Source organism: Oryx dammah, unplaced genomic scaffold, assembly GCF_014754425.2.
Source record: "Oryx dammah isolate SB20612 unplaced genomic scaffold, SCBI_Odam_1.1 HiC_scaffold_28, whole genome shotgun sequence".
Taxonomy (NCBI): domain Eukaryota; kingdom Metazoa; phylum Chordata; class Mammalia; order Artiodactyla; family Bovidae; genus Oryx; species Oryx dammah.
The window spans coordinates 37,196,617-37,268,705 of NW_024070212.1; the positions used below are offsets into that span (position 1 = coordinate 37,196,617).

Genomic DNA, 72,089 nt, shown 5'->3' on the forward strand with positions numbered 1-72,089 from the left:
TTTGGCATCCTGTTGGTTTCTGCCAATGGGAGTCATTAAGAGGAAAACACAGCAAAAGGAATGAAGTCCTACATATTTTTAATCTCTGGATTCTTCCTATCTGATAATCATTCTGGAAGTAGCTGTGCTCTTCTATTGCCGTATTTTCTATTTGATGGCCTCTTTACTGAAAGAGCACCTCTTTCTAGACTCCATAATACTAGTTTTCCTTTGTTCTTTTAACTCTAAGGACAAAAACAACTTCTTATTGTTGCATGTCATTTACCTATTTTGAGTGGACCAAGATTCTGCTTGCTTGGGCGAAGTAAACACAGGTGGCTCATGGAATATAATATTGTCACATTATCCAAATAATTACTGATCCTGGTTTGAGACTGAATGCGAATAAAGGTCAAGGGGAACTAAAAGGTTAGAGCTTTTAGTAGCCATAGCAACCATGTTGATCACAAAGATTATGGAGTGGGCTGAATACACACACACACACGTGTGCTCGCGTGCGCACACACACACACACAGAGAACAGAAGGTGTACAAATCCTGACTCAAGTATTGAAAGGAGAATTTTAAATGTAGCAGGAATTACACAGTAAAGAGCATTTTAGGTAGCACTGACTTTTGGCTCAAAGTAAGAGAAAACTTGATAAAGAGTGTCTTAAACAAGTAGGGGTTTACTTTTCTCTCAAAAATGTGGAGTAAATTCAGCAGCTCAGTGTTATCAAAGCTGCTGTATCTGAGAATCTTAGTTTAATACTCATAATTGCAACATTGATTTTGAGCATCCATTTCTCACTTGGATTTTAATGTACATAAATAAATGATTGAAAAAGACCAGGTGAATATGTCCTTTTTATGAAGGTTAAAAAATGAACAGTATGATGCTATTTGTGCAAATTTTAAAAACAAACAACTAATGTATTTTTACACTATTAATGGTTACAAAGATGCAAAAAATAAGTAGGAAAAGTACATAATTATTATTGAGAACGACATACAACAATTGTAGGAGAGTGTTTAATATATCTATAATATATTTTTCCTTTAAAAGAGAGAAATCTGAAGAAAGATGGAACAATTTTAATAAGCTGAAATTCAGTGGACAGTTAACTGTTATTTTCTGTATTTTCCATTATGTGGAATATGTTATGGTAAATGAAACAAAGATTATTTGCTTTTGCTTTGTTTTGTCCCTAAATAAGTGACAGACTCAGGTTTAAAAAATAAAATTAGGTTTCTTATTTTCAGAAAAATAGATTCTGGGAGCAGGGAAATGTTTTCATCTCAGTCCATCATGGCAGCGGAATTCAGGACTTGCTAAAGTCACTGTTGAACAACCTATTGTCAGTGTTGGGAATTAATATGTATAGACTGAAGACACCCGTGGAACCAATTCTTTGATCATCCTAGAGGACATGGAAGGGTTTAGGAGATAGCACAAGTACTACCACTGCAAACTGTCTGGGAAGCACCGCTTCTGCAGATATGCTTTTTAAAAAAAAAAATCATTAGTAAACTTATAGGGCTTCCCTGGTGGCTCAGAGGTTAAAGCATCTGCCTGAAATGCAGGAGACCCGGGTTTGATCCCTAGGTTGGGAAGATGCCCTGGAGAAGGAAATGGCAACCCACTTGAGTCTTCTTGCCTGGAGAATCCCATGGGTGGAGGAACCTGGTGGGCTACAGTCTATGGGGTTGTAAAGAGTTGGACATGACTGAGCTACTTCACTTTAAACTTATAGGAATTAATTGTGAGTTTATATTCTCTCCCCCCTCAAAAAATAAATATAGTGATCATCAGTTTGAACAATTGAAGGAAAAAAATTCCTTTTGTCTGTTTTTTACAAAAATACAGTATTCTAGAACAAACGAAATAGTGTTCTCAAACTGGAGACCTAGAAAGTAATATATAAAATAAGACAAAGCAAATGTTCAGGAGATAAGAACACATTAGAGATGAAAAGGGAAACCATTTCTTGAAGATTGCAAAGAAATTACATAGAAGAATTAAAATTCAAATAGAAGGCAAAGAAGCTGAATTGAAAGGGTAGAAAAGAAAATGAATAGTGTACACCTTATGATATTTCCATTTTATAAATAAATAATTATCTAGATTAATAATTGATGATCAATAAAGATAGAGTAAAATTATAACAAATATTAAAATTATTTCTTAAGGAATATGCTAAAATAAATGATACAGAAGTAATATGCAAAGTCATAAGTTTTTATTTTCTGAGTGATGGAAGCATATAGTTATTAACAATTTAATTAAAAGAGAAACACCACTTTCAGACCCCCTCATGAACATTTGGATGTGGTATGATAGCAGTAAGATACTTGAGGGAGTTCTTAAGAAAATATTTTTAGCAAGATATATTTAATCTATTTGGGTTGCTTACTGTGAATAACCAGGAATATGTAGATTTATCAGAGAGAGAATTTTGAAAACTGAAAATATAAATTATGAATCCCCAACCTTAAGTATATTCTCTGAGCTTGCTCTACTGTTAGAATATCTTGTACTACAAATTCAAGATGTGTCCCAGTGCACAAAAAGCAGCTTTTCGAAGTTTCATTTGACAGTTTGGAGCCTTCCCAAAACAGATGCTTATATATCTGTGTGTGTATGATTTTTATTTCTCACAGATCATTAGTAATTCAGTCTCTTGTATCATTGCAACTTGCAACCAATCCCCGTTAGGAAGTAGATTATGTTGAAACAGATTCTACTCAAAACAACAATAATAAAAAAGCATACATACTTTAAAAACATTATAATATAAAATATTTAGGGGCTTCCCTGGTGGTGCTAGGGGTAAAGAAACTGCCTGCTAATGCAAGAGACATAAGAAACGCAGATTCAGTTCCTGGGTTGGGAAGATCACCCTGAGGAAGGCATGGCAACCTGCTCCAGCACTCTTGCCTGGAGAATCCCATAGACAGAGGAACCTGGCAGGCTGCAGTCATTAGGGTCTCACAGATTCGGACACAATGGAAGCAACTTAGCATGCACGCATAAAATGTATGATACTCGAATAGTTAACCCACAAATATTTCCTGGAAAATATAAAGACTTGAATAAAGCAAGAAAGAGATTTCTAGAATGAGAAGATTGAACATTATAAAGGTATCACCTCATACTAAATTAGACATTAATGCAGTTGCAATAAAGCTCCATGTTGGATATTAATTTTAACTTGAGACAACTAAATAGAAAACAGAACAGGACAAGATAGCAAAAAAAATCTTTGAAAAATGATTTTTACCATTTGCTACCAAACTGTGCAAACCTGACAGAATACTGGCCATCCGAGCTGCTGCTAGCAGGTAGTTTCAGTGCAATGGCTGAGATGCTGTCTTAAGATTTAGTAGAAATGGTACATCTAGAAGACTGATGGCAGTAAAGAAGGATAATGTTAATTAATCACTAGATCCAAGGACAATTGTGAACTACATGTTTCAAAAACCAGAGTTTTTTTTTTTTTTTTTTCATACAAATGCACCTAAGATTTACTCTCAGAACATTGACAGTATGCCTTAAAGTTTGGTCCCCTAGATTAACAGAGTACTCTTGATCGGAATATCCATGTATCAACTCAAGCATCACCTCTTTTTGGTCACATCATTTTGGAGATCCATAAATTGGGTTATCTGGATTCCTTTTCATTAATTTAGTACACAAATATGCACCTATTTTAGCATGTATCCAGCAGTAACGTGTCTCTCTTTGTCCTCATTTATCAAAACACACTGACATCTTGGGGAGCAAAGCCTATTTGTTTCAAAAATTATTCTCACTAATATATTCCACTTATTCCTTGGAAGAAAGGTTATGACCAAACTAGACAGGATATTAAAAGGCAGAGACATTACTTTGCCAACAAAAGTCCGTCTAGTCAAGGCTATGGTTTTTCCAGTAGTCATGTACGGATGTGAGAGTTGGACTATAAAGAAAGCTGATTGCCAAAGAATTGATGCTTTTGAACGGTGATGTTGGAGAAGACTCTTGAGAGTTCCTTGGACTGCAAGGAGATCCAACCAGTCCATCCTAAAGAAAATTAGTCTTGAATAGTCATTGGGAGGACTGATGTTGAAGCTGAAGCTTTAATACTTTGGCCACCTGATGTGAAAAGCTGACTCATTTGAAAAGACCCTCATGCTGGGAAAACTTGAGGGAAGGAGGAGAAGGGGATGACAGAGGATGAGATGGTTGGATGGCATCACTGATTCAATGGATATGGATTTGAGTAAACTCTGGGAATTGCTAATGGACAAGGAGGCCTGGCGTGCTGCAGTCCATGGGGTCGCAAAGAGTTGGACACGACTGAGGAACTGAACTGAACTGAAGTACTGTGACACTCACTAAGTACATATTAGACTGAACTGAACTGAATATATTCCAATGCCCAGCATAGTGCAGAAATAAAGTAGAACCTAAATTAATTTATATTTGTTAAACAAATACAAATTGATGAACAGTAATGAATTATAATTTCCAGATTCTAATGATGGGTATGATATAAGCTTACATTTCATTCTTACAGTAAGATTTAATCATATTGTTATCACATTTTATAGGAGAGAACACTTGATCATGCCAATGATATCTGTTTAAAGTCATCTCATGGTGATTTGAAATAAAACACATGATTTAAAAAAATTTTGATAACATAAACAGAGGAATTGAACAATAACTTCCCTCAAAAAGATTTTAAAATATTGGGTTGGCCAAAAGTTTCATTCAGGTTTTTCTGTAAGATGTTACAAACTTTTGAGCCCACTCAATATAAAAGAATTAAATAATAAAGTAGAAATCCCAAATTAGTGGGAGGGAAAGATAATATTTTAAAAATAATATTGGAAATAGTGTTTTTAAATTTGAAATAAGTGAATTAACTTGAATAATTATTTCATATCTTTTAAAAATAAAATTTAATTGAAGATTCTATTTTAAAATAGCAAATAGCAAGTGCTTGGGTGAAGGAGTATTAAAACTTAGAAGTGATATCAATTGTAAAGGAAAATAAAAACAATTTGACCAGATAGGTTTTATTATCTGCTCTATGTTTTTTTAAAGGAAAAAGTAACAGAGAGTAAAAAAAGTATAATTGCAAACATGGTGGAAAGTTGCTGAAAGAGGATTTATTTTATTTATATATAATAAAGTGTACCATGTAGATCTGTCAGTAAGTTCTTGGAAAGAAACTGTACCTGAAAAGCAGGCATGAATTTAAGGGCCATTGAAGAAAAATTTCAAGTGGAAAATGTGAGCAAAAGCATAGAACTTCAATACTGTGTAGATGTGTGAAGTAAGCAAGAAATAATCGAGATCACCAAGTTACCAGTATTAAATGAAATGCCAGGGCCTAATTAAAAAAAAACTTGTCTTCTTTGCTTAAGTAATAGTATCATGAAAAAAATATTATGAACCTTATAATTGTAAAGAACAAAGTACACATATTGACAACAAAAAAGACAAATGAAAATCAGAAAATAAAAATGGATTATCCTATAGGGAAAAGATATCAAGGAAAAAAATCCTATAAGGATACAAATATGTCAAGAATGAAGGATAAAATATCTTTAAATATTAGAATGTACTTATGAGATTCTGAATTATATCACATTATTTGTGGAATATATATAGGATGGATGAAACATTACCAATTTTTTACATGTGGATTCTTGAATACTATTTAAATATTCTGTGTATTTCAATAACCAGATAAATGAAACATAAAGACATTTTCCCTGAAAATATAGATGCTGTTGCTATCAGTTCATTTATCATCTCAAATTTTTGTAAGCAGTCAAGGCAAAAAATCTATTTCTCTCTTGTGTGAACAATATTCCTTCTACCTCTGTCTTACTTTTGGCTGGAGTGTCTGCAAATTCATCTGAAAAATCGGTTTGTCAGTTTTACACTTCAGTTCTATGGGCTGCTGCTATAGAAGGACAGGTAATTTGCTCAGAGGAAGAATGGAATTTGTGGCAGTAGTTGTCATACTAATGGCTAATCCAGAAAACCACTGCTGCTTCAAACAAGAGTCTCTGATATATAAATAGGTCATCATTAAGAAATAGGGAACATACCATAGAATTTGTAATAAATATCATTTGGTATCCTGAAAAATTATCTTATGGCTTTCTCATGCTTCTTATATTTGTCTTAGATCAGATTCTTCAGAGAGTATCCAGAGATAGAGCTTTACATGTAGAAATTCTACTGAAAGTACCCCTGGAATCAACACAAATAGAGTCACTAATGTGGGCGGATTTAGTAGAGAGCAGAGCAGAACTGCGATACATTGCAAAAAGACCTCAAGGATAGCATAGGGTGTTCTAGAACTAGTACGGCATTTTGTGGTTATCCATCTCTGAAGGAATCATTCTAAGCTTCCTATGTTACATGCATCAGTCTTTGGATGGGGCAACTTTTGAGAAAGGAGTGTGGCATGGAGTAAAGCAGCTCTCTTCTGCTAAAGAGAGTGTCTGCACAGGGACTTGGCTGAGGGATATTAACATCACTCACTCTCAACAGCTGGGGAAGTGAGTATCTTAACACCAGAGGGAGTTTCTGGGTGGCACACCAATGCATTAACTTCAGTCCAAGTTTTGTGATTCATTAATTCATTTGCTTCGTATAAGAAGTTCTGGAAATATTTTCTCTAATACTCTGGTCAGGCTATTTTCCTGAATAAACCTACAAGGTTTATTAAATAAACCTCTAAACCTGTTCTCAAGGCCACATCTGAGATTTTTTTGTCTGCCTCTTGTTTATCCATTTTAAAATCTCTCTACTATAGGCCAACATTGCTGCTGGTTTAGGTGACTTCCCTAACTTCAGAACCTCACCCCTTGAACAGTCTGAACCTCTGATTATCAGACCCTTCTCAGACCATAGCTGAAACACTTGTTCATTTACTGTGGATATAAGATGAAGGAGTTCCAAGAGATAAATACATTGACAGAATACCAAAGTTTTCCCTGCCCCTATTGTATAGTAATAGTAATTTTTGGATCTTGGACTCCAAAATCACTGCAGATGGTGACTGCAGCAGTACAATTAAAAGATGCTTGCTCCTTGGATAAAAAGCTATGACAAACCTAGACAGCATACTAAAAAGCAGAGACATTACTTTACCAATGGAAGTCCATGAAGTCAAAGCTATGGTTTTTCCAGTAGTCATGGATGGATGTGGTAGATGGACCATAAAGAAGGCTGAGCACCAAAGAATTGATGGTTCTGAATTGTGGTGTTGGAGAAGACTCTTGAGAGTCCCTTGGACTGCAAAGAGATCAAACCATTGATCTCTGGAAAAATCCTGAACACTCATTGGAAAAACTGATGCTGAAGCTGAAGCTCCAATACTTCGTCTACCTGATGTGAAGAGCTGACTCATTAGAAAAGACTCTAATGCTGGGAGAGATCAAAGGCAGGAGGAGAAGGGGGCAACAGAGAGCAAGATGGTTGGATGGCATCACTGACTCAAGGGACATGAATTTGAGCAAGCTCAGAGAGATGGTGAAGGACAAGGAAGCCTGGTGTGCTACAGTCCATGGGGTTGCAAAGAGTTAGATGTGACTGAGCGACTAAACGACTAAACAACAACATTGTGTAGTAATGGCCTGCCTGCCAAGATGGTAAATTTATTTCCCTTGCTGCTACAGCTGCTGCTGCTAAGTTGCTTTAGTCATGTCTGACTCTGTGTGACCCCATAGATGGCAGCCCACTAGGCTCCTCTGTCCCTGGGATTCTCCAGGCAAGAATACTGGAGTGGGTTGCCATTTCCTTCTCCAATGCATGAAAGTGAAAAGTGAAAGTGAAGTTGCTCAGTTGTGTCTGACTCTTAGCGACCCCACGAACTGCAGCCTACCAGGCTCCTCCATCCATGGGATTTTCCAGGCAAGAGTACTGGAGTGGGGTGCCATTGCCTTCTCCTTTTCCTTGCTAGTAATGATCAAATAAAAGCTTAAAACGTAGAGGATTGCTTGCTGTGCCCCTGGTGGAGTAATTCTCTATCTGGGATTGAAATCTCTAAATCACCAGAGTTCAGTGTTGCAGTGATATAAAGCACACATTCCCTGAAACAGATTACCGAGTATGATGATAAACAGAGACAATTCTACCCCAATCCTTACTGCCTGTTTCCTGGTGAAACAGAATCATATCATTATCATTAATTCAGACTGTATACCATGTCCTGGAGAATAACACTCTATCTTCACATGGCATAGTCTCCAAAAGGAGAGCTCAGTTGACCCTTCAAGAGATCACTGTTGCATACTATTGGGCCAATGTTCTGGGAGGTTCTGGATAATGGAACGGACAAATCCCAGATTCATGTGTCTACTACTGTACCTTTTTTTTTCCCCTGGAAATAGGTCTTTTACTTTATAAGAGGGGAGAAGAGCACCTGACTCCAGTAGTCTTGCCTGGAAAATCCCGTGGACAGAGGAGCCTGGGAGGCTGCAGTCCATGGGGTCACTGGGAGTCAGACACAATTGAGCGACTTCACTTTCACTGTCATGCATTGGAGAAGGAAATGGCCACCCACTCGTGTTCTTGCCTGAAGATTCCCAGGAGCCTGGTGGGCTGCTGTCTATGGGGTCGCACAGAATCTGACATTAAGAGAGACTTTGTGTAACACGGAATGTTATGAAGGAGTCTGTGTCAGTGGATAGAGCTTTCTATGAGTCTTTGGTGAATGGTGCTAATTAAGTTCTTATAAGCAGAAAAGGCAAACTATCATTGGAATATGTATTAGACTACTGCCAAATGATCATACAGTCCCTAAATTTAAGTGTGGTGGAAGCTTCTAGGATGGTTAGTCACACTTCCTTTGATTCAACTGGTAAGGCTGTGCTGAGTCTCTCAGTTGTGTCTGACTCTGTGACCCCATAAACTCTACCCCAACAGGCTCCTCTGTCCGTGGGGTTTCCCAGGCAAGAAAGCAGAATGATTGTCACTTCCTTCAGCAGGGGATCTTCTTGACCTAGAGACTGAACCGATCTGAATTGGTCGACAGATTCTTTACAACTAGTGCCACCTGGGAAGCCCTAGTAAGGAGACAAGTAAAACAAATTTAGACACTTTCCTACTCATGACGTAGCAGGTGACAAATGTTCCCTTTGACACACAAACTCCACTGGGGCAGTGTGGAGAGAGGTCCAGGTGGATGCTGTGCACACAGCTGAACTGTATCACAGCTGAGGAATAGCAAGCTTCGAAATCATTCACTCTTATAAAGGAGAACTGGCAATCCTGACCATCTTTCCTTCTAGAGTGAGACTTCATCATTACTACCCTGTAATGAAGCAGATCCCTGAGGAGGGAAGAGACAGTCTCTATCTTCTGGAATATAAATGAATCTGAAAACTGAGTGCTAATACATGGGCAAAGATACAAAAATAGGTTGTATTACATTCTCTTGGCCAACAATTCAGTTGCAAAAGCATTTTCCGTTATGCTCTTTTTCCCCTGGTAAAGGACTCAATGTAGGGATTAACTTAATGATCAAATATGTCTCTTCCAATTATACATTTAGAGTTGTGTCCCAAATGAATCCATTGTAGAGTTGTAACTGAATCGTCTCCTTTGATTACCTGGTTTCCATGCATCCTCCATCTGTATTAAAGGACTTCAAAGCACTTTGAGTCTATGTATATCAATGTCGAGTTGGATACTACATCATTGAAATACTTAAAAATGCTCTTTATTCAAGTGCATGGATAACTAAACATAAGGTCGTAGTTATCATTGTGGAAGTAATAGAAAAGCATCACTATGCACACTTGTTATGTGTTCCTCCTGGGAAAGCTCCACATTAGATTTGACTTCCTCAAAGCATTGCTAATTTCCAGATTTCCTAGGAAACTAGTTTTGAATCAGGAATATAGTTGGAATGCCTTAAATATCAAGATTATTGGAAGTAGTCTTTAGCAGAAGGAAGATGTACTGGTTTCCTATGGCTGCCGTAACAAATTACCATAAATTTATTGGCTTAAAACAACACAAGTTTATTCTTATATCAGTTCAGTTCTGTTCAGTTCAGTCACTCTGTCATGTCGGACTCTTTTCAACCCCATGGTTTGTAGCACACCAGGCTTCCCTGTCCATCATCAACTCCTGAAGTTTGCTCAGGCTCATGTCCATTGAGTCGGTGATGCCATTCAACTACCTCATCCTCTGTCATCCCCTTCTCTTCCTGGCCTCAATCTTTCCCAGCATCAGGGTCTTTTCTAATGAGTCAGTTTTTTGCATCAGGTGACCAAAGTATTGGTTTCAGCTTCAGCATCAGTCCTACGAATGAATAGTCAGCACTGATTTCCTTTAGGATGGACTGGTTGGATCTCCTTGCAGTCCAAGGGACTCAAGATTCTACTCCAACACCACAGTTCAAAAGCATCAATTCTTCGGTGCTCAGCTTTCAACTACTGGAAAAAGCATAGCCTTGACTAGACGGACCTCTGTCAGCAAGTGGTAATGTCTCTGTTTTTTAATGTGCTGTCTAGTTTGGTCATGGCTTTTCATCCAAGGAGCAAATGTCTTTTAATTTCATGGCTGCAGTCACCATCTGCAATGATTTTGGAGCAGTGACAATAAAATCTGTCACTGTTTCCATTGTTTCATGATCTATTTGCTTGAAATCCCCTTGTGCTATTATTCATATATATATATATATATATATTTTAGTACAGTTCCTAAGAGGAAAAGTTCTAAAATGGATCAGAAGGGCTACATTCTTTCTGAAGGTTCTAGGGGAAAATTGGTTTTCCTGCCTTTTATAGCTCTTAAAGGCCACCTGTATTCCTTTGTTCATGGCCTGTTTCTCCATCTTCAATGCCAGAAATACAGCATCTTCAAATCTCTACTTTACTGTTATCACAATACTATCTGTGTCTGACCCTCTTATTGTCTTCTTATAAAGACCCGTGTGATTAAATTGGCCTTATCCAGATAATCCAGAACAAGGTTCCCATCTCAAGATCTTAACTTTATCACATCCACAAGGTTCCTTTTGCCATGGAAGGTAAGGTATTTATAGGTTTGGGGAATAAGTATGTGAACATCTTTGAGGGCCATTATTAAACCTTTAACAGCTCACCCTCTGAGATACCTCAATGTCTAACATGAAGAATGGTTGGTAATTGATGATATTTTCTTGGACACCCCTAGTAAGTCATGATGAGGAAAAGTGCATGGTCTATGAAACAGCACAATTTCCTTATAGGTGAAATAATAATGAATCTCAAAATGTGGTTTAATGACACATAATTCTTTAAACTGGTGATACTTACTACTGTTTTAGCATCATAATGTTTATCTTTAATCATTACAGTTTCTGAAATGTTCATAATAAATTTAGTTGAGATATGATATTTTCACATTGCATTTGTTGTAAACTTCTTTAATTTTTGACCTTATACAATAAAATCCTAAAATTTGTTACTTTTTTCATAAGTAACAAGTAGCTAATTTGTACTTGAATTACTTTTTCTTATTTGTGTCTCTTTTCTTGTGTATGATTTATAAAAGTCTTGTTATTTCTGAAAAATAGAGTAAATTATAAAATGAGTATATTACTTAAACTTTAAATCTTAAAGTTACACAGAATTAGTTAAGTAGAAGTAAATTTGGGAGTTGCTTGAATTTTTTGGTAAGTTTATCTCTTCCTATAATTGCCCATTTTTAGTGCCTTTTTATTTTAATTTTTAGTGTTACAAATATTAACTTTTTGTTATTATGAATTAACCCATTGTTATATGCTAGAAATGTTTCCAATGGTGGCACTTCTCCTGGTCCTTCAATTTCTTCAGTCTTTTGATGGCAGACTATACTGCGACAGCAGAAGCAGTGTTGTAGGTCCAGGCACCACCAGCTGCCATTTTCATGAAGGAATCACAGTGCCAGATGCCCACAGCTTGTCTCTTCATCATGGATTTCCGACAGGAGGAGCAAGTGTATGTGGCATGCTGGCTGATTTCAATTTTCTTCAGCATTTTCCTGAGGGAGGCACTATAATGGGTCCCATATTTATCGACAGTTCTGACCTTCTTGTTGTGTTAATGATGTCTTCCCACAAATATTGAAGTTTTTAAAAGAAGGTGAAACACTTGGGCTACCTAGGTGGCACTAGTGGTAAAGAACCCATCTGCCCATAAGGGATGCTGGTTGTGTTCCTGGGTCGGGAAGATACCCCAGAGGAGGGCATGAGAACCCACTCATGCCTGTAGCCTGTCTGGCTACAGTCCACTGACCTGCAGAAGAGCTGGAAACAACTGAAGCAACTGAGCATACAGGAAAGCAGGAACCAACACTTATAGAAATGGAAAATCCATCTTAAAGAAGTTTCCAAAATAGACACCACTTTTTATAATCATTCTCTATTCCATGCCATTCAAGCATAGAGAATGGATTCTCCATGTGAGCGGCCCAGGGAAGACTGTGTTCTTGTGATGATGCTGCAGTGATGTTTGCTGTTATGGCGAGGTGAGAGGTATGCTGATAAACTGAAGCTCCAGTACTTTGGCCGCCTGATGTGAAGAACTGACTCATTTGAAAAGACCCTGATGCTGGGAAAGATTGAAGGCAGGAGGAGAAGGGGACGACAGAGGATGAGATGGCTGGATGGTCTCACCGACTCGATGGACATAAGTTTAAGTAAACTCTGGGAGTTGGTGATGGACAGGGAGGCCTGGCATGCTGTGATTCATGGGGTCACAAAGAATTGGACGTGACTGACTGACTGAACTGAACGGAACTTTTAAAATTAAATCAGAGATTAAAGACTTAATATAAATGAAAAGCCATGTCAGGGAAAAGAAAAGACTATAATTTCTACAGTGTGATTAGGAGAATGCTTAGACTTCTAGGCACTGGGAAAATGATGGAAACACAGATTTAAAGTGAAATGAATACATTTACACTTGCCCTAGTCTTACTGTCAATGAAGGAACATTATTTTCCTTATTTTGTAAATGGGATGCTTCTATAAATAACTTTTAGAACATGGAGCTTTGATGTTTCAGGTAAGAAATATAATGGAATTTAAACCTCAAATATTTGAAAGACATATTTTTTAGACACAAAGTTCAACTTTTAAAACCGTTGCAGAGACTTACATTAGAGAATATGCATTATTTTATATCTACTTAGAAATTCAGTCTAACTTGCCTTTAGATAACCGAGGCTCATAATGATCTTAATGCAACAAGTATTCAGCATTTAACACTATACAGCATCCATATCTTTTTCACCTGTGCTGATGTCTATGGCTTTGTTTTTGGGCCAGTTCAATTCCGTTGGTATTTTATAAGTATTAAGGTATCACTGCAGTCCATGGGGTCGCTAAGAGTCAGACACCACTGAGCGACTTCACTTTCACTTTTCACTTTCATGCATTGGAGAAGGAAATGGCAACCCACTCCAGTCTTCTTGCCTGGAGAATCCCAGGGATGGCGGAGCCTGGTGACTTGCCATCTATGGGGTCGCACAGAGTTGGACACGACTGAAGTGACTTAGCAGCAGCAGCAGCAGCAGCAAGGTATCACTTCTAACTTAAATATAGTTATGCGAGAAAGTCTGTGCTTGGCATTGTGGAAAGAAAGTGAAAGTGAAGTTGCTCAGTCATGTCTGATTCTTTGCGACCCCATTGACTATAGCCTACCAGATTTCTCCATCCATGGGATTTTCCAGGCAAGAATACTGGAGTGGGTTGCCATTTCTTGCTCCAGGAGATCTTCCCGACCCAGAGATTGAACCCTGGTCTCCCGCATTGTAAGCAGATGCTTTACCGTCTGAGCCTCCAGGGAAGACCAAAGTTTTGCATAAATAAACCAACTGGACAGCAATGAAAGATAAAGTTGACAACAAAATAATAACTGATATTTATTGAAATATTTATATTGTTCAAATATGAACTGCTTTATAAAGCCTATACATTAAAGTATTCAAAAACTATAATGGACTTTCAATTCAAACAGGCCTTGTTTTCACTCTCTGATGTACCTCAGCCAAGCTGTATTGCTTTGGACAGGTCACATATTTTCTCACACTTAACACACTGTATAATACTTGTTAAGCAATCAACAAATGCCCAAAGTTATATTACTATTGTCTCTTTTAGGATAGTTTTGTTAATGTTAGTATTGATAATAGTATTAGTTTCTGTTTTGATATGCTAGTCTATTCAGGAGTTGAATGAGTTAAAGGAGACAATGATGTATGAAGGTTTTTCTTGGCAATGGTGGTTATATGTTTCTTGTAGGACAGGTGAGATTTGTGTAAGCAGATAGGTAGATGCACTTTATTAACCAGCTAATCATTTTGTGAGCACATCCTACATGCCAGGCATTATGTTAATTCCTGAGGAAATCCCAGTACAATGATGCATGATCATTTTGTTATCAAGGAATTTGTAATCTGGGGATAGAATGAATAAATAAAATAAGAATTTAAATGCATAGTCAGTTACTATAGGAGCACAGATAAAGTGTGTCACTAGACAGATGGCTGGTCAGGGAATAAAGAAGCAAGAAGGATAGATGAGTTTACACTCAGGAAGAGAAGACAATCATATGATGAACAAATGAAGCCCAGGAATCCAAAATAACTGGAATTAAGGCAGGAGATGTGTTTCAGAAATAATTTGCTTTGATAGATGTAGTTGCTGTGAGATCTGAAATATGAAGAAGAAGAGAGTTTAGACATTGGAGTGGTAGTGGGACTAAAGCAAACAAACATTAAAAAATATATATATATGAGCATTAAACTATGAACATCTACAGTTTTAAAAATTCTTATCAAAATAATCCTCAAAGAGAAAGAAAAGTCTATTTTGTAGCTCTCTAGGTTCACAAATCCCTTCAAGAGAAGACATCTGGAAATCATATCCATCTAAGGAGCTGGATTTTTTCAGCAACGTTGGCCTATGTTGAAGCATCAATAGGTATTTTCTTAAATCAACCTTCTCCTGGCCATTGTTCTACAGTCTGAATGCGTTTTAGTAAATTAATCACTTAGCTAATAATCTCTCTGAAATGTAAAGTGGAACATTCTTATGTTCAGTATTTCAAAAATAGGAGTTGGTTGTTTTGCTTCATGAATATCAATACAGTTTGAACCTTTCAGCCTTGTGTCCCATGTGGAGCAAGTTAACATTCTTCCTCTTTCACTTTGCATCCTCATATGTCAAAAGGACTTTAAAAAATAAATCTCTCATCACCATTATTAAACCGCTGTGAACATCAACAGGGACTAAAACTATCGTAGACAATCTAAGGGCAGAAAAGTTTAGGGGACGAATTTTTCTGAAAGAATTTAGGACACAAATATCAATCAAGATCACATACTTTCCAGCATCTATATTACCAGGATATAACTTTATCATGATGTCAATTATATGACCTGAATAAATCTAGCTTTGAAAGAGTAGGAAGAGTTTTCAGTTTTCTTAAAGCAATTAATATTTGAACAAGTTTCAGTAATTTGAGTTACAGGAAAAGTAGGACCTTTGGTAATTCATGAAGAATTCCCTCCTTTACTGATGTTTTTATTCATTACAATCTCTCTCCACACTGAGATACGAACAGATTTTTACATGCTTCTTACCTCATAAAGTGATTTTGTTTCTGAAGCAATTGTATCCTGCTAACAAAAGTCCCATTTTAGTGGCTCATAGGAAACCATGGGCTATTCCCTGATGGACAGGGAAAGGCATGGTGAGGAGGGTTATGACTATACAATTAAGGGCTATGTGGCAAAGTGTTTACTTGGTTAAGCAGATGTATGATCTTATAAAAATTCCAAATGAAACATATATAAAATACAGAAAAGAAGCAATATAAAATTCTTTATTTTGTGAAATTCAGTACATACTGGAAAATTTTATTGTAACATTGCATTTTGCTTAATATTCTTCAAGATACTAGCACCAAAAAATTATTTCATATGAACATCTGCCACGAATATATTTTTTCTATCATTACCATGATTAATTTTGATTATATTATTGTAGCTTGTAGCTGTCATAAAATACTTTATTTGAATTCAAATGCAGAAATATATATTACTGCATAGAGAAATCATTCCAGCTATAAAACAATAAGTGGTCCCAACACATTTTAGACTAAAGAACACTAGAAGGAAAATAAATGCTTTTTTTATGTATATAAAACTATGCTCTAAAACACATGAATGACTTAATGCACCTACCATTCAATATCCTTTCAAGTTTACTTTGTTTACGGGACTTGTGCATTAGTCTTCTAAAATTGTTTTCTGTTTTTCAAAAAATACATATATTTGAAATTTGCAAATACATATAATTCCAAGTTAATTTCATGCTTTTACTTTTTCACAAGAAGGAATTAAAGTATGAGTTAGACTATCAGCTTACATACTGAAATGAACTGTGAGTTAAAATAGTATTATTTCTGCTCATATGCAGTGTTGTTAGAATTCTGAGCTGTAGAAGCAGGTTGTCAGCTGCTCAGACAGTTCTTGGTGAGACAGCAGGAGGTAGGTCCTGGACTCAAGTTTAATAGCTCACCTAGGAATAATCATGTTGATCTGTAATCCAGAAGGGTATTTGAGTATTGAGATTAATTTTATTAGATATGCTACTTTCCATAGTTTCAAATTGGGTGACATCTGCTTCAACATTTAGTGGTTTAAGAATCCAATTAGTAAGTCGCCGGATTCAGGAGCATGATATTGAAACAGAGGAACTGGTTGATTCTGTGAAATTTGCTGTCTATGCCATATTAGATTCTCCTATATAGTCTCTTTTATATTAGAAAATAAGTGACCGGGACACTCATATCACTGTAGAAAATATTTAATTCCCCTGTACCATTGTGTATGCATGCTGACAAATTATTTAATTAAACCTTTATGGCTACCCACCCCAGAATTGTTGCCTGGGAAATACCATGGACAGAGAAGCCTGGCAAGCTACAGTTCATGGGATTGCAGAGTCAGACTCAACTGAGCAACTAACACTTCACTTCAATGTTAGAGTAATTTTAAGACAAGGTCTTGAGGTGTCATATCATTTCTCCATATGAAGTTGAGAAAATCTGCTTATGGTACAGATAGAATAATATCTGAATCACATGCTTGAGAGTTAGGCATATTGTTCTAAATATAATTTGACATTTAAAATAGAGCTGACTACAGAAAAAGCTAGGATTTATATTTCATTAAAAAAATCATTAGTGAACAAATGTTGTCAGGGCAACTATAGACTCAAAATTGATATCTTGATTCCAATAATACCCGGTTCCAAGATGTCAATAACATCCCCAAAGATAATAGAGTGAATACATATTTAATTTTAACAAAATGTTAAGTGCCAAAGAATGTTCAAACTATAGCACAGTTGCACTCATCTTACATGCTAACAAAGTACTGCCCAAAATTCTCCAAGCCAGGCTTTAACAGAATGTGAACATTGAAATTCCAGATGTTTAAGCTGGATTTAGAAAAGGCAGAAGAACCAGATATCAAATTGACAATGTCCACTGGATCATTGAAAAGCAAGAGGGTTCCAGAAAAACATCTACTTCTGCTATATTGATTACGCCAAAGCCTTTGTGGAAAATTCTTCAAGAGACAGGAATACCAGACCACCTGACCAGCCTCTTGAGAAATCTGTATGCAGGCCAAGAAGCAACATTTAGAACTGGACATGGAACAACAGACTGGTTCAAAATACGAAAAGGAGTACTTCAAGGTTGTATATTGTCACCCTGCTTATTTAACTTATATGCAGAGTACATCATGTGAAATGCCAGGCTGGATGAAGCACAAGCTAGAATCAAGACTGCAGGGAGAAATATCAATAACCTCAGATATGCAGATGACACTACCCTTTTGGTAGAAAGCGAAGAAGAACTAAAGAGCCTCTTGATGAAACTGAGGATAGTGAAATAGTTGGCTTAAAATTCAACATTCAGAAAACTAAGATAATGGCATCTGGTCCCATCACTTCATGGGAAATAGTTGGGGAAACAATGGAAACAGAGAGAAAGTTTATTTTGGAGGGCTCCAAAATCACTGCACATGGTGACTGCAGCCATGAAATTAAAAGACACATGCTCATTGGAAGAAAAGCTATGATCAACCTAGACAGCATATTAAAAAGCAGAGACATTACTTTGCCAAAATAAGTCCATCTAGTCAAAGTTATGGTTTTTCCAGTAGTCATGTATGGATGTGAGAGTTGGACCATAAAGAAAGCTGGGCACCGAAGAATAGATGCTTTTGAGCTGTGGTGTTGGAGAAGACGCTTGAGAGTCCCTTGGACTGCAAAGCGATCCAACCAGTCAATCCTAAAGGAAATCAGTCCCCAATATTCATTAGAAGGACTGATGCTTAAGCTGAAACTCCAATACTTTGGCCACCTGATGCTAAGAAATGAGTCATTGGAAAAGACCCTGATGCTCAGAAAGATTGAAGGCAGGAGGAGGAGGGGATGACAGAAGATGAGATGGTTGGATGGCATCACCGACTTGATGGACATGAGTTTGAGTAGACTCTGGGTGTTTGTGATGGACAGGGAGGCCTGGAGTGCTGCAGTCCATGGGGTTGCAAAGAGTCAGACACGACTGAGCAACTAAACTGAATTGAAAATGTTAAGTGTAGAATTTCTTGCTGCATTGTTAAAACAACCGTGAATATAATTAAGACCAAGTCTCTAAATTAAAAAACCTCAATTATTCATTAATTATCTAGATATTTAAGTCTCAGTTAATTTAGAAGCCTTTAAGTTTATGTGCCAAATGTAAATGATATAAAATGAAAGTTAGTCATATCCGACTCTTGGGACCCCATGGACTATAGCCCACGAGGCTCCTCTGTCAATGGAATTTTCCAGGCAGGAATCTTGGAGTGGGTTGCCATTTCCTACTCCAGAAATGATATAATGTTGTGTATAAAATGCTTTAGCTGTGTTATTTGGTAAACAGATGGTTTCTCATTAAATCTTTAACCTAGGGGCCACTCCAGAAGCCTGTGTTGCTGCCCTGGGCTTTTGGACTTCTGGAAAGCATTTGACTTCCTACCCAGGCATTCAAAGTTCCCTGTTTCTGACCTTTGGGAGGTCCTGCTCCTGCATAGCACTTGTGACAGAGCCTGAACCCCCATGGCTGGCTGGATCCCCTGGGGGAGACACTGCTGCACTGTGACTCTAACTGAGACATCAAATGGGGGTTGGTTTGATAGGTAATATGAGCCAGACTCCCAGTTTGGGACAAAGGGCCCCTGGCACCCAGGTGTTTCTCATTCCAAGACTTCTTTGCTGGCCCATAGAACTACTGAGTTCTCTCTCGATCCACCTATTTCCAGGAAAAGTGGTCAGGGTATCCATGCTTTGACCCTGACTGTGACTTCCTCTGAGCCTCCCCTTCCTAAGTACACCCTAGCCCAATCTCTCCCTGCCCTTCCATCCAGACCCACACTTTCTCTCCAGCCCTCATACATGAGCTACAGTGTGCATTCGGTGTGTTGAATAACAAAAACATTGTTTAAAACATTTGGAACTATTTTGAATTCCATATCATGGTTTTGGTAGTATATCTTTGTGATTTTAAAACATTATAAATCATATACTTTGAGAGTACAGGCAAGAGGCACTAATTTAGGGAGAGTTGGTGCCTGGTTTGAAGGATAAGCATTGGTGAATAAACAGGATGCAAAGTCATTCTAGAAAGAAAGTGTATCCAGCACAAAGACAGGAGACAAGAGAGTTTCCTATATTTAGGAAACTTCAATATTTGGCACATAGAAAATGCCTGGTAAATATTTGCTGCTATTATGGTTTTATTTTTATTAAAAGTATTTTATTACTAATGCTAGAGAGAGCACATGGGAGACAGAGAACTTAGAGTTCTAGCTAGAGCAATAGTTGAAGAGTAAATACAGACTTTAAGAATATTGCACATTTCTACACAGATTTTGTAGAACAGCTAAAAGGAAATGCATAAAGTAGTGAATTGACCACACTTACATTGTAGAAGATTGTGGTGGACTAGATAAAAATAGACTAGAACTGATTATTAGAAGTTTTATTGTAGCAATCTAAGAAAGAGACAATAATTCTAACAGCAATAGGGAAGATTGGGAGAAGGTATCTGTATTTTTGAAGATAAATTAGTGAAAGGTATTGACTTTTTTGTGAGAGATGACAGATGGTAAAGTAGACAAAAGAAATAAGAATGAGTTTCAATATTCAGGCTTGTGTAAATGGGTACCTGATTCTGTTACTATTAGTTATGGGTGCAGCCCAAGAAATATCATGGTTAGGGGAAAAGATGTACATTTTTGTTTTGCTTATGCTTATTTTTAGGTGCTCAAGAGATCTCTAAGGGAAGATATCACATTCGTGGATATAAGTATAAATCTGGGGAGTCTTCAAATATAGAAAGCTCTTAAAGCCATGGATTTGACAGCATTTGTGTAAAGAATTCAGAGAGAAAAGTAGCAAGACTGAGAGTTGACTTCCTCCTGAAAACCAATGTTTATTTATCATCAAATCAATATTGAAACCACACAACACACACAGACCCCATAGCTGAAAAATAGTAAAGGAAACGAGGTAGACAGATTACTTCCTTAAAGCTGACATAAAACATTTTGAGGAATAAAAGGAGAGCATTTTCAAATACTGAAAATACAAGATAAGGACTAGAAAGCATGCACTGGAAATAGCAAAGAGAAAAAACTGTGTTTACCTTGGAAATGTCTGATTGAAAGATAGTATTGGAGTCTAGGTGTTGAAAGAATGGTTAGTGATGGAGGTTTGTGAATTCTTGATTTATAAGACTGTTTTTCATGGTTTGCAACATAAGGCTTGGCTGAGAGTATGTGAAAAAAATAATAAAAACAGGCATTAGTTTGATCAAGACATTCTTAACCCTAAAGAATGGGATTGTAGAAGTCTGGAGGAAAAGAAGCCTTTTTGTGTTGAGGACATCGTGATAGTTATTTGAAATCCATCTGTCAAGAAAAGGCACATGGGCACTAAGGCTGCCTTATATGCTCACAGAGGGTCTGTTGGCATACTGTTCATAATTATCACTGTGGGAGTTGATGAAAGGATATGGATTGAAATAAACAGATGGAGAAGATGAAAAGTAGGAATAAGGCAGACCAAGGACAGAACTCTGGAAAACCAATATTTAAGGAGTTGCACACAGAAAAAAAAAGATCCATGTTCTCTCATTGTGACCCTCACATTGAATAAGCCAACTCAGACTTATGGTTTCCAGTGAAAAGACCAGGAAATCACAACTAATTTGCAGTTTTTATTGTCTGGAGGGGTGGGAAGGAAGGGGAGGACATGCTTTATGTGAGCACATGGATGACGTGTCTTCTCCTGAGCATCCTCAGTGTGAGAGAAGCACGGTGGGAATCCGATGATTCAGCTAAGGAGGGAACTGACTGGTCCCAGTGATCCATCTCTGTAATCACACTCTTGGAAATCCTGTCAATGAGATTTAACCAAATGTAATCCTGCTGGAGACGACTCTTGCTAGTCCTTGGACTGCAAGGAGATCCAACCAGTCCATCCTAAAGGAGACCAGTCCTGGGTGTTCATTGGAAGGACTGATGCTGAAGCTGAAACTCCAATACTTTGGCCACTTCATGCAAAGAGTTGACTCATTGGAAAAGACCCTGATGTTGGGAGGGATTGGGGGCAGGAGAAGGGGACGACAGAGGATGAGATGGCTGGATGGCATCACTGACTCGATGAACACGAGTTTGAGTGAACTCCGGGGGTTTGTGATGGACAGGGAGGCCTGGCGTGCTGCGATTCAGGGGGTTGCAGAGTCGGACACGGCTGAGCGACTGGACTGAACTGAACTGAATCCCTACATTGGTCTTCCCAGGGGGCTCAGTGGTAAAGAAGTCACATGCCAATGCAGGAGACATGAGTTTGATCCCTGGGTTGGGAAAATCCCCTGGGGGAGAAAAAGCAACCCACTCCAATATTTTTGCCTAGGAAATCCCAAGGACAGAGGAGCCTGGCAGGCTACAGTCCACGGGGTCACAAAAGAGTTGGATATGACTTAGCAACTAAACAATAAGAACAGGAAAAAAAAAAAAAAAAAGACCCAAGGAAGAAAACTGAGGAGAAATGTTCAGAGAGACAGGGAGGAAACTAGGAGAAAATAACATGCAGAAGGTTAGAGGTCACCTCGGGGGTGATTTGATACTGGTTTGGAATAGCATTTTCCATGTAACTTAATCCACATTAAATTAGTTCCCTCCTCCACTTTTCAAATGGAATGCTTTCTCCAGCCCAGATAGCTCTTTGCTGACCCCTTCTGATATTCATCTGCTACAACTCCTGCAATTTACTATTGTGAAATTACCTCGACATTAAAGTCAGAACGTGACTATACTGATTTTTACCATTACGGGCCTGATATTGATATACTATCTTTCTAACTCATGTAATACTGTTCATAAATCTCAGTCACTTATGTTTGTGCTGTGCTTAGTAGCTCAGTTGTGTCCTACTCTTTGTGACCCCATGGGCTATAGCCGGCCAAGCTCCTCTGTCCATGATGATTCTCCAGGCAAGAATTTTGGAGTGGATTGCCATGCCCTCCTCAAAGGGACTTTCCGACCCAGGGATTGAACCCAGGTCTCCCACATTGCAGGAAGATTCTTTATCATCTGAGCCACCAGAGAGCCCATGGTTGTGCGAATTCCTTCTATTTTAGATTAAAAATGAGCAAAACTTGAAACAGAATAAATGGTTGTGCTAATTCCTTCTATTTCAAATTCTGCTTATTTTAAATTTCTCATAGTATCTCCCACCAGGTTAACATCAGTGAAGCCTTGAGTGACACGAACATAGCAATTAGGATATTCGATTTCCAGGGGATCCAAAGTTAATTTTATATAAGCATGGTATCTTTGTACTTGGAGAGAACTCTAGATATCTGAATGCCCACTGAACTTCATCTACTCTAAAATTAACTGCTCATTTGTCTAATTCATAAAAATGTGATTATGCCTTCAATCTATATTTAGCAATTTAAAACCTGAGTGATCTAATGTTAGTTACCCTTGTTACATACTTCCAGATGAAGATTTGGACAGTGATTGCACTTTTAATCATCAGTTTTTAATGCTAGGGCTTTAGTTATATAGGACCTCAATTATAGTTAATATATTTCTCTTTGTGAAGATCGACTTCCTTTTTTTTCTTCTTTATTGAGATAAACTTAAAAATAACGTTTGTATGAGTTTACAGTGTACAGTGTGGATGATTTGATATATATTTTGAAGTGATTATTATAATAAGGTTAGTTAACACATCAGTCACATCAAAAGTAACCTCATATAGTTACCTTTGTGTATAGTGAGAATATCTGAGATTCACTCTTTTAATAAATTTTATGTATACAACACAACATTGTAAACTATATCCATCGTGTTGTGCATTAGATCCCTGGAATTTATTCATCTTATAACTGGAAGTTTATACCATTTGACCAACAAGTTCCCATTTCCCTTACCTATGCCCTGCCCCAGGCAGTCACCAATCTATTATGTTTCTGTATTAAAAAAAAAAAAAAGTTCACATATAATGAGAGTATGCAGTACTTGTTTTCCTCTGACTTATTTCATTTTTAGTGTAATACCTTTAAGTTTCATCCACATCACAAATGGCAGGATTTTCCTCTTTTATGGCTACATGAGTCCGTCTAGTCAAGGCTATGGTTTTTCCAGTGGTCAGGTATGGATGAAAGCTGAGTGCCGAAGAATTGATGTTTTTGAACTGTGGTGTTGGAGAAGACTCTTGAAAGTCCCTTGGACTGCAAGGAGATCCAACCAGTCCATTCTGAAGGAGATCAACCCTGGGTGTTCTTTGGAAGGAATGATGCTAAAGCTGAAGCTCCAGTACTTTGGCCACCTCATGCAAAGAGTTGACTCATTGGAAAAGACTCTGATGCTGGGAGGGATTGGGGGCAGGAGGAGAAGGGGACGACAGAGGATGAGATGGCTGGATGGCATCACGGACTCGATGGGCGTGAGTCTGAGTGAACTCCAGGAGATGGTGATGGACAGGGAGGCCTGGCGTGCTGCGATTCATGGGGTTGCAAAGAGTCGGACACGACTGAGTGACTGAACTGAACTGAAGTGAATATTACATTACATCTATCTATAATTATGCACAAACATTTCTTTGTCCATTTATGTATCAGTAGATGCTTAGGTTGTTTCCACGTCTTGGCTATTGTGAATAACGCTGCAATGAACATGGGTATGTACATATCTTTTCAAGATAGTAATTTCATTTCCTTCAGATGTATTCCCAGAAGTAGTATTGCTGGATCCCACTGTAGCTCTATTTTTTAATTTTTGAGGAACATTTACGCTGTTTTCCATGGAAGCTGAATCAATTTATATTCACACCAACAATGCACAAATTTCCCTTTCCACCATATCATTACCTGCATTTATTGCCTCTTCTCTTTGATAATCCTAACAAGTGTGCAGGAGTTTTCATTATGATTTTGATTTGTATTTCCCTGCTGTGACTTGTGATGTTAAGTATATATTCATGCATTTTGGCCACTTGTGTGTCTTTTTTGGAACAATATTGATTAAGGTTCTGTGTCCATTTAAAAATCAGATTAGTCTTTGTTATTGAAGTGTATAAGTTCCTCATATATTTTTGATATTATTTAATAAATGGTTTGAAATTTTTTTCCCATTCCATAGGTTACCTTTTCATCTTATTGATTTTTTTCTGTGCAGACGTTTTTTAGTTTGATGTAGTCCCACTTTTTTGTTTTTGCTTTTGTTTCTTGTACACTTGGCCTCACTTCCAAGAACTCTTCACCAAGACCAATGTCATGAATCTTCCCCCCACTTTTTAATAGGAGTTTATGATTTCAGGTCTTACATTTCAGCCTTTAATCCATTTATAGTTAATTTTTATGAGTGGTATGAGATAGGAGTCTAGTTAATTTTTTTATGTGTGAATATCCAATTTTACTAGCATCATTTATTGAAGAGACTGTCTTTACTCCACTGAGTATTTTTGGCTTCTTTATCAAATAATAGTTAACTGTATATGCATAGATTTATTTCTGGGCTCTTGATTAAGTTCTGTTTGTCTATATATCTGTTTTTATGCCAATATCATATTGAATACTATAAATTTTTATTATACCTTGAAATCAAGAAGTGTGATACTGCTAGCTTAATTATTTTTTCCCCAAAATGCTTTAGATGACTGAGGTCTTTTTTAGTTCCATACAAATTTTAGGATTTTTTCCCTTTTACTGTGGAAAAAAAAAAAGCATTAGAATTTTGATAGATATGATCTTGGATCTATAAATTGCTTTGGGTAGTATTTTAAAATATTAATTCTTCCAATCCATAACATGGATATCTTTCCAATTGTTTGTGCCTTCTTCGTTTCTCTCATAATGTCCTAGAGTTTTCAGTGTACAGATTTTCATTCATTCTCCTCTTAAATTTACCACAGCAGCTAAAAATGCTGCAGAGTGAGGGTTTGACACATTACATGTAAAATGGAAGATTTAGATTATTTTATGACCTGGAGGATTGTACAATGTGCTACTCTTAGAGTTCACAGTGGCTTCTTGATACAAGGGGAATGCCAGTATGGCATTTGTAAGGGGCTCCTCTGCCATCTTTGTCAAGTATCCAACTGATAACTAACCTTTAGTTTATATAATCTTATTATTACAGCACGAGTAGAAACAAGTGTACATACTTTGAAAGGAATGGAATTGTTGAAAACATGAACAAATTAATAGTAAGATTTTCAAGTTGGATAACTTAACAATTTATGAGTATATATGATAAAAATTGTACTTAAACATTAGTAGGTCAGAAATGGCATTAAAATCCATCTTGATATATGGTGAGCAAGTATGTTCAATTCACATTTTAAAGTCATCGAACAAGTGTTCTATAATAAAGAGAGTGATTAAAGCTAAGACATATTGTGCAATAATTGGCTCCTCACTGCTTGATGTGATTTCTTAAAAAAAATTTTTTTTAAAATTTATTTGGCTACTTGGGTCTTAGTTGTGGCATGTGGGACCTAGTTCCCTGACCGGGGATTGAACCCAGGCCCCCTGGATTGGGAGAACAAAGTCTTACCACTGGACCACCAGGGAAGTCCCTTGATGTAGTTTCAAATTATTTTTTGGAGGTGGGAAGATGGAGGGAGAGACATGTATATATGCTCACACATCATTTGTAGTTTCTCCTCTCTTTAAATTTAAGTATTAAATTTTGTATTTAATGCAGAAAGAATGGACTATCTTGTGTATTGTAACATTTTCTAGGAATATGCCTGTGGCTTTCTGAGTATTCACAGTAAGTACGGTAAGATACACATATAGGAGAGGGAACAAACTTTACTGACAAATAGATTTACTCTTACCTTTGAGGATGACATTTGAAAACAGAATTTCTGGGAACATTCCACAAAGTTTGTTTAAACAAACTAACAATAAAGTAAAATAAAAGTACCCAATATTTATTCTATGAAAAAGAGCTTTATGTCTATTCTTATTCATCTATGGCATAAAAAGCTGCACAAAATGTTGCTTAATATCAGTATCCTGTGGGTGGCCATTACTGTGTGTTTGACTTCTTATTAGTTTGATTTCCTATTTAAGTGTTATTTCAAAAAATAATCAAGATCTGGGTTTTCAATATAATTTGTACTAATAATAGTAATAACGACAAGGATGATAATAAAGACAATGATAACTTTGTCACTTAATGGGCATTTAGGATATAACAGACACTGCACAACTATAATTTATGATGCCTTTTAAAATAAGAAAAAAAATGTTTTCCAGATCTGTGTGGCTTAAAAAATAAGTCTAACAATAGAAACAAGTAATGATAACTTATGAATTTTTATTGTAATGCATTTGAATCCTTACAATATACTTACTGTGTTCTACCACTTTCCCAAGTTACAGTTACAGTATTATTTTTCCTCAGCATCTCAATCTGGGTAAGTAATAAAATACATATTTTTACTACCTGTGGAAACAAAATGGGAAATTTGTCTATTTTTCCCAGGAGTTTCAGAGGTTGTCCTTAATTTCCCATGGTCAGAAAATGAAATTTTCCTTTATCTAAAGGTATATGTTTATAAAACCAATTTTTTTATGTTCTTCCTGATCTTCTTTATCAATTGATCAAAAGTTAATAAAGAGCTTTCCAATTTTTAGTGATAATTATTGCTAAGACTTAGTAATAATATTTAGGATTAACTTTGGTTAATCACTGTAGTTATTTTATACAAACTCATGTATTCAACTATGTATTAGTACAAGAACTCTGTGAAGTCTCCATTTCACAGATACAGAATATGAGGCTTATAAATTTAAATACTTTGGTTGTCATTGCGGAGATAATAGGCAGATAATGTGAATACTTTGGCTCCAGAGAGTGTGTACTTTATAATTGTAGACTGTTATAGGGGAATGGGAACAAATTTGAACATAAAATTATAATCTTCTTATGTTCCTAAGCCTTCTACTACCCACCTCCCAAAAATGAGGGTAGGAAAGCTGCTATTATTGTTATAACTATTGACATTTGTTTACTGAGGTTATAAGAATAGTGTAAAGTAACTGTCACTTGTAAATATCCACTAGATCTGTATTTTGATAGATCTAGTATTTTACCAGACATTCAATTAAGGATTGACTTGCTCTTGAAACATTATTATTTACTTAAAAAAAAAATCACAGTGGTGTGTTTCTTACAGAAGAAAATAACCTCTTCAGCTAACTAGAAGGATAAAAAGCCAATGGAAGAAAGCCACTAAACTGTGTGCCTTATTTCCCCCTCTCAGCTCTATACAGACATTTTTATCCTTCTTTTAAGTTATCAGAACCAGCAGAACAGATTTTTAAATAGTCTATCTCCAGCTGTCTCCTTGTTTGGGTCCCTGGATGATTTCTCTATGTGAAATGTCTTTCATCTTTTTTTCAGGTGAAAGGTTTATTTGTAGATATTCTACAAATGAAACCAACTAAAATCTCCGAAGCTCAAAAATGAAGCTTAGAATCTTTTTGAAGGAGGCTGACTCAACATAGCCGCTCAGCTGCAGAACACTCACTGAGGCTCTGCCACCCACCACTCAGACAGGGGGCAGGTGCCAATTAAAAGGAAGCCAAGTGGGTAGATACATAAAGCAACCAGGTACCTCTTTCCTTTACTTTGCCAAATAGATACAACCTAGCCAATTGAAGCATTTTAGGTGAAACTACAACACTTCTTCATGGGTTCTCAGGAGATATTGGCCCAGAACTAAGCATATGTGATCAACTTTGCCTTTCATTCCCTAGATTCTTCTTATTTCTCCTTTTATGAACTAGCATACATCTCTGTTCCCATAAGACTTCTTCCAGCTTATCAATGAACCCGTCATTTCCCCCTTCCTTTCTCATTACAAACTGTAATCAATAAAAAGATGATATATTCATTCATTCACATTAGGATGAAAATTATGCACAAAGTTTAGTCTCTTTCATGGTAAGTTGTCATTTTCTATGGGATAATATTTAGGTTAAAGTAAAGCATACTAATAATGGATTATTCCACTACATCAACAAAGTCGAAAAATATTTTGGAAACATTGTAAATTCCCCAACATTTGAAATTATTAATTTATTCTATACATAAATTGCATACACACATACATAATGCTAAGTAGTTGTGTGTGTGCATGTGTATATAATAGTGATGATAATAGTAGTATGCAAAATGAGAATTTGGCAATTTATTTCAGTAAAAGCAATTCTTAATATTCTGATGAGTAAATACTGGGTGGTATCTCCTTTAGTTACAGTTTCTCTCTATATTAATTTTCACTGACTTACATTTCTGTCAGTATGACATATCAGACATCCTAAATGACCTTCTCACTGAAAGCAACTAAAACTGCTCAATAAAGTATTTTTAAAATATTTAAAAATGGAAAGCTGATCTGGCAAGAAAATATGAAATTCTAGGAGGATAAAAACAAAGAGAGAATCCTGGGACTTGAGCAGGAGGTGAGAATGTTCTGAAGGCTTTGCCCTGAGGGTATGGCCAAATTGTTGAGCAGCAATTACACAGGGTCAGGTGATTGAAAGGACTCATAATACTCCATGGGGTATATACTCACTAAGGTAAAATATACGTACAGCAGGAGAAAGAAAAGCACAGGCAAACATCAGACAGATCCAAGACATATATACAGCTCCCAGAGTCCCTTCTTAGTTACACAATTCACGGTTTGTCATCAGATTCTTAATCACTACATAATGCGGAGAGAGACTGTACCTAGGTCTTCAGTTCTGCTCAGTTCAGTCACTCAGTCATGTCTGATTCTTTGTGACCCCATGGACTGCAGCATGCCAGGCCTCCCTATCCATTGTCAACTCCCGGAGTTTACTCAAACTCATGTCCATTGAGTTAGTGATGCCATCCAACCATCTCATCCTCTGTTGTCCCCTAGGTCTTAGGGACATCTTTATCTCATTGAAGAAGGAGGACTTTTTATATTCCTCTGTTATTGTAGCAAAACCTCCCCTGTATTACTGTGTTTAATAGTGGAATGCAAGAGAACAGAAATGAAGTGCAAACCATCAATCTGTTCATTTTTCTATAAACATTCCTGATAAGTTGGTGCAACTTGCCTTCTGGTTTGTCTCAAATCCTATGGCACCCCACTCCAGTACTCTTGCCTGGAAAATCCCATGGACGGAGGAGCCTGGTAGGCTGCAGTCCATGAGGTTGCTAAGAGTCGGACACAACTGAGCATCTTCACTTTCACTTTTCACTTTCATGCATTGGAGAAGGAAATGGCAACCCATTCCAGTGTTCTTGCCTGGAGAATCCCAGGGATGGCGGAGTCTGGTGGGCTGCCCTCTATGGGGTCACACAGAGTTGGACAGGACTGAAGCGACTTAGCAGCAGCACAAGACTACACTAATCATTATTCAGTACAAATTAGTCAAGTTTTGACCAAAAGACACACCAAGGCTCCAGGCATTCCTGGAAATAAATGAGTTTGCTACAGATTAGCTGAGATCAATTCTATATTTATAGGAGTTGCGATTTTTGAGGACTATGGAAATTAAGGGACAAGAGGTTGTCTTGCAGTAGGCAGATTTGTGAGGAATCTAATAAGAAACAATTTACATTTAACTGGAACCTACCTGTTACATTCTCTTCTTAAATATGAAGTAGAAGTACACTGGACATACATAACAGGGGAACAAAAAATGTGTCTTAACTGGCCCTTGGAGGAAGGGGGAAAGTTTTTGCTGGTGGTTCATAATTTTTTATGACTCTCATTTGAGTTTGTGGTTGCAACCTGGTGAAACACAAATTTATTTCTGGAGGAACAGAAATAATTTGGAGAATGGCATTGAAACATGTATACTATCATGTAAGAAACGAATCGCCAGTCTGTGTTCAATACAGGATACAGGATGCTTGGGGCTGGTGCACGGGGATGATCCAGAGAGATGATATGGGGTGGGAGGTGGGAGGCGGGTTCAGGATTGGGAACTCATGTACACCTGTGGCAGATTCATGTCAATGTATGGCAAAACCAATACAGTATTGTAAAGTAAAATAAAGGAAAAATTAAAATAAAAAAAATTAAATAAAATTAAAAAAAATAAAAAAGTGTCTGCGTAAAAAATAAATAAATAAATAAAAATAAAGATTCATTCCTTCCTACAGCAATCAAAACATAAATCTCACAGTTCCATGAGCTCTGAAATCACAAAGCACACAAGGAAGCAAAAAATCATGAGAGTTAGCCAGCAGAAATAGTAAGCAGCAAATACACACAAAATTAAGATGTTGCAGTTTATTGGACATAAGACATGAAATAAGTGTGTTTACCCTGTTTGAAGAAACAAAGTAGCTGTTTTAAAGATAAAATATGAGAAATAAAATGCCATGAAAAAGTTTCCACGTATGGGGTAGCTGGGAGGGCAGCAGGTGGCTTGGACCTGCTTCCCTGAGTATAGCTCTATCCTCTGGCCCCCACCAAGGCTGAACCTGAGCTCCAGCACAGGATACATTTTCTTGTAGAGATCCGCTGCACATAGTAGAAGAACGGGTAGAGTGTCTAAAGGCAAAAGGGAGATAGAAAAAAGTGAAAAGTATACTAAGGGACTTGGAAAATTATAAATCCTCAACACACTTACATGGAATTTTTGAAGAAAAAAGCTAGAGGATGGGGGAATTCTCTGTTTACAGGGGAAATGACAGAATAACCCAGAGCTGATGAGAAAATTTAATATTTGAGCATCCCAAAGAATTTCAAGCAGAACAAAAAACAGCAAATGTCATTTATAAAAATGTAGACAGCCAAAGTATATAGATATTTGCTATCTTATCAAAACATTTTCTACTAAACATATAGGTTATATGTATTAATAAATATATGTATATGTATGTATGGGTTGCAAAGAGTTGGACACGACTGAGCAATTGAACTGAACTTATATATATATACACATATATATATGTATACACACACATGGATTTTTCAGGTGATAGAAACTGCAAAATGAATTACTATTTCATTAGTTTTCACTGACCATTTTCAATTTTTAGAATCTTTGCTTCCTATGCAATAATTACTTGTGAACAAAAACTAATATCCAGAGTTTGTTGAAGTAAAACTATTTTCATTGCTTCCTTATTGATATTTCACTTCTCAGTAGCAGGTCACTTCTCAGAAACAGGGTCAAAGACTCTTATTCTCATTGAGCTGGAGGAGGCAATGCATTTTTCTAACTCACACAGAAGTGGAAATGACTTGTCATTTATCTTTCCCTCAGAACAGGTTCTTTTGGAGAGGAAAGCAAGATTTCCCTAAATGCCTTAAAAAGAGGTTAGGTGGAGACCAAAGTCAGCTAAGGGTTGAGAGTAGAGTGCACTAGAAGAGGAAGGAAGGGATATTAAATGGAAACAGTTTTGCCCAGGAGACAAATTCCTTTCAAATGTTGGCCTGGGGATTACTAGATCTGCAGTCTTTAAAACATGACAGTCACTAAGTTTCAAAGCTGAGCTTTCTAGGTTCTTAAGAATAAAGCTTGCAACACTATCCTAATATAATTTTTACATTGGTCAAATGATAGAATGCCTAATGTTAATGCCTCAATTTAGAAAAAGCTAATTTTTCCAATTAGTGCTTTATTTCTTAGCAGATAGTGTCACATAAGGACCAGGAAAATAAATGATTGGTTTTGCATATTACATTTTGCTCTTCAAGCCACAATACTGCCCATAGTACTATCACCACTTATTATTAATTTACTTTTCAAAAACACAAAGGTCCCATGTATACTAAACACAAAGCTAAAGTGACAGAGTCCTTTTTTCAACCCAAATAAATATATCACTGTCATTTAGCAATCCTCAGTGTTCAGCTGAATTTTTTTCCAGCACTACTAGGATGTTAAGGGAGGGTGAAAATAGAGACAGCTTATTGATGTCCTGTGCATACATCTGAAAGCTACTTTAATGTTGCACATAAAAGGTCAAGCATAAAATTATTTGCTTGGAGCAGCTGTCCTCAGAGATTTGAATTAACATAGATGGAGGTTACCACAAGAAAAAAAGTTTAATTTTATCTTAATTGGATTAAGCTGGGTCCCATCCATACTGAGAAGATGAGGTTACAAAAGACTAGAAACTGCCAGGTTGACAGAAAGGGATTAATTCATGGGCTAGTGTCAGGTTGTTGACTAATAACATATTGATCCTATCTATAAGATATGCAGTGTCTGTCAGGAAGAGAGACCCTTTGGAATTGAAGATCCTAGCCTATCTGACATGATCAAAGTTAGATTAATATTAGTTAAGAGCTGCAAGTGAGCTGCGTATTGCCTTAGCAACCGGAGACATTTTCTACATGTGTCTGGGACTGACCATCATGAATAGTAGCAGTACTTGTTGGTTAGAGGGAAGTGACTGATTTGTGTGGCTGCTTCCCCCACTCCTTTCTGTCTTCAGTGTGTTCCAGCAGACATATTGAACTACCACGGTTTAATCCCAGTGGAGCCTGCAGGTGGTATTGTCCTTGCATTGAGGAGTTATTAAATTCTTAAGGTCACCATAGAAAAGGTTCTATTAAATTGAGTTAATAAAAACATTGGGCAAAGGTTTGCAAAGAGCACAGATGTCAAAGCTTTGGGAACTGGAATGTCTCTTATGATATTAGGCTAAAATAATTTAAATGACACTATAGTATGAAGAAGATAAAAATTCTGTATTCAATAAATATGAAATTTTCTCACCTAATATATGTGTGTATATGTTAATACTTGTATAAGACACTCATTTTTTTGAACATATTTTTTGCCATTTCCTGTATCCACTTCTTTCTTTTTTCAGTTGAGACCAACCTCAATTGTTTAAAAATGGAAACACCTGGGAAATAGCACCTGAACATAAATCCCAGCGAATTTCTGGGAATGTTTGTATGTGTGACAACTGATTTTTAAGAAAAAAAAAAAATTAAAGGAAGTGTGACACTTGATTTAGGGTGACTCTAATATTTGCATGAATGGAGGAAGTGGGTTAGAAAAAGTCTTTAGCATTTATTTTGAGTGATGCAGCTGAGATTCTCTATTTAAACAGTCTATAAACAAAAATGCGCTCATAGCACAATGTGTGTGGAAGTCCAACTATTCCTTATGCATCCCACTTACCTGTGGATTTACAATAGCCTGCTTCCACTGGAAGAGGAAACAGTGTATATTAGCATGGTAGCATTGTGGTAAACATTCTAAGAACTGAGGGAATCACTATTCCATCTGTCCAATCACTAAACTTTAATATTCTATTTTCAGGGAAAATTATAAGAGAAATCTCATGGAGAGCACATGACTTTTTAGAATGAATCTGACAGAGGATGAGATGGTTGGATGACATCATCGACTCAATGGACATGAGTTTGAGTAAGCTCTGGGAGTTGGTGATGGACAGGGAAGCCTGGGGTACTGCAGTACGTGGAGTCTGCAAAGAGCTGGACACGACTGTGCGACTGAACTGAACTGACTGCTCTTTAATGATTGAAGCTGAATTTGGCTTCAGTATCCAACACTGAATTAAATCTTGGAAACAGAGTTTTTGGGTGAAGCAGAAAAGAATAGCTTGGTTGCTTTGCCAGGCAAAAGGGGCCACAATGGGCTAGTGCCCTCAAAATTGTGTGTCCCAACATAGAGAGGTAGTGAGAAGTTTTATATTAATGGTTCAAAGAGGGCATGATCAGCTCCTGGACATTTTTCTGACTTGGTGATGGCGAGGTAAGTGGGAGTCAACATTATCAACTTTCTGGTTCCAGCTGGTCTGTTATCTTCATGCTTTGTGGGCAGCATATCATCTAAACCATTAACTTCTCTCACCTGGTAGGAGCTTTGCTGCTAAGATTTGCTGCTTTGATTCAGTTGTGTCCGACTCTTTGTCTCCTCTGTCCCTGGGATTCTCCAAGCAAGAACACAGGAGTGGGTTGTCATTTCCTTCTCCAATGGATGAAACTGAAAAGTGAAAGAAAAGTCGCTCAGTAGCGACCGACTCTTAGCAACGTCATGGACTGCAGCGTACCAGGCTCCTCCATCCATGGGATTTTCCAGGCAAGAGTACTGGAGTGGGGTGCCATTGCCTTCTCCAGGAGAGTGGGAGCTTTAGTATCTGCAAAACAGCTCAAAGATATAGTTCCCTTGATGGGAAACCAGGGCCTTGCCCCAGGCAACACTATTATTTCTCTAGACTCTCATTCTCTTGTCTCTCATCCCCTCCCTTCCCTAATTAACAACTGCTTGAACCTGCTGGTTGGAACTTATAGGTCAAGGAGGCTGAAAGAAGCCTGTTTCGTATAATCAAAGAAATCGGGATCACAGGAAGGTTTTTATGCCCAAGAGGCCCACAAGTCTAGCTCTGTATCAATGATCTACTCTAAAAATATATAACACACTCCCTCCTTCCTTCCTGGGTGTCTTTGCAGAGAGCCACCTACAGATGGTGGTGGGGTGTTGGTGCAGGTTCACCTGCTGGCTCCCAGCATGAATTAGGGCGTGGACTTCAGCACTGGCGCAGGTTGCTCCTCCATTGCTCAGTGTGAGGTGTTGCCCAGCGCACACTCTCTCCACCCTGGCCCAAAAGCAGTGACCTGGAGGTGGTTCCAGATAAGTCCAGACCTCTGCTCCCATCTCCCTACTCCTTTTTGCATGCCCCTGTACCCTTCCCCCTACTCTATATGCTGGTTTTGTAAAAATAAAGTGTTTTCAGTTGTTGGCCACTTGGCTTTCTGTGCATGGTACAGGAAACGCTTGTCTGGCTGAGAGCTTTGGGCTGTAGACCAGCGATGAGCCCTAAGTTGGGGCAGCTGTAGGGGCCTCATAGGTAAGGCAGAGCGGGCAGTGCCACCCGGCTTGAGACCATCGAAAACAAGAGGCTTCAGAGAAATGAAGTGGCACTTGAGGGCGGGGGAGGGGCAGTGACAGGGTGGGGAGCCGAGACGAGGTCACAAGTTAGTGAAAACGGCAGCTGGTGTGCAGGGATTGTGGGTAGTCCTTGAGGGTTTGATGGTGACTGATGTGACTGGACCCCGGGACCTGTCTGGTGACTGGATGGGGGTGCAGCTTTGGGGCTATTGTGAATGACAGGGAGGAGAGAAGCTGATGGTCAGATGGTGCCTGCCCAGCGTATCTGTACCCTGGGCCTCAGGCCACGATTGGGTGGCAGACATCTGGCTACATTTGTGATGGTACTCCAGTTGTGGGAAGTGATGGGATCCTCAGAACTGCCCTCTGGCCTCAGGAAGAGGGCCTTGGCCTGCCCTTCTACTGCTAGGCCTTGATCCAAGGTGCATGCCCCACCCCTTGTGGGGCTAGCCATGTAAAATGGATGTTTTTCCTGCAGTTTCATTCAGATGGTATCCTTACCACTGCACTGCACAACCAGAAGGGGTAATCTCTGCAACAGACAGGTGCTCTTTCCAGACTTTCCGTGTTTAATGGCTTCAGCAGAGTCACTTCAGGGTCACTGGACAGATTTCCTTTCCTTCGTCTTCCACTTTATACGAACAGGTTCCTACCTCTAGAATTCACTGCCCGGTGACTGGCAGATGGCACTAGATGGACTGTGGAGGGAGATGGAAGGGGCTGGTCCCCAGGGCTGTGGACCTCTGAGGGCAGGAGTCACAGTCTCTTCAACCCTGAGCTGCAGGGCATTGGGTTCAGCCTACTTTTTACCAGGCTGGGGTCCAGTTTGAGCCGCTAGAGGTGACTGCCCACCCTGGCCATCCTGTTTTAATTGAGCAAAGCTGTCTTGCTCCCTATACAACCTATACCAGGCTCCTTGCAAGCTGCCTCACAGCATCAGGAGGGGCAGATGCTGGTGCTAGGAGTTAGTGCACCCTGCTGGGCACCCCCTTCCACCCCCATCAACACACACACAGGGCCCTGGGGACAAAGTGCTCTGAAGACACCGAATCCCATGGCCTGCACGCATACACTGGCTAATTCTTCACCAGCCAGGTGCCACCAGGAATTGATGGAAGTGGTAGACAGCAGGTGAATGCTATTTCTTAATTAAAATTGGATCTCTAGTTTTTCTGAGACATGAGACTACCCAAACAGTCTATATATCCTAGATTTCATTGCATTCTTTAACTATGTAACTATGTCTTCAATCAGGGCCAGCTACATCATTTCTGTGCAGGGAGGTTGGGGAAAAGGATGTGTTTAAAAAAGAGGGAAAAATCTATATTGAAGTTATTAATTTATTGTTTCCTTTTTGTGTCTCAACTTATCACATTGTGTTGCTAATTAACATAGTTCTAAGTAAAGAAAATTAAAATTTTAATTATTAACATGAATTTTACTGTTCATATTTATTGTTCAATACCAACTTTAAAAGCAAATGTAAGGGCATTTCATGTGTATGAGGAATAACAGAAATTGTACAGTCCATATTTCATAGCTAATATATGCATATTATTTTATTCCTACTCAAAGAGTAGAACACTTCACAAAACTTATTCATGTTTAATAAATGTTGAGATGACTGTGGCAGTTTCTTCAGTAGGACAACAATGCAACTTGCCACATCAGTTGACTTTTCACCAGCAATATACCTGTAGTATGCAATGCTGTTTGATAGTGGTTTACCCATAATAGGGCATCTTTCAAAACTGGAATCAATCCTCTCAAACCTGTCACTGCTTTATCAATTTAGTGTATGTAATGTTTTAAATAGTTTGTTGTTCTTTAAACAGTCTTCACAGCATTTTCACCAAATATAGACTCCATTTCAATACATCACTTTCTTGGCTCATGAGAAGCAACTCCTCATCCATTTAAATTTTATCATGAGATTGCAACAATTCAGTCACATCTTCAGGCTCCACTTGTAATTCCAGTTCTCTTGCTATTTCTACCACAGCTGTACTTACTTTTTCTACTGAAGTCTTGAATCCCTAAAAGTAATTCCCGAGGATTGAAATTAACTTCTTCCAAATTCCTGTAAACATTGATAGTTTGCTCTCTTCCAGTGACTCACAAATGTTCTTAATTGTATTTACAGTGTGAATAGCTTTCAGGATATTTTCAACTTATTTTTCCTGATACCATCAGAAGGTTCACTATATCTGGCAGCTATAGCATTATGAATTGTATTTCTGAAATAATAAGACTTGAAAGTTGAAAGTTACTTCTCAATCTATGGACTGCAGAATGGATATTGTGTTAGCAGGCATGAAAATATCCTTAATTGTGTACATCTTCATCAGAACTCTTGGATGGCAGGGTACATGGTCCCTGAGCAGTAATATTTTGAAATAAATCTTTTACCCTGAACGGTAGATCTCAACAGTGGGCTTAAAATATTAAGTAAACATTTTGTAAATAGATGTTCTGTCATTCAGGCTTTCTTGTTCATTTATAGAGCATTGGCAGAGTAGATTTAGCATAATTCTTAAGTGCTTTAGGATTGTCAGAATGGTAAATGAGTACTAGTTTCAACTTATAGTCGCCAGTTGTATTAGCCCCTAATAAGAATCAGCCTGTCTTTTGAAGCCAGGCATTGACTTCTTATTGCTATAGAAGTCCGAGAGGGCATCTTCTCCCAATAAAAAGACTATTTTATCTACACTGAAACTCTGTTGTTTTGTGTAACTAATTAATTATCTTAATTAGATCTTCTGAATAACTTACTGCAGCTTCTACATCAGCACTTGCTGTTCACTTTGCATTTTTATGTTATGGAGGTGGTGTTTTCCCTTAAACATCATGAACCACTCTCTGCTAGCTTTACTATTTCTTTCTGCAGCTTCCTCACCTATCTCAGCCTTCATAGAACTGAAGAGATTTAGGGCCTTGCTTTGAATTAAGTTTTGGTGTAAGGGAATGTTCTGGCTGGTTTGATCTTCTGTCTTGACAACTAAAACTTTACATCAACAATCAGACTCTCAGTCTCTTATCATTTGTATATTTACTGATAGAGCACTTTTACTTTCCTTCACTAACTTTTCCTTTGAAATCACAGCTTGGTTAACTGTTTGGTGCAAGTCACCTAATATTTGGCATTTCTCATGAAAATTATTTCTAGCTTTTGACTTAAAATGAGAGAAGTGTGACTATTGCTTTCCCTTGAACACACAGAAGTTGTTGTAAGATTATTAACTGGCCTAATTTTAGTATTGTTTGTCTCAAGGAATAGGGAGGACTGAGGAGAGGGGAGAGGGGAGAACACATAACATTTATAAGATTGTTTGTTGTTTTATTTAGATGTGGTTCGTGATGCCCCAAAATAATTATTATGGTAATGTCACTGATCAAAGGTCACCATGCAAATATAATAAAGTTTGAAAAATTGCAAAAATTACCAAAATGTGGCACAGAGACATAAAGTTAGCAAATGCTATGGGAGATGGTACCAATAGATTTGTGCAGTATAGGGTTGCAATTTAAAAAAAAAAAAGAATATCTATAGAGCACAATAAAGTGATGCACCATAAAATGAGATATGCCTGTGCTTCCTTTGACCTCCCACACCTAGAGGGTTTACCATCAGTTCAGTTCAGTTCAGTTGCTCAGTCGTGTCCGACTCTTTGAGACCCCATGAATCTCAGCACGCCAGGCCTCCCTGTCCATCACCAACTCCCAGAGTTCACTCAGACTCACGTCCATCGAGTCCGTGATGCCATCCAGCCATCTCACCCTCCGTCGTCCCGTTCTCCTCCTGTCCCCAATCCCTCCCAGCATCAGAGTCTTTTCCAATGAGTCAACTCTTCGCATGAGGTGGCCAAAGTACTGGAGTTTCAGCTTTAGCATCATTCCTTCCAAAGAACACCCAGGGCTGATCTCCTTCAGAATGGACTGGTTGGATCTCCTTGCAGTCCAAGGGACTCTCAAGAGTCTTCTCCAACACCACAGTTCAAAAGCATCAATTCTTCGGCACTCAGCTTTCTTCACAGTCCAACTCGCGCTCAGCTTTCTTCACAGTCCAACTCTCGCATCCATACATGACTACTGGAAAAACCATAGCCTTGACTAGACAGACCTTTGTTGGCAAAGTAATGTCTCTGCTTTTGAATATGCTATCTAGGTTGGTCATAACTTTCCTTCCAAGGAGTAAGCGTCTTTTAATTTCATGGCTGCAGTCACCATCTGCAGTGATTTTGGAGCCCCCCAAAATAAAGTCTGACACTGTAAAGCATAGTTCTATGCAAATGGGATACTGTTGTTTTGCATGTATGGGATACAGTATGTTTTGCATACTGTTCTATGCAAAAACTATCTGCAAATGATTAAGCAAGAAATGGCAGGCACACATTGTGTCTCCTTTGCTCTCATGTATACTCAGTTATTTTATGAGACTTCATTGACAAAACAATTGTTCAAGAAAAAAATTAAGGATTTTAAAAGGGTGACAAGGTCATTAAATTAAATGTGGGGCTCTTCTGAAATTTCTTCTAAAACTACATTTACACTTGTTCTGAATCCTGCAGTTATTTGTGCAGTGCAACAAAATATTCACATTTTTTCTTTGCTGCACTTTCATCTTTGTTGGCCAGTTCCCTCTTTCTTTTTTTGGTCACAACACCTGCCATGCAAGATCTTAGTTCCCAGACCAGAAATCAAACCTGTGCTCTCTGCAGTGGAAGAGTGGAGTCTTAACCACTGGACCACCAAGCATCTTAACCATCCGTTCCCTCTTTTAATTATCCATTTTCATAAGCTGATGTGTGGGTTTGTTACTAGGACACATAGTAGCAAAACAACTACACACCTTGCAGTTTATCAATGAACTGAGCAACAAATGTACAGAGACCAATCAGTGACAGATCTGGAAAAAGTGACATGATTACTCACTGAAAATGATAGCACCATGTATATTTACTTAGAGATTTATGGAAAGAAGAGCTTGTGTGTTCAAGTTTGTGTGTTCCATATTTACTCATAGTTAATGTATTATATAACTTGAATAGTGTCATCAGGGACCTAGTGTTATTTAACTAAACAATGGTAACTGGTGTTTGTGCATATTGGAACCAGAAAAATGAGAATGTTCTATATTTATTGTATCATACTTTTTCATGGTGTTAAGCATCTAGAAGTGGCTTAGAGTTCTGGTTTAGGACTTCTCTTGAAGTGGCAGTTAAAATATCATCTTGGGCTCCAGTCATGTAAAGACTTGCATGAGACTGGAGCATTCACTTGTAAGGTGACTCCCTCGCACACCTGGCAAGTTGGGGCTCTCTCTGACTCCAGTGCTCAGTCATGTCCAACTCTTCGTGACCCTGAGGGCTATAGCCTGCCAGGCTCCTATGTTCCTGGGATTTTTCAGGCAAGAATACTGGAGTGGGTTGCCATTTCCATCTCCAGGGTATCTTTTCTACCCAGGGATCAAACCTGCATCTCCTGTGTCTCCTGCATTGCAGACAGATTTGTTACCCACTGAACCATCAGGGAAGCCCAAGTCAGGGCTAGTTATTGGCAGAAAGATCAGTTCCTCCTTACCTGGACTCCTCCATTGGGCTGCTTCAGTGTCCTCATAACATGGCAGTGGCTATTCCAAAAGAAAGTGACCACAGAGAAAGAGTAAGATGGAAGTCATATATCTTTCAAGACCTAACATGAGAAGTCACACACCGTTGTTTCCTACTGATTGAAGTTCAGCAATGGAGTGAAGTGTGGGTGGGAATGTTGAAATTATTGGGGACCATGTTGGAAACTGAATATCACATATAGCAACATAGAACCTCAGAGATGGTTAAACACAAAAAGAAAAAGAAGCCAAACAAGCCCAACTATAACGCGATGGACTGGACCAGAGATTCTTTTAATAATATTAACATTCCCATTCCCATAGAAAGGCAATGCCAAAGAATGCTCAAACTACCGCACAAGTGCACTCATCTCACATGCTAGTAAAGTAATGCTCAGAATTCTCCAAGCCAGGCTTCAGCAATACGTGAACCGTGAACTCCCTGATGTTCAAGCTGGTTTTAGAAAAGGCAGAGGAACCAGAGATCAAATTGCCAACATCCACTGGATCATGGAAAAAGGAAGAGAGTTCCAGAAAAACATCTATTTCTGCTTTATTGACTATGCCAAAGCCTTTGACTGTGTGGATCACAATAAACTGTGGACAACTCTGAAAGAGACGGGAATACCAGACCACCTGACCTGCCTCTTGAGAAAACTATATGAAGGTCAGGAAGCAACAGTTAAAACTGGACATGGAACAACAGACTGGTTTCAGATATGAAAAGGAGTACGTCAAGGCTGTATATTGTCACCCTGCTTACTTATATGCAGAGTACATCATGAGAAGCTCTGGGCTGGAAGAAGCACAAGCTGGAATCAAGATTGCTGGGAGAAATATGAATAACCTCAGATATGCAGATGATGCCACCCTTATGGCAGAAAGTGAAGAGGAACTAAAAAGCCTCTTGATGAAAGTGGAGAGTGAAAAAGTTGGCTTAAAGCTCAACATTCAGGAAATGAAGATCATGGCATCTGGTCCCATCACTTCATGGGAAATAGATGGGGAAACAGTGGAAACAGTGTCAGACTTTATTTTAGGGGGCTCCAAAATCACTGCAGATTGTGACTGCAGCCATGAAATTAAAAGACGCTTACTCCTTGGAAGAAAAGTTAAGACCAACCTAGATAGCATATTGAAAAGCAGAGACATTACTTTGCCGACTAACGTCCATCTAGTCAAGGCTATGGTTTTTCCTGTGGTCATGTATGGATGTGAGAGTTGGACTATGAAGAAAGTTGAGCACAGAAGAATTGATGCTTTTGAACTGTGGTGTTGGAGAAGACTCTTGAGAGTCCCTTGGACTGCAAGGAGATCCAACCAGTCCATTCTGAAGGAAATCAGCCCTGGGTGTTCTTTGGAAGGAATGATGCTAAAGCTGAAGCTCCAGTTCTTTGGCCACCTCATGCGAAGAGTTGACTCATTGGAAAAGACTCTGATGCTGGGAGGGATTGGGGGCAGCAGGAGAAGGGGATGACCGAGGATGAGATGGCTGGATGGCATCACTGACTCGATGGACGTGAGTCTGAGTGAACTCCGGGAGTTGGTGATGGACAGGGAGGCCTGGTATGCTTCAATTCATGGGGTCGCAAAGAGTCAGATGTGACTGAGCAACTGAACTAAATGCTTTTAGGAGACAAAAACCTATTACACATATTTAGTAAGCTTCATTGGATATAATAACATATACTCCCTGTGTATATACATTAAATTTTAAGGTTCCTTAAATTGTGCATTTTCTTATTTACCTTGATGTGCATAGACTTTAAAATAGGGCTTCCCTGGTGGCTTAAATGATAAATAAAGAATCTACTTGCAATGGAAATATTCCCTGGAGAAAGGAATGACAACCCACTCCAGTATTTTTGCCTGGGAAATCCCATGGACAGAGGAGCCTGGCGGGTTGCAGTCCATGGGGTCACAAAGAGTCATTAGATACTTATCAGAGATCTCAGCAATTGGGGAATAAAGTCAAGTCTAAAACCAATACAGAATTGTAAAGTAAAATAAAAAATAAATAAATTAAAAAAAAAGATTTCGATATTATTACATGGAAATCAAATATTCAATACATAACTCAGAGTTGATGTTGCCAAAACAGAATAGTATTTTTCTTCATCCCTCAAACCTCCTAGCTCCAAGATTTCCCCTTTTTGATATAAAGCATCACTCTCCAAACACCAGGGAGAAGACTTTGTATCACCTTCGGTATTTCTCTCTCACACCTCACATTCTGTTTCTTAGCATGTCAGTCCTCTCAGCTCTACCTTCAAAAACAGTATATTAAACTCAGATCCTCACTCTCTCTTCCTAGTACAACACTTCTTGTAGGATGCTACAAATCACTGACTTTCAAATGCAAACAATAAATTTACCACAAGGAAAGTCAAAGTTTCTGCCTAAAGACCTAAAAACTTATTTCAATTTATTTAAAATGTGTTTATTCAGCAGTTACATTCCAGGGATTGTGGAAATAAAAGGAATATGATATAATTTAATTTTGTTTTTACTCAAACTTATATAAATTTACTTCATGAAAGCCCTGTTGAAACCATTTTGCATGTATTAACTCTTTTAATCTTTACAGTGAGCTTTAAGGAACATGCTGTCACTGTTAAATTAAATTTCACAGATGGGAAAACTGAGCTCAAAGGGATTCTGGGAATTTCCCAAAGGCACGTAGCTGATATGCAGCAGAGCCAAGGCTTGAATCTGACCATCCTGGCTTCAGCTCTCTAGCAGGTCAGCATCGCACTGTGTTCTCATTGTCCCCAAACACACAGCCAGTGGGGGAACTACAAGAAAAATTTTAGTGTATAAAACAATGCATTGAGGTTCAAGAAGTGGCAGATATATGCAAACATACAGCTGATTACATTACTTTGTCAACAAAGGTCCATCTAGTCAAGGCTATGGTTTTTCCAGTGGTCATGTATGGATGTGAGAGTTGGACTATGAAGAATGCTGAGTGCCGAAGAATTGATAAATTAATTAAAAAAAAAAAAAATAAAACTGTGGTGTTGGAGAAGACTCTTGAGAGTCCCTTGGACTGCAAGGAGATCCAACCAGTCCATTCTGAAGGAGATCAACCCTGGGTGTTCTTTGGAAGGAATGATGCTAAAGCTGAAACTCCAATACTTTGGCCACCTCACGCAAAGAGTTGACTCATTGGAAAAGACTCTGATGCTGGGAGGGACTGGGGCAGGAGGAGAAGGGGACAACAGAGGATGAGATGGCTGGATGGCATCACCAACTCGATGGACATGAGTTTGAGTGAACTCCGGGAGTTGGTGATGGACAGGGAGGCCTGGCATGCTGTGATTCATGGGGTCCCAAAGAGTCAGACACTACTGAACTGAACTGAACTGAAAGCTGATTCACTTTGTTGCACAGCAGAAACTAACACAACATTGTAATGTGATTATACTCCAATAAAAATAAATTTTAAAAAAATGAAAAAGATAATGCATTGAAATAAAGTCATGGCCACCATGCTACAGAAACAAACAAACAAAAAAATAAAATAAAATCTTCCCATTAGAATAAAACTGCTGATTTTACACTTCTCCATTTTGATATGTTTTTCTTCAAGAGATATTTTTAGGATTAAGGGTAAGAAAAGATTTAAGGATATGAATATCTTTATTCCTCCAAAGATTGTATTTTATGAAACTTTACAGTTTATTTCCACATACAGTCACTTGTATTGGTTATTAGTATTGCTTTTTACTATAAAGTTTTGCAAAGTGATAACCGTTTTGCTCTTGACATTTAGTTTGCAATTGTTTTATTATTGGCAAATTTGAGTATTTTACCAATATATGTAACAAACTTTTAACATAAACGTTTATGTTAGAAGCTTATTTTGTAACTTGTCTGAAACATTATTTTATTGGATCAAGACTATTTTCATTTTCTAATATATATTTCCATTACCTTTACATATTAAATATGTATATGAAAACTGTCACTAGGGCATGGAAAAAGGTTTTGCTTTGTAGTTTTAATTTATAGTGCTTTTAGCCTTGCAAAATATGATTTTAGAATTTAATTTCCATGTAATAAAATTATTAGGTTTCAAGTTTTATCTTTAATATCATAGCTGCAAATTTAACATTCAAGATTAATATATGCTAATTTTACATCTAATTCTTATATGGTTTTTTATATTAAAATTTTGATACAGTTAGAATGAATACCAGTGTATGATTTCCCAATGGGATATAAATTTATAATTTTTTTTTTATAAAATGCTAGCCAGTTTGTTTTACAAGTTAAACAATTTGTCTTTAATACTTTAGGCTTTGGTATAGACATGAATGTATCCAAACTGTCTGTTCTCTTCCAATGTCACACTTCTGTAATTGTTAGCTTTAGTTTTTTTTTAAGTTGGTGGTTCCTAAATTAGTTTTGGGTTTAATACACCTTAAGATTATAATTGGCAATCATCTATTGCCTCATCTGAGAAGTGCCGAAAGTGAAAATCAACCTCTCTCCAAATGTGTCAATGATCTTGAAATATTCACAGCCAAATTCTTTCTTCAAAGTTCATCTCTCCTTAAGATAAGCCCTTTCAAATGAAATTATATTATCTACAAAGACTGAAGTTTGCTTTTGTTTTAAAATTACATTATATTTCTAAGGATACATTCTCATGAATTTTAGTATAATTTAATGCTTTTTGAGTGTATGACAGCACTTTTGTGTATAAAACAATCTCTTAGAAAATGATAGCATTTAATGAGAATATTTAACTAGATATATACAGACATTCCTTCTGGATAACAATGAGCCTAAGAAAAAATGGATAGATTAATTTTTCCTTAAAGATAAATGATTTTTTTAAATTGAAAGATAATTTTCCAGGAAATTTCTTTTTGGAAGTTTATAATATATGGGAATTCACTGTTAATTTCAGATGCACAAAACTTTTGCAAAGTTTTAAAATACAATTTGATAATTATGTTACCTTAAAAATATTTTTTACTGCTAAAACTAGTTGTTTTTGAAAACTTATTAAGTCTCTGATGGTGTTCAAAAGGAATAAATAATAAAAAACATGTCAGAGAGAAGTTATTTATTTCAATATAAATGAAATGATTGATGCCTGATTATTAAAAAAATTATGATCTAGATCACACCGATGGAATATAAGACTTCCCACCAAGGTCAAGGCTTGCATTTTGGGGAAATAGTTTTGTGACTGTCTTTTTCAGACAAAACATGGCATCAGAAATGCTTAGATAAAACAGTTTTACCTCACAGTTAGGAGGTGATCTCTAAGGAAAGAGACTCTCTAACATTTTATGATTTTGCAGACTGATGTACAACTTTCCTGGTATAGACTCTGTTACTCTCCTCCACTCCACACAAAAATATGATCTTATTGATGCTGATCAGAGTTCAGCAACATGAGAAATTCAGTGCCCAGAAATATGTAAGGTGTTAAGTTCTGAATACAAACAGGGCAGTAGCATAGTTAGAAGAAGATCTCAGGCAAAGCACATCCTCATCTCATGTGTGTGCTGTCAACATATGGAGCATATTAATTTAAATGTAATTCATATTATATTTACATATTACATACCAGAAGCTCCCTTCTAGTCAGACTGAATGAAACTAAAGCCATTAAAGAATAAATAATATGGAATTACTTTTAAATTGATATGAGCCATGTCCTCTATCGACCCAGGAATTGAACCCAGGTCTCTGGCATTGCAGGGAGATTCTTTACCGACTGAGCTACAAGGGAAGCTCAGAATGGCTTGGAAAGGCAAAAAATTGTAACTAGTCAATTAAAATCTCCTCTGAAAGGTAGAGGGATATTTTTAATGCATAAGAGCATTAGGAAAAGAAAAAGGAGATAATTCAAGATGGAGTTCATCCTAACAGTTTTTAAAGAAAAACTACAAAATTGCATACAATTTCAGAGGAGAATTCTGCCTTACTCATCTTTGTTGTGGTGGCTCGGGGGAAAGAGTTAGATAGCAGACATGGCTCATGTTAACTTAAATGTAATTATATATTATTTATTCCTTAAAGGCTTTAGTTTCATTCACTCTGACTAGAAGGGAGCTTCTGTTTCCACAGAATTCAGAGAATTTTAGAAAAATAGTATCCTGAGCAAGTCAGTTCATATATAAAATGGTCACTAATACCTAGAGAAAACTAAAGCTTACTCTTGAACTCTTTATCAAGAGTGGTTCTAAAGGAATCTACCACTTACTTTTTCCTTTTGTTAGTATCTAGGCCCTGGGATGGGCTTCCCAGGTGGCGCTTAGTGGTCAAGAACCTGCCTGCCAATGCAGATGTAAAAGATGCAAGTTTGACCCCTGGGTTGGGAAGACACCCTGGAGGAGAAAATGGCAACCCACTCCAGTATTCTTGCCTGGAGAATCCCATGGACAGAGAAGCCTGGCAGGCTGCAGTCGGTAGGGTTGTACAGAGTTGGACACTACTGAAATGACTTAGCACCCATGCCTAGGCCCTAGGATAAGTGCAAAAACAAGGAGAGATATACATGTCTTAGGCAGAAGAATTTGAAAGCAAAAGGAATAGGATGTGTCATCCTTTTTCTCCATAGCTTCTGGAGTTCTACTATAAGGGGATGTTCCTGGTATTTCTCTTGACCATCAGAGGCATCATGTAATTTATTAATGTCTGATTTCAAAACTGTCTTGAAAGAAAAGTAAGTTTAAAATACTTTAAACTTATATTTCATTTTCTATGTTGTCGTCTATTCAAAGTACATAAGAAGAACTCATCTCTCTTAATTTACTTGAACTAAAGTGATAAATAGTCTGAAACAGGTTAAATGTTATTTCCCACGTCACAAACCACAGAGGGAAAGATTCCAGATTTTCTGATCCTTACTTCAGTATGGCTGTTTTTGTTTGCTTACATTATTTCCCATATGATTTTCTTTGAATATTCCTTTGATTCTTGTTTTGTGGAAGGAAGAGGAATGTATTTTTAAATAAAATGAGAAAAGAAAAACAGGCATTTTTCAAACATATGTTTGTTACAGTTGAATGTATTGTGTAAACTACTGTAATTTAATAAGTATTTATGTTGCATAAAGAAGACAACTGTAGCAATTATTAAAGACAACATATGGCAGCCTTAAAGCTCCAGGGTGACAACAAAAACATATGACTTCAGCTCATTATAAGTATTTTCTAAGATCCTCTTAATTGCTGTAGTAATTAAAATTTACCAGTTTTTGTGAAGATGCCAAATGACTTATTACAATGGAGTCAATATATGCTTTGCATTATTAAGTTTACATAAAATATACACTCCTAGAATACTAAAAAATTGCTCTTTGTCTATGTTTATAGCTATTATTTGTATCTATATCTATCTATCCATTTGTATATAGACCTCTCTATAGATAGGTAGGTAGATACTGCCTCTCTTCCATGAATCTATATATAAATAGATTTACATATATGTATGTATATATTTCTTTATATGTTCCTATAAAGAAATCTTAGAACTTAATTCCATCTCCTTCAAAGTCACCATGTCTTATCTCATTTTTATTTTCTACACATTGTAACTCTGTCCTTCACTATTTTTTATTAGTAATATATACTATGTGGTGTTTGCAGTCTTCTTGATAGGATAATAATTAGCATTAAAAATTTATTAATTCAGATCAAATATACGGCTCAGCTTTCCAGATCACATAGTACTACTGGTAACACCACTCTGATTAAAAGAAATGTTTGCTGGATTAAAATACAAATTAAGATATTGTAATATGTATTAATATTTTAATTCTGAAATCCCAAAGAACAGGGAAAAAAAGCTTCCCAAGAGAAATTGAGTTTTATTTAAACTTTAAACCCTTCATGTTATTAGATATTTCAGGTTATTGGATACCCTTGAGAAAAGTTGTTTTAACAATATAATTTTAAATTCATGACAACATAACTGCTGTAAATTGCCTTTCAACTAAGGATTTAGTTTTTATTTGCTTAATCAATCCAAGCTTTATGAAACTCTTGAAGGGCTGTGAATAGTTAGAAACTATTTTTTAAGAGAAGAATATTTAATATTATAAGAAAATAATCTAAATTTAAACAATAATTTCCTTAAAGATTATAGTTCAATATGGATCAGAAAAAATATCAACTATTTTAAAATGTAATGTAAAATGTATGTTAACCTGATCTTAATTGTATATTTTTAAATACCCAGGTTGTATTAATTAGGGTTCAGCCCAAGGAAATAGTCCATTTTAGGCTTTACGTTTTTTTCTGTTTTTAAATAAGAGAAAGTGTTTACAAAATCAGATAATCACTGGAAACAGTAAGTTTGAGAACATGTTGCCTTAGCTGCCATCTGTATATTTGAAAATTAGCAACAGGAAGCCACATCTGCAGCTCAACATCAACAAAACAATGAGTAGATCCCTGAAATGCTGATTTAATTCAACAGACTCTTGATACAAATGCTGTTTTGATGGGACATTGAATGCTGAGTCTAATGTAACAGTTTCTATCTATAACTCAAAGATCTTGTTTGAAATGTCCATAATATTTTAGTCAGTGTTACCCAGGAACACAAAAAACAGTCTCAGAACTTAAAAGAGGGAATTTAATAAAGGCAGTTTTTAGATGTCAGTGGTGAATAGTCATTTCCTCCTCCAACTCTCAAGATTAAAGGGCAAGAAGGCACTGTTACTTTTCCCAGTGAAAGACAAAATAAAGAGAAAAACATCATCAGAGTCCAGAGCTATCCAAGAAAAAGGAACCACAGTGGACATTCTGTTTTGGAGTAGTGGCTGTGGAAGTTAACTTGCTGCCAAAGATATAGCCTGAAGCAGAGAGAGGGGGAAAATACTCTGGTTCTTTCTCTCTCATGCCATTCAACAGTCTGACTTTGGCTTTCATTGGACAGAAATTTGGGGAAGCCAACTGAAATCCAACTTGGAACTACCTGATGGTTTAGTTGGCAAAAAACAATCCTCATCAGTGAACCCAAATGAAAGGGAATTTGGAAAGTAGTTTCAACTTTCCAGTCTGTTCTTTGTTGAAGGTCCACTTGAGCACTAAAAAGATGCTTAATGTCAGTTCATCATACACAATGTATTTGACCCGTTAAACTACTCAATATCTGTCCATACATTTCCAGACAGTAGCATGCTTTAACTAATGTGAACAAATGCATCTCTTAAGTATGAAAATATGATCATTACCCTCTTACAAAATGAGATATCTTCAAAGATATCAACTCATAATTTCATTTCTGGGTGAGATTCATTCTTCCATTTAGTTACAATTCCTTTTTCATAACAGCAATCTCAAGCCTATATTATAAAGCTATCACTCACATAACTTTTTTTAAAGTGATAGAGGAGACAGGGAGAGAATGAAATTGGCATAAATGCATATATATTAAAACTGTGGATAAATATATAAGAATCACTGCTGATGTTTACGAAATTTCCATTATTCTTCCACGTTCTCTGCCATCAGGTGGCAATTCAGCTGCAGTAAAAAATGCAGTGTCATAAGCATCATCTTCTCTGCCTGAATACTGTAGTAAGAGCATGCTATGCCAAGGCAGATTTTTTTTTGTCTTATTTGTTGCTTTTTGTTTTGTTAGTTTTAGATTTTAAATTCATTAAATTCAGAGCAACTTTTGAGAGGCTCATCTCTATGACCCATTAGATAGATCTACTTTTTTTTTTTTTTTTACCACTCTTCCAACTTTGTTGTTGTTCAGTTGCTCAATAGTGTCCAACTCTTTGCGACCCCAGGGACTGCAGCATGCCATACTTCCCTGTCCATCACCATCTCCCAGAGCTTGCTCAAACTGATGTCCATTGAGTTGGTGATGCCATCCAACTATCTATTCCTCCGTCATCCCCTTCTCCTCCTGCCTTCAATCTTTCCTAGCATCAGGGTTTTTTCTAATGAGTCAGCTCTTATCGTCAGGTGCCCAAACTTTTGGAGCTTCAGCATCAGTCCTTCCAATGAATATTCAGGACTGACTTCCTTTAGGATTGACTGGTTGAATCTCCTTGCAGTCCAAGGAACTCTCAAGAGTCTTCTCCAACACCACAGTTCAAAAGCACCAATTCTTTGGCCCTCAGCCTTCTTTATGGTCTAACTCTTCCAACTTGATTATTTCTAAATGCCTGAACATCTTGTTACAGTGAACACAGACATCAATATCCTAAGATAATTTCTCCTTCCCATAGACCGGGTGTCTAGATGTACCATTTAAAATGTTCTCCAGTAGGAGGATTCCTGTTACCTTGATTGGAGATATAATGATTCAATATGCTTCTGGTATATGATATTGCAATCTATGGGACTAGGTTCGAATATTTTTTTTTCTGCTTGCTTTCTTGCTTGAGTGAGGGAGGGTTAGTAGTGTACTTGGAGCAAGCAAATACATTCTAAGCCATCTGTTCATAACTTTTGTATCTTCCACATGATGCTGTACCTTGCATACACTTACCTCAATATCTTGGTTGGCTGTATAATATCTAGTTCATTATGGGAAGTTTAGATCATAAAAACATGTAATGTGTCATGATCAAGTATTCAATATTAGCAAGGTCCAGTAGCAACTTCCATTTAAAATGAATCTCCAAATTATATTTTATCTTTTTCTTTAATATATTATTAGATGTGATTTGATTAGATGTGATTAGAGGTGATTTTGGTAGGATTGCAGATATCAAAGCTGATTCATTGGTAGTCAGTGAATTGACCATATTCACTTTCCTTTGCTCTTAAATATGTGATGTGTGAAAACAAATGTTAAATTAAGCTGCCTGGCTTAAGGTATTTTGTTATAGCTTCCTGAATGGAGTAGAACATGTAGCTTCTGTGGGAAATAGTATAGTAGTTCCTCAAATAATTAAACATACAATTATTTTATGATATAGCGATTCCACTTCTGGGTATATACACAAAAAAGTAATACAGACTTTACAGATACACACATTAATATCAGCATTTTTCACCATAGGCAAAAGATGGGAACAACCCAAGTGACTTCTCCATTCTGCAGATGAATGGATAAACAACATGTGGTATATATACATAGTGGAATATTACTCAGACTTAAAGAACATTCTAATATGTGCTACATGGATGAAACTTGGATAAATTTTGCTCAAATAGCTCAAATAAGACAGTCACAAAAGATGTGTAATTTCACTTATAGAAGGTACATATCCATAGAAAGGGAAAATAGAATGGTGGTTGTCTGAAGATGAAGGAAGGAAAAATGGGGGTTTTGTATAATGAGTACAGAGTTTCAAATTGAGAAGATAGAGAAATTCTGGACATGAATGGTGGCAATAGTTGTTCAATGATGTTAATGTGTTTAATGCCAGTGAACTGTATGCTTAAAAATAGTTAAATGATAAGCATTATGTTATGTGTGTGTGTGTGTGTGTGCACTTAGTCATGTCTGACTTTTTGCAGTACGGTGAGCTATAGCCCACCAGGCTCCTCTGTCCATGAAATTTTTCAGGCAAGAATAGTGGATTGGTTGTCTTTTCCTCCTCCAAGGGATCTTCCTGACTCAGGGATCAAACCCATGTCTTGTGTCTCGTGCATTGGCAGGCAGATTTTTTTTTTTTTTAACCACTGAACCACCAGTGAACCCTATGTTATGCATATTTTCCCACCAAAATATCCATAAGTAGATAATGAAAAATAAAGAATAGTAAGAAGAAGGTGTAAAGGACCTGTGCATATTAAGTAACGGAGAAACTTGAAGTGAAAGTAATAAATTTGTAGCTGTAATTGACAGATGGGCTTCCCTGGTAGCTTCTTTGCAGTGCAGGAGAACCAAGTTCGATTCCTGGGTCGGCAACACCCCCTGAAGAAGGGATTGGCTACCCACTCCAGTATTCTTGGCTGGAGAATTCCATGGACAGAGCCTGATGGGCTGAAGTCCATAGGGTCCCAAAGAATTGGGCTTCAAGCAAACAGGAGAAAGACCATACATGATAAGGAGAGCACAAAAAAAAAAAAAAAAAGTTTGAGAAGTTTAGAGAAAAAAAGCCTTGCCTGAAGGCAGGCAACCACTAATCCAAGTCTACTTTCTACCTATATAGTTGCCTCTTTTGGGCATCTCGCATATGGAATTGAACACTATGTGGTCTTTTGTGACTGTCTTCCTTTCCATAGTGTAGTATGATTAAATTTCACCCATGTAGTAACATGAGCAGAATTTCATTTATTTTATAGCCATGTCCATTGTGTGAATATACTTTTTGTTCATATATTCATCAGATGATGGATATTTGGCTTGTTTCCACTGTTGTGCTATTATAAATGATGCTGCTATCAACATTTTGTGAGCATGTTTTAATTTCCTTGGCTATATACCTGGGAATGAAATTGCCAGGTCATGTAGTAACTCTACATTTAGGATTTTGTTGATTTGCCAAACTGTTTTCCAAAGTGTCTTCATCATTTTACATTTTAAACAGCAGTGAATGGAGATTCCCAATTTTCCAAATCATTGCTAATTCTTGCTCTTGTCTATGTCATCTTTGCAGGGTGGGAAGTAGTTTCCTGGGGTTCTGGTTTTAATATGTTTTTTCCTAATGATACATGTGCTGCTGAATGTATTTTCATATGACTGTTGGCTATTTAAATATTTTACCTGGAAACATGTTTATTCACATCCTTTGTATATTTTTTAGTTGGGTCATTCATTTTTTTATTATTGAATGGTACATATTGTTTTATGTATTCTAGATACAGTTTCCTTGTCAAATACATTATGCGGAAATATTTTCTCCCATTTCTTGTTGTTTTTAAAATTTTATTGATGGTGTCCTCTGAAGCACTAACCTTTGAATTTCGATGAACTTCAGTTTATTTATTTTGAGGGTGGTGGCATTTGCAATTGGTGGCTTGTATAAGAAATTTGCCTAATTTGAGATCACAGATATTTACTCCTATGTTTTCTCGAAGAATTTTTCATATTTAATTGTTACACTTAGGTTGATGATCTATTTTGAGTTCACTTCTGTGAAAGATGTGAAGCATGAGTTCAGGTTCATTATTTTCCATGAACAAAGCTAGTGGAGGTGATGGAATTCCAACTGAGCTATTTCGAATCCTAAAAGATGAGGCTGTGAAAGTGCTGCACTCAATATGCCAGCAAATTTGGAAAACTCAGCAGTAGCCACAGGACTGGAAAAGGTGTTTTCATTCCAATCCCAAAGAAAGGCAATGCCAAAGAATGCTCAAACTACCGCACAATTATACTCCTCTCACAGGCTAGTAAAGTAATGCTCAAAATTCTGCAAGCCAGGCTTCAGCAATACATTAAATGTGAACTTCCAGATGTTCAAGCTGGTTTTAGAAAAGGCAGAGGAACCAGAGATCAAATGGCCAACATCCTCTGGATCATGGAAAAAGGAAGAGAGTTCCTGAAAAACATCTATTTCTGCTTTATTGACTATGCCAAAACCTTTGACAGTGTAGATCACAATAAACTGGAAAACTCTGAAAGAGGTGGGAATACCAGACCACCTGACCTGCCTCTTGAGATATCTGTATGCAGGTCAGGAAGCAACAGTTAGAACAGGACATGGAACAACAGTCTGGTTCCAAATAGGAAAAGGAGTATGTCAAGGTTGTATATTATCACCCAGCTTATTTAACTTATATCCAGAGTACATCATGAAAAACACTGGGCTGGTTGAAGCACAAGCTGGAATCAAGATTGCAGGGAGAAATATGAATAACCTCAGATATGTAGATGACACCACCCTTATGGCAGAAAGCGAAGAAGAACTAAAGAGCCCCTTGATGAAAATGAAAGAGAGTGAAAAAGTTGGCTGAAAACTCAACACTCAGAAAACTAAGTTCATGGCATCTGGTCCCATCACTTCATGGCAAATAGATGGGGAAACAGTGGAAACAGTGGCAGAGTTTATTTTGTGGGGGCTCCAAAATCACTGCAGATGGCGACTGCAGCCATGAAGTTAGAAGATGCTTGCTCCTTGGAAGGAAAGTTATGACCAACCTAGATAGCATATTCAAAAGCAGAGAGATTACTTTGCCAACAAAGGCCCGTCTAGTTAAGGCTATGGTTTTTCCAGTGGTCATGTATGGATGTGACAGCTGGACTATAAAGAAAGCTGAGCACTGAAGATTGATACTTTTGAAGTGTGGTGTTGGGGAAAACTCTTGAGAGTCCCTTAGACCGCAAGGAGATCCAATCAGTCCATCCTAAAGGAGATCAGTCCTGAATATTCATTGGAAGGACTGATGCTGATGCTGAAACTCCAATACTTTGGCCACCTGATGGGAAGAACTGACTCTGCTGCTGGGAAAGATTGAGGGTGGAAGGAAAAGGGAATGATTGATAGAGGATGAGATGGTTTGATGGCATCACCGATTCAATGACCATGAGTTTAAGTACACTCCGGGAGTTGGTGATTGGTCAGGGAGGCCTGGCGTGCTGCAGCCCATGGGGTTGCAAAGTCAGACATGACTGAGCAACTGAATTGAACTGATCTATTTGTTCAGTACTGTTTGTTGAAGAAACTTTTTCCCTATTGAATTATCTTGATACCTCTGTCAAAAAGCAATAGATCCTAAATGTAGATGTGTTTCTGAATCCTAATTCTATTTCATGATCTATATTTTTGCCAATGCAGTACTGTCTTTTTACAGTTTACTTTGTAGTATTAAATGAAAGGTTTGAGTCCTCCAGCTTTGTTTGCTTTTAAAGATAGTTTTGGCTAATCTAGGTTCCTTGACTTTTTATGTAAATTTTAGGATCAGTTTTTTAAATTTCTACAATTCCAGCAGGAATTATACAGTGATTGTTTCAAATCTATGTATAACTTTGGGAGGTGTTACCATTTTAACAACGTTAAGTCTTTAAACATGGGATGTATTTTCATTTGTTTAGATCTTTACTTTCTCTCAATATGTTTGGAATTTTTTGAGTGTACAATTCTTGTGTTTTTCTATCAAACTTATCCCTAGGTATTTCATTTTTGATTGCTTTTATGAAAGGAATTGTTTCATTTTCAAATCATTGATTGCTAATATAAACAAACACAGCTTATATTGTAGGTTGCTCTTAGGTCCTGCTATAGAGCTGAACTCCATTATTAGTTCAGATAGTTGCTTATATGTTAAGTAGAAGTGGCTAGAATGTATATTCTTTTCCTGTTTCTGATTTTGAGAGGAAACATTCAGTCTTTACTAAATATGTTAGCAGTGAGTGTGTTTTGGATAGATTTCTCAAGATAAGGGCATTCCCTTCTATTTCTAGTTAAGTAGTTTTCTCAAAAAAGAGTGTAGGATTTTTTAAATACTTTTCCCACATGTTGGGATGATTATGTGACTTTTATCATATATTATATTAACATACAGTATTATATTAATTTTTTAAAAAATCTTAAATCTACCTTGAATTTCTGGGATACACTTCACCATGTTTCATATGTAACTGGGTTCAGTTTGTCAGTGTTTCACTGAGGATATAGTGTATTTCTAATTGTAAGGGAAATTGCTCTGAACTTTTGTCTTTAGTTTGGTTTCACAGTAACAGTGGCCACATAGAATGTGTTGGGAAGTGATATTTACTTTTTTGGAAGAGCTTGTGGTTGGTATTGAATCTTTTGCAAACATTTGGAAGAATTTATCAGTAAAGTCCTCTAGGCCTGAGCATTTCTCTCTCTCTCTCCTCTTCTTTTAACTAATCGAATCTCTTTGATTGCTATAGACCTATTCAGATTATCTAGGGGCAGAGAGAAGATTTGACTAGCTTGAAAAAACTGTTACAGACTCTGCTGTCTTAGAGTTCAATAGTTTCTCTTGGATAAACAGTTTCTACTTTGTTCTGTGGCTTTACCTAAATACAAGATTTCTGAAATGGTGGTTTTAGTTGTTTTATAGTACATGTGAACTCCATGTTCCTCACTCTGGCATTCCAGAAGGTAATTTGGGTCAGGGAAAAGTTGGTTGTACCTCATGACTATTGTGAAGATAGAAAACATTGAGCCAGTTATATTTTATTGAAGAATTTTTATAGTATGAGAATGTGATATTAAAAAAAAATCTAATAAAGAGAGGTATTAGATAATCAACAATGCAAAGATAAAATATGTCACTCCTTTAATTCATCACAATCTAATTATTACAAAGGGAGAGAAGAATTAAATAGTTGTGAGTTAAATGATAAAAATCCTCATAAAATATTAAGGTGGATCACAAATGTTTGACTACACAAATAACCCACAAATATTTGAATTATTCCAGTAAATACCTGAAGTTGCAATATTACTTTTTACAGGTAAACACCAACTTATCCAAAAGCTGAGGGCATCAGCTTTCTAAGGCAGATGACTAATGAAAGCAGTTTTGATTCCAGGTTTAATAATTTATTTGCCTGTCAATGCCATGATAAAGTCCCAGAAGCTCTTTGCAAAATTTGCTATGAGATAGAGTTAGCAGGTGTTATTAAGAGAATATGCAAGTTTCTTTAGCAAAATGCCAAAAGTTTATTGTCGACCAACTGGGGAAGACCTATGAGATCCTTCCAGTGTACACAAAAGCAATGAATCCATAATTAAATTACAGTTAATCACAGATGGTTATTTTACAACAGGTGCTCAACTTTGAAAGTGTAGCTCTGGACTATTTTTGTTCCAACATGATGTTCAATCCGAAAATTTTTATTTTTGTGGTTATTTCCGCCCTAATAAATAAAATGTTATTTCATGTAAATTTAGTAAGCATGTGCCCATTATTATTTTGATATTTTTTAAAACACAGAAAAATTGTTTAAATATTATTATATATTCACAAAATATTTCTTGATATTCAGAAATAACTGTTATTCAAAGATATTAGCAGGAGTATATGAAATGATAGCCAAATTTTAAGGATTCTACTTTGTTCAAATTTAGAAAAATTTAGTAACTCACATAGTCAACAATAGCGTCATTGACACATATAGACGTTCTTAACAGTTTCACTTTTAAAAACTTTAATAAAATAAGCAAAAATGATAAAACATTGAATTATTGGTACAGTAACCATCACAACATATTAAGGGAAGAAAGGGAATAGGTGATTTTTTTACATATTTAAATTTAGCACTAATATTCTGTAAATGATAATTTTGCTGAGCAAAGCCAATCCTTCTTCCAAATATCATAAATATAAAGCTGATCTGGATACAACTATTTTAGAGTCTAATTGTTAATCATCTATTACATGCAAGATGTTTGGCTTAATGCAAGTTATAGTCAGCATTCTCAGCTTTGGGGTATCATTATGGAACTATTAATATTCCATGTTCTTATAAGTAGCCACTAATTACCCATTTCTTTCATCTCTTTCTGTATGCCCCTCCTAACCCTCTGTTTGGAAAGAAGAATTGCATACTCCTATGACTAATTGCTTTGGCATTGCATTCTGGCAATATTGTTTTCAATCTGTTCTTTTATGCAATGATCCAAATAGATATTTCTCCTACACGCACACACACACACACACACACACACACACACACACACACACTCAAAATGCCATCTATAGCATCCCACTGTAGGAGAAACACCCTCTTCAGCTTTTTTTTTTTTTTTTAAGAAAATTAGAATACCTTCTTTTAGGGGAAACAAACAAACAACCATGAAACTGTAAAGGCTGTTAGAGCTGTAGTCTTAGAACTAAGAACACCATCACCACTTGTGGGACTTTAGTCAGACTAGCCAAATAAGCAGAAACAAAGGAATTAAATCTGTGATCAAAACATAAAATTCAGAAACTCCAGAGATAAAGTAAAACATTCACAGAATCAATAACGACATTTGAAATCAAGACTCTGGCAAAGGAAATAAAAAAGTAATTGTGTGCGTCAGTGTTTGGCTTCTGACCCTCTTTCCCAAAAAGAATATTTGTGTACTAGCTAAATTGCACCATGAGCATTTCACTATATATGCAGTTTTTCTCACTTGCATTACCACTCCACTTTCCAGATGTTCTTCCTTCTTCCTGCAATGACTTTTCCTTCCTTTTCCCTGCAACCTGTATGTCTCTCCCTATTTTCTCTGTCCCTAATTCGGATAAGCAATACATCTAATCCCTCAGTTATGTCAGTTACAAGTCATATCAAGGAAGCATAACCAGATAACATCTACCCAAAATTCAACCATATGATTCTTATGTTCTTGGTACCTGTCACATACATGGTTACTGAATAACTTTTTTTCAAATGAGCAAACATGTTATGCTAACTAGCAGCAATTTTGTGGCTTTGATGATTTTTGAATAAATATATATCAATTGCTTCCTACCTTTAATTACAGAAAATTATAGAAGAGAAATACAAAGAAAACTATGTTCTTAATTGTGAAATAATGCCACTTTGAAAAAGGCCTTTAATGTATTTTTAATGTGTATTCACTACCAGCTATGTTGTCAGTACAGAAGATGTGATTTACTTTTTAATCAGAGAAAATCATGGCTATTGCTCAACTGAATCTCTGACTGGTGTATAGAGATAAAAATATTATGTACATACACATTTGAATTGGATCCAAAGGTTGAGAAACCTTTGGATAGCTTATCTGACAAATATCTAGTATCTAGTGTATTACCTTGGTCATTTCAAAAACTATTTAGAATGGTCATTCCTTTAATGATAAAAATTCTTAGTCTGATGTGTACATTTTATGATTTTAACAGTAAAAGACAAATATGGAGGCTTTAAGGGATTTAGGGCACAAAAATAGTCACCATACCCGAGAGAATTCCATACCTCATAAAAGCAAATATATAATGAGGTCTAAAATTACCAATTTCACATGACCTATATTTTACAAACACCCCACTGAGTAACATGCTTTGAAGACAAAGGATGTATTTTCTAAAGAACTACCGTGACAACTGATTTCCTATTAATCAGAATTATGTTTGTATATTTATCAAATATGTTTTCTAAGGGGTTCCCAACTTTTAAAATTACAACTCATGATATCTGAGCTATAAGAAGAGCTACCCAAACATCTGTACTGACAAAATTATTGAGCTATAAATTAGTGAAATGCTTTGCCTACATTTTGTAAAATGTTATAAAATAGTCAATTGTATATTTCAAGTATTAATGTACTCACTAAAATTGCATTCACATTTTTAAATGAAAAATACCATGCTTCATGCAATAGAAGCACAAAGACTGTTTAGACAGAACTTCTGTCCTCAGGTGTAGTCATGTGATTAAGCACTACAATATTCTGTCTATAGAACAAGTATAGCTACTAAATTAAAATAGTGTCACTTTAATGGAATTTTAAATGCTAATATTTTGGATGAAGCTTTTGGCCATAGTTTAGTCTATTCCCAGGCAGTTTAGATGGTAAAGAATCCACCTGCAATGCGGGAGACTCAGGTTCTATCCCTGGGTCAAGAAGATCCTCTGAAGAAGGGCATGGCAACCCACTCCAGTATACTTGCCTGGAGAATCCCATGGACAGAAGAGCCTGGCAGGCAACAGTCCATGGGGTCGCACAGAGTTAGACACGACTGACTTTCACTTTCTTTCATAGTTGAGTAGTTAGTCTCAACAAAGAAGATTCATGTTTCTCTTGAACAATGCCAAAATAAAAAGTTGTCTGCGTCTTTAATGTGGATGTGTTCACTTTTATACACAAGAAGGGTAAAGATATTGATTTATAATCTCAGTGCCTGATTCTCCTTTACAGAAAACCTTGAATATATAGAAATACTCCTTACTTGTGTCTTAATGAAAATCTCACAATTTTATGGCACAATGGGCAAATGTTAAGTTGTGATATTTTATTAAAGGAATAGAATAAATGCTAAACATTATGAAATTAGCATGCACATGTAAATTTAGATATTCTCTTGAGAAATAGGATCAGGCCTGAGTCCTTTTTATTAAATATTAATTTTCTGGTTTACATAGTTACTGCCTCCTGCTGCTACAGAAAATGACTACCATTGTTGATATATGATAGCTATTTTACTAAGGTATGTCTTGTAAAGAACATGTCTCTATTAAGGATTGGAGAAAAAAAGGTAATATGAGCAGGCCTTGGTTTTTAAGTAAATGATAAAAAATTTGTTTGGAAATTGAAGAATCTATTATGTGTTTATTTGGGGAAATATTAAGTGACTTACCTGAGTTATGGGAAAGAGAGTGGAAAATGAAAAGATCAAGCAATTTCTTGCACAGACCACTACAAAGTTAGATGAAAAATAAATGGTCAAACAAACAGCTTTGGGAAACAATAATAAGGAAAATTATATTCAACAAAAAACAGAATCAATTCTGTTAAATGTCAGTTCAGTGTTATAAAGAATCATCTCAAGAAAATCTTGTAGAATGATGAAAAAAATATATTGGAAATAAAGATAATCTGAGAGATAATATCTCCTGAGTCTAAAGAACAGCAGTATTATTCAGATGATTAATATATGTGAAGAAAACAAAACACATATAACAAGAAAATTTTAAATGATAACAAAAAAGGAAAATTTATACACAGGTATGTTTATAAAATACAAGAACAAAGTTAAATAAAGATAGTCATTACAAGCATATACTTATAAATGTTTCATAAAGTAGCATTAACATTGTTTTGATATAAAATAACATTAAAAAACTTATTTATAAACTATAACACATGTTAAAAATATGCAACTGAACATATAATCTTTAAAAATTATTTTTGGCAACAAACTGGATATATGAGAGGTGGAAAAAATTGTTGGTTGGCTGGTTTCTTCACTAACAAAGCTGACATGCCAAAAGTGATTCTGACTAGGAATGAAAAATGTGATTCTTGAAATGATATCTGAGTGTTCTCAGAATTTAACAAGAAGCAGGAAACCAGGCATCTTCAGTTTATTTATCTAATCAGCAGAAAATGGTCACATTTTTACTGTGTGTCAGGAAATTCACTAAATGCTGGGGATATAATAGTGAATGAAAGATATAGTTTTGCTATAAACTGTGCAGAAAAAGAGCAGTATTTGGAGAAGAATAGAGTGACAAGATGTTTTGTATATTTGCTAAATTTTTCAACATGAGTGATATTGAAGCATGTTTTATGCCTATGAAAATCGGTCATGAGGGTGAAAATGCAGAACAGAATAGGAATTAACGCAGCAATGGAATCCATCTGTGACTTGAAGTTCATGGATACATTATACAAGTGAAGAGCCTGATCTCAGATAGGATCAAAAGCAGTTGTATTCTAACAGAAGCAAAGATCAAGCATATGTTACATGTAGAGATTTCACAGACTGCTTTTAGAGCCCTACCTCTTACTAACATGGCTTGTCACTACTGATATTTCAGTTTCTTTTAGAGAATCTTGACTGTCTTAGAACCAACAGGTCATATAGTTCTAACATGGCTTAGGAAGCATCTTTGTGTATTATGGTCATATCTAGTGAAAGGGATTTTTATAGTGAGCTGCTGCTGCTGCTGCTACTGCTAAGTCGCTTCAGTCGTGTCCAACTCTGCGACCCCATAGACGGCAGTCCACCAGGCTCCGCCATCCCTGGGATTCTCCAGGCAAGAACACTGGAGTGGATTGCCATTTCCTTCTCAAATGCATGGAAGTGAAAAGGGAAAGTGAAGTCACTTAGTCGTGTCTGACTCTTATTGACCGCATGGTCTGCAGTCTACCAGGCTCCTCCATCCATGGGATGTTCCAGGCAAGAGTACTGGAGTGGGTTGCTACTAATCTCCAAATGATTTTGTATATATAATACTTAATTACTAATTAAAGCTCATATATGTTTTATAAATGTTTAAAAATAACATGTTTTAATTGAAGTAATGGATAGAAATTTGAAAAATATTCTACAGCTGATAAAAGTGAAAAAAAAGAAGGAAAACATTAAAACAGAGAATATTGTATACGATCATAAATATGAGAACAAATTAAATACATATAAATGAGACAAACATGCCTATTTCTAAAATGCCATATTAAAATTATTCCTAAATTCAAATATACTATATTACTTTCTAAAAATATAGTAACTGTAAATTTATGGTCAAATATCTACTAAACTTATCTACTAAACTATTTGAAAGCAGTTTGTCTTGGAATAATTTGAAAGAAGCAGAATTCACTCAAACCAGCTTTCAAAGGAGATGTGGAATAATTACGCTGATATAATGTCAAGCTATTACTTTTTAAAACATATAATATTTTTTAAAACTAATCTTTTGGAAAATAAAGAGACACATGTACCCCGATATTCATCGCAGCACTGTTTATAATAGCCAGGACATGGAAACAACCTAGATGTCCATCAGCAGATGAATAGATAAGAAAGCTGTGGTACATATACACAATGGAGTATTACTCAGCCATTAAAAAGAATACATTTGAATCAGTTCTAATGAGATGGATGAAACTGGAGCCGATTATACAGAGTGAAGTAAGCCAGAAAGAAAAACACCAATACAGTATACTAACACGTATATATGGAATTTAGAAAGATGGCAATGATGACCCTGTATGTGAGACAGCAAAAGAGACACAGATGTGTAGAGTGGACTTTTGGACTCTGAGGGAGAGAGTGAGGGTGGGATGATTTGGGAGAATGGCATTGAAACATGTATACTATCATGTAAGAAACAAATCACCAGTCTATGTCTGATGCAGGATACAGGATGCTTGGGGCTGGTGCATGGGGATGACCCAGAGAGATGTTATGGTGGGAGGGGGGTTCATATTTGGGAACACAGGTACACCCGTGGTGGATTCATGTCAATGTATGGCAAAACCAATACAGTATTGTAAAGTAAAATAAAGTAAAAATAAAAATTTAATTAAAAAAATAAAAAAAATAATGAAAAGCAGGTGTTAAATCACAGATTATACATGAAAATAATATATCACCATAGAAAGAAAATAGAAGTAATTAAAAGAGAATTATTTTCTATACAAACAAATGGTAATGAATTTGAAAATCAGCATAATTTATTGAAGGGGAACTTACATTGCAAGAAGTAATAGGAAACCTCAGTAAATGAATAATCTTGCAATATATGACGTTTATCAAATTTAACCCCCTCTAAAGCACACTAGTTCCAATAATCTACACAGATGTTTGTTTGAGTATTCAAAAACTAATAGCATCTGCATTAGTGTAGCTGATTTAGAGCAAAAGGAAGTAAAGAAAATCCCTGTCGATTTCAGCATGCTAACATACTGTATACCACAATCCAGCTATGAGAGTACATGAAAAACTATCTTCTAACATTACTGAATAATGAACATGCAAAGATATAATGAAAGTTATCAGAGTAAAATCTGAAACATATTATAAGAATGATGTAACAGAACTATTAGAGAGCTTTTTTACAAACTCTACAAGGTTCAGTCTAGAAAAGAGGAAGATTCAACAATAGGATAGCAAACATAAGCCTCCTTATTAATGAGTAAATTAAAAATTTGAATATTAAAAGTGCACTTCAGAAAATGTGAATATTAACAGTGTACTGTTTATTAACATAATTTACTAACCAAATTTAAACTATTTCACCCACATCCAACATCATATTTGGGGGTAAAGACTAAAAGTGGTTTCTACTAAATTAGAAGACAAAGCTTCTTTAAAAATTTTTTTTAATTTAAATTTATTTATTTTAATTGGAGGCTAATTACTTTACAATATTGTATTGGTTCTGCCACATATCAACTTGAATCCACCACGGGCGTACATGTGTTCCCCATCCTGAACCCCCCTCCCACCTCCCTCCCAGTACCATCCCTCCGGGTCATCCCAGTGCACCAGCCCCAAGGATCCTGTATCAAATCTGGACTGGCGATTCTTTTCTCATATGATATTATACATGTTTCCATGCCATTCCCCCAAATCATCCCACCCTCTCCCTCTCCCACAGAGTCCTAATCAGTTCTAATGAGGTGGATGAAATTGGAGCCTATTATACAGAGTGAAGTAAGCCAGAAAGAAAAACACCAATACAGTATACTAACACATATATAGGGAATTTAGAAAGATGGTAACAATACCCCTGTATGCGAGACAGCAAAAGAGACACAGATGTATAAGACAAAGCTTCTTAATGTCATCACTATTAAATGCTATTTATTGTAGCACTGGTCAGTTCAGTTTGACAGTTGTCACTATTTTTGTAAACGGCATAATTATTGTGAAATTTTCTGCTTAACAAATGGCTGAAGAAATAATAAGCTATATAATTAACCACGGACATTGTATAGTATAATAGAAAGTCCCATTCACAATGCTACAGAGGAATTATTTAGTGTTAACTTTAATATTAAAGATATAGAATTTATTTGCAAGCTATATGCATTCTGAATTTCATATATATACTAAAATAAAACAGCATATACAAATAGATATATAGTATCTTCTGTATGAAGATACATACTTCTCCCTAATAAGCTATGATTACAATACAATTCTAATAAAAATTAATAAAACTTTAATTCCAACCTACATTTTTTGAGATTGCAGCTACTGAAGTTTAGACTAATATATTTTATTTTGAAAAAAAATGTGCCAATGTCCCAATAAATGTTTTCTATTCAAATTCAATATATCCTTGCTATTCTTATGAACTATGGATAACCTTGAGAAATATAAACATATCTCCTACTCTCAAAGAGTCTAAAATCTGTATTATAAATTAAATGGAATTAAATAGTATTATATAACATCAAAATTATCCTCAACTGTTAAGTTTAAAATTTTGCAGAAATTAAACGGACTAGAAAAGAATAATATTCACTTAAAGAGTTTTGGCAACATAGAAAAGATAGACAAACTTAGATCCCCATGAGCTGAGTATAAATGTAAATGGAAAAATATAAAGAACTATTGAAACAAAATATGTTGCTGTTGTTTCTCAGTTGCTAAGTCTTGTTCGACTCTTTGTGACTCTGTGGACCACAGCCTATCAGGCTTTCCCATTCTCCACTATCTCGTAAAGTTTGCTTAGATTCATGTCCATTGAGTTGGTGATTCTATCTGACCATCTCATTCTCGACCATCCCCTTCTCTTTTGCCTTCCATCTTTTCCAGCATCAGGGTCTTTTCCAAAGAGTCATTTTTTTTTTTTTTTGCATCAGGTAGCCAATGTATTGGAGCATCATCTTCAGCATCAATCCTCCCAATGATATTCAAGGTTCATTTTCTTTGTGGTTGACTGGTTTGATCTTGCAATCCAAGGGACTCTCAAGAGTCTTCTCTAGCACCACAGTTCAAAAGCATGAATTCTTCAGCTCTCAGCCTTCTTGAAGGTCCAGCTCTCACATTCATACATGACTACTGGGAATACTATAGTTTGACTAAATAGACCTTTGTCGGCAAAATGATGCCTCTGTTTTTTAATATGCTGTCTAGGTTTGTCATAGCTTTCCTTGCAAGGAGCAAGGATCTTTTTAGTTTCATGGCTGCAGTCTCCATCCACAGTGGAGCACAAGAAAATAGTCTGTCATTGCCTTCATATTTCCCCTTCTATTTGCCCTGAAGTGATGTACAAGATGCCAGGATCTTAGGTTTTTAGATGTTGAGTTTCAAGTCAGCTTTTTCACTCTCCTCTTTCACCATCAAGAGGCTCTTTAGTTCCTCTTTGCTTTCTGCCATTAGAATGATATCATCTGCGCATCTTATTGTTATTGAGGCTATTGTTATTTCTGCTGGAAATCTTGATTCCAGCTTGTATTCATCCAGCCCAGGATTTCACATGATGTACTCTGCATGTAAGTTAAATAAACAAGGTTTCAATATACAACTTTCCTAATTTTGAACCAATCTGTTGTTCCATGTAAGGTTCTAACTGTTGCTTCTTGTCCTGCATACAGCTTTCTCAGAGATAGATAAGGTGGTCTGGTATTCCCATCTCTTTAACAGTTTTCTACAGTTTGTTGTGATCCACATAGTCAAAGGCTTTAGCATAGTCAATGAAGCAGAAGTAGATGTTTTTTCTGGAATTCCTTCACTTTCTCTATGATCCAAGAACGTTGGCAACTTGATCTCTGGTTCTTATGCCTTTTTTAAACCCAGCTTGTACATCTGGAAGTTCTTGGGTCACATAGCTGAAGCCTAGCTTGAAGGATTTTGACCATAACCTTACTAGGAGTGTGATTGTATGGATATATCTAATTATGACCTCTATGAAAACTTTTTTTTAAAGTTTCTGTTATTTGTTTTTCAGTCACTAAGTCATGTCTGAATTTTACGACCTCATGGACTGAGGTGAGCCAGGCTTCTGTGTCCTCCACTTTCTCCTGGAGCTTGTACTAGCTCATGTCCACTGAGTCGATGAGGCTGTCTAATCAACTCATCCTCTGTTGCCCCCTCTCCTCTTGCTTTAAATCTTTTCCCAGAATTAGAGTTTTTTCCAGTGAGTTGGCTCTTCTTCACATCAGGTGGACAAAATATTGAAGCTTCAGCATCAGTCTTTCCAATGAATATTCAGGATTGATTTCTTTTAGGATTGACTGGTTTTATCTCCTTGCAGTTCAAGGAATGCTCAAGAGGTTTTTCCAGCACCACAATGTGAAAGCATCAATTCTTTGGCACTCGGTCTTCTGTTGGAGGTTTCCAGGTGGCTCAGTGGTAAAGAATCCACCTGCCAATTTGGGAGACTCAGGACACATAGGTTTGATCCCTGCATCTGGAAGATCCCCTGGAGGAGGAAATGGCAACCCATTCCAGTATTCTTGCCTGAAAAATTCCAAGGCCAGAGGAGCCTGGCAGGCTCTACTCCATGAGATCACAGAGTCATACATGACTGAGCAACTGAGCACACACACAGACTACTTTAAGCCCCAACTCTCACATTCATACGTGACTACTGGGAAAACCACAGCTTGACTATACGGACATTTGTTGGTAAAGTAATGACTCCGTGTTTTAAAATGTTGTCTAGGTTTGTCTTAGCTTTCCTTCCAAGGACAAGTGTCTTTTAATTTCATGACTGCAGTCTCCATCTGCAGTGACTTTGGAGACCAAGAAAAGAAAATCTCATTGCTTCTACTTTTTCCTTGCCTTGAATTGAAGGACAAGATGCCATGATCTTAGTTTTTTGAACGTTGAGTTTCAAGCCAGATTTTTCACTCTCTTCTTTCAGCTTCATCAAGAAGCTTAGTTCTTCTTTACTTTCTTCTTTTCTGCCATTAGAGTGGTATCATCTGCATTATCTGAGGTTTTTGATATTTCTCCTGGCAATTTTGATTCCCATGTGTGATTCATCCAGCCCAGCATTTCACATGATGTACTCTCTATATAAGTCAAATAAGCAGGGTGACAGTATATGGCCTTGTACTCCTTTCCCAAGTTTGAACCATTCAGTTGTTCCACGTAAGGTTCTAACTGTTGCTTCTTGACCCACATACAGGTTTCTCAGGAGACAGGGGAGGTAGTCTTCTTTTAGAATTTTCCACAGTTTATTGTGATCCACACAATCAAAGGCTTTAGCATAGTCAATGAAGCAGAATTAGACACTTTTCTGGAATTCTCTTGCTTTCTCCATGATCTAATGAATGTTGGCAATTTGATCAGCTAGATCTAAATGAAAGGCAGATTTCAACTATCATAATCAATTTAAATGGCAAAAGATTGAAGGTACTTTGTAATCTTTAAATTCCATAATATTTAAATAAATTAAACAAAGGAATTAGAAATGGTATAACTTAAAAGGAAATATTACACAATTAGTTTTTCACTAAGATGAAATATGGGCTTCCCAGGTGGCTCATTGGTAAAGAATCCACCTTCTAATGCAGGAGAAACAGAAGGGGGTTTGATCCTTGGGTTGAGAAGAAATGGCATGTATCCTTGCCAGAGAAATTCTGTGGACAGAGGAGGCTGATGGAGTAGAGTCCATGGGGTTATAAAAGAGTTGGACACAACATAGTGACTGAACAACAAGATGAATATAAACAGCTGACACATAAAACCATTCTTCAATTTCATTCTATGTGATATAAGTAATAATTATTAAATATCATTTGAAGACCATGTAAACGGTCCACTTCCAGAGATTTACTATCTCTTCTCTTTGGATTGGGCTTCCAAGGTGGTGTAGTGATAAAGAATCCACATGCCAATGGAGGAGACTCAAGAGATTTGGGTTCAACCCCTGAGTCAGGAAGATTTCCTGGAGAAGGAAATGGAAACCCACTCTAGTATTCTTGCCTGGAAAGTTTCATGGGTAGAGAAGTCTGGCGGGCTACAATCCATTGAATCTCAAAGAGTCAGACAGGACTGAGTACACCCACAAACATACCCACTTGCCCTGTAGGTTATGTCAAAGCATCACATAGCTGTATATCTGGGCCCTGTTGTCTTGTACCTGAAAATTTGCTATTCAGAGTTTTGATGTCATACTTTTAGCTTGCAGAGTTATTCTGCAAAAGAGCTTTATGGAATCCAATATATTGGAGACAATGAAAAAAAGCTTCAACATGAGTTTAAACATGACGGTGTAAGTGAAATACAAGCTCTGGTGTTAGGCAGCTGGACTCCATCTGGAAACTCATGTGTAGTTACCTTATTTAAGAATGCGTATGTGAAAAGCAGATTTTAGGGATTTACATATGTAGATTGGAGTGGCAAAAGTACCACAATGTGTCCACAGTCTTTGTATCTCAGGAAACACTCCTATATATTACCATTCTTTGGTGTTATGGACTGTGGTTTTCCCCTGTGCTGTTATATTAATTAATAGAGAGGCATTGCACATAGGTCTATGATGACCTTTTGTAGTCATACTTCCTCTTTGATGGCCAACTGTTTTGTCGTCATCGGTTGGCAGTTACTTCTCTTCTTGTCATTCAAACTATCCTCTCTCCTGGGACTCGCTGTACTAGTGAAGAAGACTGGAAATCTCTTTCCACCTGATTAGTGGTCACCGTTCTTCCAACGTTATCAAAGCTGATACTGTACCAATGGTGTAGCACTGTTAGAGCAGTCTGTTCTCATTGCTGGCAAAAAAAGTGAGCATTATCTAAAGATAATTTATTTTAAATAGTCATAAAACATGGTGAAATAAGACCCTTTTGATTATTATGATGCTCAACAATGCTCAGTACAGTCATCCCTGTGTAGAGAGTCATCCTTCTTTACAGAGACCGCTTCCCACAACTCCCCACTGGTGTGCCACCATGCAACCTCTGGGAATAATGTGTGCACTGACCTCTTGTTTTCTATTCATTTGAAGCTCCCTTATTTACTTATGCAGAAGGAGCTCCTTTTAAAGTGATCAGCATTTAACTTAGTAATACCTTTTACTCCAGAGACTGCTGCTCATTTACTGGAAGTTAAACCCACTCTCACCATCTAGCTGTTTAAGCATCTAACTTCTCACTAATGTAGATGCCCTTTAGCTGCCATGCAGGAATTTTAGGTGTCCTTCAGACAAGGACATACTCTGACTCCTTGAGAATTATGACCTTTCTAGTTCTGGTTTAGTGCTTACCCTGGTACTGTGATGTGATTTCAGAGATCATTAGAAGTGACTCAGATAAAGAAACCTACAGGGTTTTGTTTGTTTAAAAAAAAAAAATTCAATGCATGCTGCTTTTCTTAGGTAGAATTAGGGTTTTTGAAGTGGTCCCCAACTGGAAAAAAAGCATCTCTAACAACCCTAAAAATATGGAAATATGAATATGACATTATTAAGATGAAAAAAATGTAGGACTACTGTCTGAGATTAAGCACAAATCTAGAATCTGTTTTGTTATATCTCACAAAAATATTAGTATTCTTCAGTTGTAAGTAACAGAAACTCAACTGTCTAACTAATATAAACCAAATGAGGATTCAATGACTCACATAATTGGGAAATTCAAAGAGTGAAACTGAGTTCAAGACCAGCTGTGTGCAGAGAGACACGAGCGTGTTAACAACTGTCACCAGAGCTCTGTCTCTACATCTCTAACCTTTGCCCTCCTTTGTGCTGACAACTTCCTTAGGAACACTTTTCCCATGTCATGGAAAGTATGCCTGCTGGTAGATCTAGACCCAGGCATCTTTTCCAGATAGTGATTCCAAAGTTAAGGCAGCTACCTGTCTTCCAATAAACAGTAAATTTCCCAGAGTATAGAGTAGTTATAGAGTAGTGATTTTCCTTCCATAGGTCATGGCCCCATTTCTGAAAAGGAAAAAAAAAATCATTGTTAAGAGGATTGTAATCTAACTGTTAACACTAATGTGTATTCATGTGGCAGTGAGGTGGCATTACAATGACAACCCCTTCAGATTGGAGCCATCTACTACCAGTGAGAAGTCCTTTTGTCCTTTATTCTTTTTAATAGCTTCCTGCTCTTTTACTTGATAACATTGACCAGTTTCCTGGTATATAACTAGTAGTGAAGTTGTTTATTTAATGCTAAAATAGGATCTCAAAATAATAATTATATTTGTGTTCATCTGTCTACCTGGCATCCTTCAAAATATCTCAGGTACAACAGGTTATTAATAAATAATAGTACAAAGTAAATTAGGGTGGTGTTTCTTAAACTGATAAAAATTTGCTATCATCTGTAGAAAACAAAAAAAAATTTTTTTTTGATCTGTTCAGTACATGTTCTGAAGCTCCTTTCTATACCTATTAAACCAAATCCTCAGTCCTCCAATTTTGAGAGAATCCATCTTCATCCACTGATTCTAATGTATATATGACTATACCAATCTTCCTGTTTATAGTTACTGAAATATTGCTCTATATTGGCTATCTTACAATGACCGTGTATGCATGAGTGCACAGTCATGTATGACTCTTTGTGACTCCATGGAATATAGCCCACAAAGCTCCTCTGTCCATGGAATTTTCCAGGCAAGAATACTCGAGTGGTTTGCCAGGGCATCTTCCTGACCCAGGGATCAAACATGTATTGCCTGTGTCTCCTGTGTTGGAAAGCAGATTCTTTACCACTGAGTCATCTGTGACTGTAGACTTACAATATTCTTCAATTTAATTTAAATAGATAAGTGTAAAT

At 36.8% G+C, this 72,089-nt stretch overlaps 1 non-coding gene and 1 pseudogene across 1 annotated transcript; both read right to left on the reverse strand.

Moving 5' to 3' along the window:
* Nucleotides 1–11,763: 11,763 nt before the first annotated feature.
* Nucleotides 11,764–35,247, reverse strand: LOC120856528 (annotated as a pseudogene).
* On the reverse strand, nt 26,101–26,172 carry TRNAG-CCC. The gene has a single exon. It is a non-coding gene; the product is annotated as a tRNA-Gly (tRNA).
* Nucleotides 35,248–72,089: the final 36,842 nt, after the last annotated feature.